Source organism: Euprymna scolopes, chromosome 18 (genome assembly GCF_053919585.1).
Source record: "Euprymna scolopes isolate OS-2025 chromosome 18, ASM5391958v1, whole genome shotgun sequence".
Classification (NCBI taxonomy): domain Eukaryota; kingdom Metazoa; phylum Mollusca; class Cephalopoda; order Sepiida; family Sepiolidae; genus Euprymna; species Euprymna scolopes.
In genome coordinates this window covers 132,585,455-132,657,543 of record NC_136499.1, presented here as the reverse complement: position 1 = coordinate 132,657,543, position 72,089 = coordinate 132,585,455, and the positions used below count along the sequence as shown (strand labels likewise).

Below are 72,089 nucleotides of genomic sequence, written 5' to 3'. Positions count from 1 at the left end.
ATGGTGTTTATTTTGGTTCTCTTGAGCACATGAACTTGATATGAATCACATTTGATAAGAAATCTTTGGAAAACAAATCATTTAAGATTACATCCAAAACCAGACAGAATTAACGTAGAGAAATGGAAGACCGGTTGAGTTTCTAAGGACCCTAGATGTATATTTTTGGTTGTAATTTTATTTAAATTCTCAGTTTTTAATATTGTCAATATCTATCAACCTCTGATAAATATTTTTGTTTGTTTTTACATGCGGGTCACCACTTATCAAGGCCCGGGGGCCACTCAGGTTATTGCGTGTACAGTAATCAATAAGTTAGTATTGTAAATTATTAGTATTGGAAATTTGATAGTGTGTTTTACTTAAGGGGGGTTTGTCGAGTATTTGTTTATGTTGGATTGGAAGACAAATAAGTTGTAGTCAGGTGGGAAACAGGCGAACGGAAAAGAGTTCCACAGGCGTGTACTTCTGAGAAAGAAGCTCTACTCATGGAATCTACGTTTGGATTTGGGCACAGATAAAGAGTGGGGGAAAATTATTGACAATAGTTTCAGCCAGACGGATGTTTCTTGTGAAAGATTGGCGAGGGGGGACGAGAGATGGGAGCTCAGACGAGCACTTTCCGTTGAAATAACGATAAAACAAAGATAGGCTCGTAACGTCTCTTCTGTGGGAGAGAGGCTGCAGTCTGTACCAGACGAACCTCAGATCCCCGGTTATACCGCTATGAGACGCAGTGAATCCAATAGCTTACGCCACATGCTTGTCTGTGTAAAGAGGGACAGCGAAACGGTGCAGCGGTCTATTGATTCGACGCCGCCTATACCGTCCCAACTGGAGGCCGCCTGCCGCAGTGACCTTGGAGGGCTCTGACCGCCGAAAGACATCACACAAAGAGAAAAGGGCCCCCCCCACTAAACCACGAAGTCTATTTTATACTCTGTCAAGTCAGGATAGGCTGTTTTTAGCAGCTCCTGTCCAGATGTTTTTTTTTTTTTTACAAAGGCATCACCACATTATCAAGGCCCAGAGGCCACTCAAGGATAAGGGTTAAGATGTGGCAGCAGTACTCCATCCTTGGACGTACCTGGCTTTTATACAGATAGAGAATTGCATCAGTAGTGAGATATCTTCTGGAACGGTAGAAGGATCCCACTATTTTCCCAGCGGCCAGGGCAACAGACTTGATATACGTGTTCTATTTCAGATCAGGAGTAAAGGTCTAACCCCGAAGCTTGTCAAAACATGGAGCCTTCCCAAGATGAGAGCCATCCATTTCAATTGATGCCAGATGGGGATAGAGCGTTGATGATGTAAAGCTTGGTTTTGGATGCATTAAAAGTGACCAGCCCCCTCTTCCACCAGTGTACCACGTGCTCAAGATCAAAGGAGAGAGAATTAGAGAGAACTTTGTCATTTACGGCCTTTGATGTGTTGCCATAGATGATCGTGTCATCAGCATAGATGTCAACGAATGATTTAAGTATGTGCTTAGGAAGATCATTGATGTAGATTATGAAGAGAGTTGGGCGCAGGATGGACACCCTAGGGGACTCCCCCATTAATACTGTGAGCCTCTGATTTCTGCCTATCAACCACTACTCTTATGAACCTATCAAAGAGAAATCATTTAATGATTGAGAAAACATTTCCAGTTATACCGTAGTTGAAAATCTTGTGAAGTAGGTCCTTATGCCATACCTTATCGAAGGCCTTCGATATGTCAAGAGCAATTTCCCTGGAAAGGAAGCCTTTGTCAAGATATTCACTAATCCTATGAGATATAACCGTTAGCACATCTGATGTAGATCCTGTAGAGCGGAAACCATATTGCATGTTACTAAGAAGGTTGTTTCTGTTGAGGTGGTTGACTACTTCTTTATTTAATATGGATTCCAACATCTTACTCATGACACAGAGGAGACTTATTGATCTGTACCGAGAGGGAGATGACTTTTCACCAGAATTCTTAAATACAGGGCATACTGATGAGTTTTTCCAGGGTGTTGGAAAGCACTTCTCCTTAAGGCAACGCTTAAACAGTTTTGTAAGTATGGGGACAAGTTCTGGTTGGAACTTTTTCAGCACCATAACTGTGCCGTCAGGACCAGTTGCTTTACTGGAATCAAGGTTCTTGATCAGCTTAGCGACCTCACGCACAGATATTTGTATGTTGCATTGCGTGTTGTCTGTTATAGAGGGAAATACGAGGAGTTGATGGCCTTTGTTGCATAGAGTAGAATTAACTGCAAAGTTCTTGGCAAATAGTTTGGCCTTGTCTGATGCTGACGAGATGACCTCAGGTCTATTGATAATAGTTGGGATAGAACGCACGCTTCTGTCCAAGGTCCTGTTTTTTATTTGCCAGAATTGGTAGGAATCAAGCCGCTGCTCAGCTACTTTGGATTTAACGGACTGAGCATATAGCTCTCTTGCATTTTTAATTACTCTTTTTTTACTCTTTTTGGCAGTCCTGAATTCCTTGAATATGAGTGTAAAGTTGCCGCTACATACACACAAGAGGAAAGAAATAAATAAAAATCCTGGTTGTTTTTTTGCTTTGTTTACAAAAGCATTTATTACTGTTACTCAAAATCTCTCGTTGCCCAATGTTCATTTTACCAGGTCGCGTTTCACCTTCCTCCGACCGCAAGTTGGTAGCAGCTGGCCCATTCCCGTCCTCATTATTTACGCGTCTATTGTCTTTGTAGCCAGACATTTCTCGCCTGCATCTGCACACGTCCATTCTCTTCGACACGCACTTTGTTTCATTCCCAAGCACCTGCTGCATTCTTTCGTCTTTATTTCTTATTCTCACACACACTTCCTAATTTACATATGCGTTTTTTTCACCTACTGCTGCTGCTAATCTTGCCGCAAGTCCGCCACTCTTCGCTGCTGCCGACATGTCCCGCGCTCATATGCAAGTGTTTTTCTCGATAAGAAGCGAGAGATATTTAATAACACACATCATATTGAATACTCCGGTGAAACTACCAGCCAGCGAAGTGTTAAAAGAGATTGTCCACTTGTTGCAATATTTTTAATATGATAATAGCGTATGATCAATAGAGCTACGTCTGCAGCATATTCTTTTCATTATTTTGACTTTCGACTGTGTATCTGTTGATATCTTATATGCTTTTGTATAGAGTTATATGGTTCTCGATTTGTTGACTGTGTCTGTGTCGGATATGTACTCGAGACTCAAAACAACGATAAGAATATTCTCCTGTCATAGTTCTAAGGATCAACGAATTTGGAAGTTTCTACTTATAAAGACTGTCGATAGAAACTGACCAATCAAATGGTACCGTGTTCTGCGATGAACCAATCAAAAACCGAAATTGCCCCATAAAATACTTGAATCTTTTAGCATTTCGGCATATTTTTTTCGTTTCAACACGAGAAAGATCTTTGCTCTTTGCCTGATAAATATTAAAGTCTGAGACTTATACAGAAAAGCTACACCCCGAAAACTCTTCATACTCAGGGCTTATACGAAAATTCTTCATCTCCAGAACTTGTACAGTATAGCTACCCATCGGAAACTATTCTGAAATTAAACATGACATTAAATTCAAGAACTCCTTTTGGCGTTATTTTTTAGAATATAAAATAAAACCAGCACAGAGGTCTCTAAATGGGAGTGGGACAGATGTGTAAGAGGATTAAACAGGAGTTGAGCTTTAGGGGTGCTGATTGCAAAAGCAAAATGAAAGTGTGGAATGAGCATTTGCTGACCGGAAAATGAAATGATTCTAATCCGACCGTGTTGCATAGCAACAAGAATAAAGTCGAACAAATCAATGGTCTATCAGTTCTTTCCGAAAAAAAAACGTTTAACCGGAAATAACTGGAAACGAACGATACCAATATTCTACGAATGCAGAACATATAAGACTATAGACTTCATATCTAATTTTAAAAACTGTCGTAATCGAATTATGAATGAAATAGAATCAAGGAAATCCTATAATGGATGAATTTGCTAGAACGTCATTATTGGGAATTTTCTTATTCACTAGGAATCAACTCTTCTGATCATCGATTCCATGCAACAGTTTACCGAATTCTCGTGAGTAATAAACGCTGAACAGTCTGTGTAGCTATATTGCCATATATATTTTCAAACTCGCACAAACTTTACTTCATAATTAGAACTCTAAAAAGAGACCTTTAAAAGGCAATAGCTTTATTACTTCAACATGACTTATTTAAACTCTAATCCTGACAAATACTTGTGTTTATAAATAATTTCCTTTCAAGTGAATGCTTATTAGTAAACCTTTTATATGAATAATATAATGTTGTGATTTGTAAAGGAGAAATTACCGGGGATTATGATGGTTCAGTGGTTAACGACACACACTGATAACCTTGGCGCCCCAAGTTCGTGTCTAGCTTTTTCCACAAAAATCAATTTCACTTACGATGTTGGCAACCTTTACAGTGGCAACGTAAGTACAAGATTTATTTCTAGAAAAAAAAACTGACTGGAAAAGTATCGGGAAAACCAATGCTAACAATAGAATTCTTGGATTAATATGGAATAATTTGTACAGGATAAATTCCCTGAGTTATAAATTATTCCTGTATAAATATCATGAATACTATCATACAATTTAAATAATCTACTGATACCTGCATTTTTTACAGACACATTAAAAGACAATCGGTTGAGGTGTTTTCATGCTTCGTAAACTTTAGAACAACTGGAATATATGTTTCTGTGAAGTTTTAGGTATCGATTCACAATTAGATTATTACGTCACGTTATGTAAATTTTAGGCACGTGCATATTGTGGACCAGACATATTCGCTATGGCTCGGGTTTCGCTGCTGTCTGACGTAACAATCCATTTAGCCAATCACAACGCGGCTCACTGACTTACAACGAGACGGTAGCGCGTGCGCGCCTAGCAGACGACATTTGGATAATATTGAAAGAGGAAAACGCCAGTTGTTACATAAAAATCATCAACAGTACAAACATAATGAATATTTAAGACTTTCTATTTCAATTAAAAAAAATTAAAAAGAAATATTTTTAAATACTTCGAGGAAAAACAATTTGGTTCCCAGTTTTCCTTGACAAAAATATTGCAACATATTTTTTTTAATTGCAAAATATATTTGAAAAACTAAATCAATTTGCTTTAAATGTTTTTGTAAAACATTTTCTTGAAATTATTTTACCCCCCAAAATCATTATTATTTTTTAAACTTTTGCTGATATTTATTATTAAAAAAGAAATGAATAATAAAACACCAAATTACGGTAGGTTGTTTATTTTGTTTTTAATTTCTATATATTTCATTTATTAATTTCGCTATTTTCTTTTACGTAGCAAGGTTATGATTTTATCAGCGACAGTCGACATACTCGTGTTGTTCACGTCATGTACCGGCCAAAACCGAGCGAACGCTAAGGTACGCCTGGTTCACAATATGCATGAATACAGAATTTTTTTTAAAAACACAATTAGACGCAGCATTTGTTGCTCTTTTTAACACAAAAATAGACATCCGTTGCTGATGACGTCACAATGTATTTGCCAACTGCCATCCCTCCTTTATGACGTCATTCATGTCTAAATATAATTTTTATTAGTAGGTTGTAGTTTAATTTTTATTATACAATGTTGCCTGTACAGTAGCATTGCTTCCAATAAAGCATCATTAGCACTAGCCTAGAGCACCCCAGCAGTACATCACGATACCACAAGACTTTGTTGGATTGTTGTCAATCTGTGTGATTGTCATAACCACGCTAATGCAGATAGTGCCTTGTCTTGTATTTTATTTATGTATTTTTTTCTTGTCTGACGGACGACCAAGATTATTCAAACACGTTTAGGTAATTCTGGCAGCAGATGTATGTTGTAAACCTCTGATGCCAGTTGTTATATGGTTGTCACAAGGTATTATATCTCAATACACGATAACGACGGGAACAATAACAAATTAAGCGTATAGTAGCAAGAAAGACAAACACAGTGTTAAGTAAAATATTTATTCAAAGAAAAGAAATGGTTAAAAATGTTTCAGAGCTAGTCTACATTTTGACCTATAAAAATTATATTTTTCCAGAAAAATCTTCAAATATCTTTATGACGTACGTACCTGTCACCGTAAGAAGATGTGATATTCTAAAAATCCCATAAATCGAAGAAGTATTTTTTTAATTTAGGAAAATGAATTTTTATGACACATTTTATGGAAGGATTAGTCTGCACTCTTAATAGCATGTGATTGGTCTGCGACACCTTTTGGGAATGTAGGATCGACAAGGGCAGATAATCGACTTTGAAAAATAAATCTTTTCACCTTCGAAAAATCCTTTAAAATTACCATTTTTATAGTTTTTCGGGGGCGCTGAAAACGAAAGTAACGTTTATTAACCCAATTTAACGTACAATGAGCGCCGCACATTGCCCCCCCACCAAATATAAACACAGGGTTTTTGTTGAAGGGATCAATGTGTGAATGTTTTTTTACGTAAAATTGTGTTCATAAATGTTATTTTTTTTGGCTTCTCAAACTACACTGACACAGCTGGCAGCATCACACAACTTTTCTTTATCTATAATATATATATATATATATATATATATATATATATATATATATATATATATATATATATATGTATGTATAATTGTATATATATATGTGTGTATCTATATATATATATATATATATATATATATATATAATTGTATAATATAATTTTAACTCATGTAATACCAAACGTAATTTTAAAAAAATGTAATTAAGAACTTAAACGTTATAATCTGCCTGAGGATGACGAAATGTTCGAGTCAAAAGCGCCCGCTATGCAAAAACAAACATATGGATCAACTTATGCAACTTTGATAAAAAATAAAAATAACAATTCAGAGATTGGAAAAGTAAAAAAAAAAAAGCAAACAGAATAATTATGTGGTTTTTAATATCAGTGAAATTCTGACGAGCAATATACTAAGAAAACAAGATTTGCTACGTTTTAATAATGTAATACATAATCATATCATAAAACAATACAATTCAATATAACATAATATAAACAATGCAATATAACATAATACAAACAATGCAATATAACATAATATAAATAATGCAATATTACATAATATAAATAATGCAATATAACATAATATAAACAATACAATATAACATAATATAAACAATGCAATATAACATAATATAAACAATGCAATATTACATAATATAAACAATGCAATATAACATAATATAAATAATGCAATATAACATAATATAAATAATACAATATAACATAATATAAATAATGCAATACAACATAATATAAATAATGCAATATAACATAATATAAATAATGCAATATAACATAATATAAATAATGCAATATAACATAATATAAACAATGCAATATAACATAATATAAATAATGGAATATAACATAATATAAACAATGCAATATAACATAATATAAGCGATGCAATATAACATAATATAAACCATGCAATATAATATAAACAATGCAATATAACATAATATAAACAATGCAATATTACATAATATAAATAATGCAATATAACATAATATAAACAATACAATATAACATAATATAAACAATGCAATATAACATAATATACACAATGCAATATAACATAATATAAACAATGCAATATTACATAATATAAATAATGCAATATAACATAATATAAACAATACAATATAACATAATATACACAATGCAATATAACATAATATAAATAATGCAATATAACATAATATAAATAATACAATATAACATAATATAAATAATGCAATATAACATAATATAAACAATGCAATATTACATAATATAAATAATACAATATAACATAATATAAATAATGCAATACAACATAATATAAATAATGCAATATAACATAATATAAACAGTGCAATATAACATAATATAAATAATGCAATATAACATAATATAAACAATGCAATATAACATAATATACACAATGCAATATAACATAATATAAACAATGCAATATTACATAATATAAATAATGCAATATAACATAATATAAACAATACAATATAACATAATATACACAATGCAATATAACATAATATAAATAATGCAATATAACATAATATAAATAATACAATATAACATAATATAAATAATGCAATATAACATAATATAAACAATGCAATATTACATAATATAAATAATACAATATAACATAATATAAATAATGCAATACAACATAATATAAATAATGCAATATAACATAATATAAATAATACAATATAACATAATATAAATAATGCAATATAACATAATATAAACAATGCAATATTACATAATATAAATAATACAATATAACATAATATAAATAATGCAATACAACATAATATAAATAATGCAATATAACATAATATAACTAATGCAATATAACATAATATAAATAATGCAATATAACATAATATAAATAATGCAATATAACATAATATAAATAATGCAATACAACATAATATAAATAATGCAATATAACATAATATAAATAATGCAATACAACATAATATAAATAATGCAATATAACATAATATAAATAATGCAATATAACATAATATAACTAATGCAGTAAAACCGTAACAGCAATGAAACATATAATATAAACTGGCGGGGCCTTTGGATATTGCACAGGAGCTCAATCATATGTAATATTTCGATGTTGGCATTCTGTAGATGTTTAGTGCAAATGGAGACGTTTTGATATTATTGTAGCTTTTTTGTAAAAAACTGCAAAAGTATTTATCTAAGTTAGCAGGGACGCCCGGCAAAGCCCGGTCGTAAAGTACGCTTACCTATGATATTTTAATTCTTGCAGATTTCGTATATATTATTATAAAGTTAATGTTCTATCGATTTTTATATATTATAAAATTACGATTTTAAAAATAAAGAAACATATATCCATATAACTTGAGTTCAGCAGCTTGAATTGTAACCGAAATAAAAACACCCACCCACCCACACACACACATACACACACACACACACACACTCACATATATATATGTATATAACTACTTCATTTACTCACATAAAATTAATATACAAAAGTATAAATTTATACATAAACTTTAAGTATTTACTTCAAAAGTGCTCAATACGTAGGTAGAGCTAGTTAGTAATTTATAAAATATATATGACGATTAAGCTACACTGAATATTCCGCGTTTCATCCACTCTAGGATTCTTTCAGGCTTATGCGCGAATTTTGTGGTTGTCTGTCGTTTTTATATACGCATCTTCTATTGAGATTTTAGTTAGCCAATCAGTTGTCTAGTATTCACCGCGCCGTTCTTATCAGGTCAACCAGAGGTAAAATGGGTCTTTGTCCTATAAATGCATGTGCATTGGTTGATAGGAAGGGCGCGGTGGATACTAGAAAGCTGATTGGCTAACTAAAATCTCAATAGAAGGTGTGTATATTAAAACGACAGAAAACCACAAAATTCGCTCATATATATTTTATAATTTGAGTTCCTTCAACCATAATCGAAACCGAAACCAAAACTTATGAGGAATTCTTGGTAAAATTATTTATGACTAGAAATTGAAGTACATATATCACAATTGAACGACTCGGATGTAAGCGTGACACAGAAAATAACACACACGATCGTATCAATATATAAATAATGAAACAGATGAGTCATAGCTCGTCAAGATAAAAAGTATCTCTTCATGTTTGTCTTTCTCTGACTTCATATATTTCGTCATCATTTGGATGACGTCATCTAGTATACACTCTACTCAATTTCTGTTTTATTAGATAACGTTATCCAATTTCATCCTAATACTTTATGACGTCACTTTGTTGCATTACCAAGTGTGCGTGGAAACAGAAGTTCAAGATCAAAGTGTAGTATCTGTTCTTCAGTTGCTGCACTTCTATTTCTTGTTCTCTTTCGGTGGAGGAGAAATCCTTCACGACTGAGACAATTTATATTTTTGTACCTTTTCTCCACATTAAAAATCGACCCTGGTGTCTAACTCTCTCCCGTGGGGAGGCATAGTAAATAGGTACAATTGTATTAGTATGAATAGACATATTTCTATGAGACTACATTTTGTTTTAAAATTTAAAAGAAATATATATTTTATATGTATCATGAGCATTTTCGATTCTTTCTCGAATAATCATCGAGTGAAAAAGCAAATGGACTAAACAGACGAAGGAAAGAGCTGAATGCGTCGCAAATTGGAGTTTAATGTTATTAATGATCAAAACAAAAACAAAATATTTTCATTGGATCGAATGCGTTTGATTTCGGCGGATGCTATTTCAAATAGAAATTTATAATTAGTAGAAAACAAAATATTTTTACAGGACCAAATGTGTCTTATTGCTAAATTGCCAATTGTAAATTAAAATTACACGTAAAGATAACACATAAAAACATAAATTTTATTGAAATAAAAATCAAACAGAAAATAAAATATTCCATTCAACGATATAACCTATCTATCAGCAAGTCTTGTTTAGATGTTCACCGTGCCTGAGTAGTTCACGGATAAAGGCTGAACTGCAATGGTGCTTAGATCCGTTCTAATCCCCATGAAGCAACCCCCAGGTATGAGCAAACAACTTAATCGCCTTGTGAATGACTTGAGAAAGACAAAGGCTAATGGAGTAAATCCCGACGAAAATCTGGCGTGAAGGCCACACGTTTCTGGCAACTACTGCAGCTACGCCGGCACCTTTCTGTCGGACTCTGCAACGTCAAGTGGGTATCCTCAAAAACTGGGAAAACATACGTCTCCTTATCAACCAACCAGTCCTAAATCAGGACAGGCCAGTCCAGTTTCGCTGTATATAAGCGTAGAAAATAAATGGATGTCGGAAGTTGTTATTTATATGCAAAAACTCAATTGACTTGACATTGCGACGCAAGGATTCATCAACCGAATTTAAGAAAGAAAAGTAATTGAAAGAAAAGCGATACGGTAGACAACCGAGAATACAACCCACCTCTGTCGCCCTATCATTCCTACCGGTGACTGCACCTGCAGCAAATGCCAACGAGAGTGTTAATTCAGAATGGGACAGCAGACGCTACAGAGAACCAGAGTGCTGCAGAACGCCATTGTCTCACGCAACAGAATGTTGTAATCGCCATACAAAATTAGCTTCCTAGAAGATACATTTTATTACGTTAAGCATTCAAAAGTATTACTACTGGTTTCCGAGGCAATATTTTTTTAATTGATGGATCCTGATGAAGATAGCTTCAAATGTTTTTATTTTTCAAAAATCAGTTTCGGAATATATAATTTTAGTGTTATTAACTAGTATTTATCTCATCTAGAAGTTAAAAAAAATCATGTTATGACGTTGGAATAAACTAGTGATAGTAAAACCAATGTAGCTATTAGATTTATTATTGCTATGAGTTACATTATCATAGTGAGCATTTAAAAATATCTGTCTACATTAGTGACTTCTAATTATTTATAGTCTGGTTATGAATTATTTTCAACTGAAGGATTTAAATTAACATTAATCGAAGCAATCTTTATCATAAACTTTCAATCTGCAACCAAAGCTATTGCCTATAATTTTGTACAAACTGATTTTTTTATAGTATAGTACATTTTTGTCAGATTAGAACTATGGAATCCGGAATTAGGATGCACGTAACTAAAAATTGTTTTGTGGAAATTGAGTTCTCAAAATGATAATTTAACTCTGGTGTAAATCTTGGAGCTGTACTTTTCTTATTATTTCTAAGACATAGTCCTTTTGCAAAACGGTGGTCCGATTTGCTTCTATACGCATGGAGCCTTTAGTTCAAATCCTATTGTTGGAATGCTAGTTCGTTGTTCCTTTTTTACATAGACATCACCACTTATCAAGGCCAAGAGGCCACTCGAGGATAAGGTTTAAAGAGTGTACCGTAGCCATTGGACAATATAGTAACCGTTAGTAATGGAGTTCAATGCTGCCAAGACTAAACTAGTTTCATTCAATAATTACAAGAAACCCTCTCTACCACCCATAGCAATGGCCAACGACTCTTTATCTGAGAGTCCATCTTTCAAACTTCTTGGCCTAACGTTCACAGGAAACATGAGTTGGAACAATTACATTGAAGGCATTGCCAGGGCCGCTGCAAGAAAGGTGGGCTCTCTCTACCGTGCTAGAAAACTACTAACACCCGAAAGTATCCTGTACCTCTATAAGGCCACCATTCACCCATGTATGGAGTATTGCTGCCACATCTGGGCAGGTGCATCTGCTACTAGTCTCTCGCTCCTTGACAAGGTTCAAAAGAGAGTCGCAAACCTGATAGGCCCTGAACTGGAATCTAAGCTTCAGCCTCGGTCCCATCGACGAAATGTTGCATCCCTCTGCCTTGTCTACAAGTATTTTAGTGGTGAATGCTCTGACGAACTGCAATCACTTGTGCCCCCCACGACGTGAGCACCCTCGACAAACCCGACAGGCTGCTAAATCCCACCCCCCACACTGTAGAGATCCCTAGATGTAAAAGATCTTTTTACTCCAATAGTTTCTTCCCCAGAACCGCTAGACTCTGGAATTCCATTCCAGGTCCCTGCTTCCCCAACAGTACTGACGTGCAGAAGTTCAAGTGTAACATGAACCGACACCTTGCTGCCCAAATCCCTACATAGTACCCCAGTAGTTGTTGCCCCTGACAGTAGCCCCCTACACCAAAGTGGCAATTTGCCTTGTTTGGGGTGAAAATGTAAAAAAAAAAAAAAAAAAAAAAGATTCAATAAATTTGTTAATTTATATGGAACGGCTTATCAAAAACTTGTTTACGTTGTTGTTGAAGATACCCATATTGTAGTCAGCCGGAAAGCAGGAAAACGGAAGACAATTCCATATGCGTGCAGTTATAAGAAAGAAGCTTTGCTCATGGAATCTACTCTTAGGTTTAGGCACAGATGAAGAGTTGTGGAAACTAGTGATAGTGTTTTCTGCTAGCTGAGTGTTTCTTGTGAACGGTTGGCGAGGGGGACCATAGACTCGAGCTCAGCCGAGCACCTGCCATGAAAATAACGATAAAGCAGAGACAAACTCCCACCATCTCTTCTGTGAGAAAGAGGTTGCAGGGAAGAGAAAAGGGCATCCCCCCCACAAGGCTACGAAATCTATTTTGTACACAAGGCAGGATAAGTCCTTTCTAGCAGCTCTTGCCCAGATGTGGCAACAGTACTCCATTCTTGAACATAACTGGCTCTTATATAGATAGAGAATTGCATCAGCAGTGAGATATACACTGGATCGATAGAAGGATCCCACCATTTTTCCAGCGGCGTTGGCAACGGATTTAATGTATGTGTTCCATTTAAGATCAGGAGTAAAGGTCAAGCCCATAAGCTTGTCAAAACATAAGGCCTCCCCAAGACGAGAGCCATTCATTTCAATTGATGCTAGATGGGGGATCAGAGCGTTTATGATGTAAAGATAAAAGCTTGGTTTTAGATTCATTAAAAGTAACAAGCCACCCCTTTCCCCATTGTACCACTTAATCAAGATCAGAGGAGAGAGAATCAGAGAGAACTTGATCGTTTATGGTCTTAGATGTGCTACCATAGATAGTAGTTCTGGTTGAAGTTTTTTTTAGTACTATAATTGGAATACCGTCAGGGCCGGTTGCTTTACTGGAATCACGGTTTTTGATTAGCTTGGCAACATCACGTACAGATATTTGTGTATCACATAGCATGTTTTCTGCTACAGGAGGAAATACTGGAGGTTGGCCGCTTTGGTCGCAAAGGTTAGAATTAGCTGCAAAGTTCTTGGCAAAGAGTTTGGCTTTGTCTGATGGTGACGAGATTACCTCAGGTCCATTTATGAGAGTTGAGATAGAGCACACGCTTCTGTTCAGGATTCTGTTTGCTATTTGCCAAAACTGGTGGGAAGCAAGCCGCTTCTCAGCTACTTTGGACTTGACGGAGTGAGCATAAAACTCTCTTGCGTTCTTTATTACTTTTTTACTGCTGGCAGTTCTGAAAGCGGCCTTATCTCAGTACATCTATTATGTTGGAAGCAATGGAAAAAGTGATTTCTATGCGCAATGGCAGCAGCACATTCCGGAGAGAACCAGAGCTGGCTGTTAGGTTTTTACTGAAAATTTTTTATAGGGTATGAAACGGTCTATACCTACAATTAACCATTCTGTCAGGTCTGATACTATAGAGAACACATGCTTTTTAAACATGGAACGCAGAGGTAGATCTGATATAAATGTGCGGAAGCTATCCCAGTCAGCCATAGAGTATTGATATACTGTACGATGGAGAGGTACATCTGGGGACTTATTACATTTCGTTTTTATCTTAACTGATACAACTGAGTGGTCGGAAGATCCAAGTGGAGACAGAACAGAAGCTAAACACAGTTAAGGGCAAGTTGTGAGAAAGAGGTCTAGGAGACTTGCATACTGGCCGCCAGTATCGGGAACACAGGTGGGTTCGTGAACAATCTGAGTGAGGTCATAAGCAATGAAGAAATCATGACAGAACCTCCCCTCATCATCGGTCTTGTTTGAGTGAGTTAACTATTCCACATTGTGAACATTGAAGTCTCCACAGACATGAATATTAGCTGAAGGATAAGCAGATAGGGCGTGGCCTATTTTCTCAGATATGCTTTTAAAGATAGTAACTCCGCTGTTGTGGGAGCGATAGAGAGCAAATATAAATGCAGTAGTTTGAGCTAATGCAACCCGGAAGCACATATAGGGTAAGTTAGGATCTTCTCTGTAGATGTGTCTACCACATGGAAAGCTATCTTTAATACAGGCACATATTCCATGCCCATGGCGATCTTGGGGGTCAGATTTGGAAGGATCCATGAATGTTCATGGTAAATTAGGACACAAGATGAAATGAGATAAGATCCAATATTTGAAAAGTAAACATGCAGAACTGTTCTTGAATGTGATCCTTGATATATAATATAAGTTGTCTCTGCTTGAAGAAATGTGTCCCTCGTTCACCAACAGTTTGGTCTTCATAAAGGAATTGTCTTGGTTCCCTCCAACGGCAGCTGCTGAGGTTTGAGTCTATCCCATTGCCAAATTTATCTTAAACTGAAAAATAATAGCATGATACAAAATCGCGCCAAGTCAAACCACCTGACACATTAAAATTTAAACCAATCACAGACCGGCTACTAGAACTGTGTGTCCGGCCTAAACAAGAGAGATGGCGGTTGTAGATGGAATTTCACACACACACAATATATATATATATATATATATATATATATATATATATTATTGGAAAAACGTCTATATCCCAAATATCAAAATATTGTCCGTCTTATGGTTTATTTCTTTCAGCATGTTTGAATGTTCAATTCTTGGTAGCACCTGTTTCGTAGCGCAAAAACATTCCTGTAATTATTGTCAATTTTGGAATTTACTCCGCCCTTACTTTTCTTAAAAAATGAACTCATGAACTTAATAATGAAATAAAATGAAATATTGGCATGATTACAAAATCCGAACATCGGCAGAGAAATTGCAATTTTTTTTTTTTAGTCACACCATCTTCGAATTTTCACACACACACACACACATATATATATCTCGACTTTATATATATATATATATATATATATGAACAAATGATTAATGAAACATGTTAAAAGACATCTGTTCCCCTTACCTCACCCTTTTTTTTAACCAAGTAAGATCTGTGCCTTACTTGTAGTTTCATTAAATACTTGTTATATGCAAAATCCGATCCTGCATTTTGCTAATTCCTGCCCTCTGATGAGAAGGAGAGTATTTCTTCGAAACTCCGCGGATTAAGGACTATCCACTTATCTTGTGCTTCCTTTTTTAAAATTAAATATGTTTTTAACTCTTTTTCAAGATATCTTTTAACATGTGTTATTAATCATTTGTTCATATTATAAGCTCTATTTCCTTTTCGGTTTTATTGAGCTTTTACATCTGGCTGAGTTTATTTTACTTGTAAATATTAACTCTTTAATATTTATAATATATTTTACGTTTACCATTTTGATTACCTTGGTAAACTTATTGTAATTTTTATTTTTATTTTTATTATATATATATATGTGTGTGTGTGTGTGTATGTGTGTGTGTATGTGTGCATATGGATATATATATATGTATGCATGCATATATATATATATATATATATATAATTCTTTTTAGCACACCTGACAATACAACTGTGACAACACTCAAGTCAACTGGACCGCAGCAGAAAACCGAACGCTTACGCGTATACGACAAAATGAATTGATGCGACTTTCAGTCGGCATGAAAACAGTTCCGAACAATTTTGTTAACACGCTTCGACACAATGCAAACATTTCCGTTGGTACAACCCGGCACGACCCCAAACAATTTCGTTGACACGAGCCGACACGATCCCGAACACCTCCGTCGACACGACCTGGTAAGATCCCAAACAATTACGTCGACACGACACATACTACCAGAGCGTCTTCGGCGTTACTTGCTGAACAACTCTGGCGTCGTCTTATTGTAACGCATGTACGAACTCATTTTCGCCGTAGGTGGGTTCAACTAAGACATTGATACCCAAGTCCTGAGCAATCTTGCTCATGCTCGTCACTTCCCGTATTTAAAAGTGTAGCACTCCTACTCTGTTACTCTCTTTTTCGAATGAAGTATTTTGCTCTCTCACAGCAAGATATGTGGCAGTTGGTTCGGAATATGAAATGGAAAAGTAAGTGCTCGCGAAAAGGAGCACTTTGGCCCTGCTAAATATACTTGGGCAGCCTCGTCAGCATTCTCTGAAAAGCGCCTTATTAAGTCCTTCATAAAGAGAGAATGTAAAGGCCGGGAGATTAAACCTCCTAGATCTGCATAGAACAAACTTTACATCGGAAATTGGTCGTTACAGGAATGCTAAACATTCTGTTGATTTTGGGGAGCGAGAGGTAATAGTTTCATTTCTTTAGAGACTTTTTTATACACTAAACATTTCAGACATTTGCCTTACGCTAACATCTGTCGGAACAGATAATTTGACACTTTCAAAGGCCAATCTGTCATTGTATTGAATTTTAAGTACTTGATGTCATTTAAAAAGAGAAAACAAATTTAGAAAAAATATTAAGCCTCTCTTAATGAACAAATAATAAATAAAAAAATACAAGGTTTTGACAGTTTTATAAACACGAGGTGCCTTTAATAAATTACAAGACCTTTTTTTGTACAGCCATTTAAAATTGTTGCAGACTCGTAAAAAATCTATGGCTATGCATCTTATGAGATTACTTGACCGATTTTATGATTTCATGTTTAAATAAGCAATTACATTAGAAATTGGAATCCACCCTACTAAAGCCTAATTGTCACAGTTAGTGAATTTCAAAAATGCAATCTGGACGTAGGGGACACTTTAGAATAACGATATGTAATTCTATTTTAAACTTGAAAAATGCCACAGAAACGTATAAAATGCCTCAGACTGCTTTTGGATCATTTTGCATGAAGCTAGCATAAGTTTTTGAATGGCATAAGAGATTCAAGGAAGGTATTAAATCTGTGAGAGATATTAAGGTGTGTGGAGGAGTCAGACATTCAGAACACGAGAGTTGATTGGCTAAAAAAGAATTTCATGGATATATGCGGTTGTGTGTCTATAAAGACACGTAGTGCACATTTTGATATCATGGTAAGAATTCTAGATACAATTATACGCGAGGAATTGAATATGCAGAATATTTGTGCGAATGCACCAGTTCACAACTCCATCCTTGTCGCGTACTATTTTAGTTAACCAAGATGAGCTTCACGACAGTTCCTCATCCTCCCTATATCCCAGACCTTGCTCCCTGTGACTTTTTTTTATTCCTTAAGCTCAAGGAAAACCTTAGAGGCAGTCGTTATGAGACAACTGAGATGGATAAGCTGTGGCAAGAGTCATTGACATGCTCACAGAAGAGGACTTCCAGGAGGCCTTCTATAAGTTGTTGGAACGGTACACCTGCATTGAGGAGATTACTTAACAGGGGACTCTAAAGTTTCATGTGTGTACCATCAACAAATGTGCTCATACGAGCAAAGTTTGGATAGTTATTGGAGGCATCTCGTGCTTATAAATTTATGATTATAACATCGTAGTTGACTCCATTAGGTTTTTCAAACTGTTCTTAATTAAAACTACGTTTATGCTTGTTAATGTGTTCCTTTTTGTCAGTGGTGGAATAACTGTTCACAATGGATGATGCCAGTAAAGCATAACATCGCACATTATAATAGTTCCAACTGAAGTGTCTATTGTCCAACTCGGGGATTTTTCTGCCGAACTCGGGAATAACACTAAAGATGAGAAAAACACAAATATAAAACATTGTTAAGATGACTTTTTCTCGTTTGTTCGCTGTATGTTGCTGGTTCTGTGAATTCTAACAATTCTACCTTCTCAGGTTATGCTGTCTTTCATTGAAAAGAGGTCCGTTTATCGTTGATCTCCTGAGGTGCCGCTATCGAAGAATAATGGCGGGTCTACCCAGACAAGTTTATTGGGTCAGAATTCTGTTCCTCTAAGACGATAGCTTTTTTATCCAATTTTCCGAATCTTGTGTCACATTTTCCCGCCATGTGGGATGAGTACGACACAATAGAATTAATTTAAAAAATAACTCAATCATAAAAATAATGTAAGCAGAAAGTGAATTCTGGAGTAACTAGCCTCGTTAAACTCGCTTCTTTTATGTTGTCATTTGCTCCTAGTACATTGTATAAGCGATGTTTCTGACAAAAACAGAAGAAATGCTATTTTCTGGATCAAATTTTATTTAACCCGTATCGTTGCATTTTTTTTATCATTAACGTTGAATTTATGAGTCCTCGATTCAAATCGCTTTATGTCTCGTTTGGCACATTTCCCATTTGTGTCGTTAGGTATCGGAAAACATCAATGGAAAATTAAATGAAATTATAGTTAAAATTTATAAAACCAAATTGTCAACAGGCATGCAAATATATCAAGAATGAAACTATAGGAAAGAGAAAAATCAAAACGAAAAAAAATATGGAGGCAGAAACAAATACCGTACTTTGGGATAATTGCGCCAAATCCGAAGTAATTGCGCCAACTAAAAAAAAAGGTGCTCTTTATAGGCATAGTTGCCAAAAGAGTACTTTCAGCTTGTTGGCGCAATTACCCCAAAGTGCGGCAGTCGTTTTCTTTATTTGTAATGATTCGGCCCTTTACCAATATAATATTATGTTTCTGAATATTTTAGATGACGGTTGATTACACTAGGGAATTCTCAGAAGATTTGAGCTGCATTGGATATTTACTGACTCTGAAGGAGTTTTAGGCGTTAATTCAAATCTGAAATTATTTTTTTTTCCACAAGCTCTAGTTTGTATGCATTTTGAGATTAATGAAAATTTACAAATGTGAACTTGCCAAAACCATGTATAAGCATTTTCACGTCCATATATATAGACAGCAAGTCCACACACACACACACACACACACACACACACACACACACACACATATATATATATATATATATATATCCAGTACAGACATAAATCCTCCAGATATTCGTGCAACAGAGATTTCCTAAAATAGAATAAAGCATCAGACAGCGTAGAAGTGATAATAATACGTTTCGATTAAACAGGAAAGGAAAATCAATAGTTTTAAATGAAACAGCCCCAAAGTTGATATTGACCAAATTGTGTGGCGTGTGTCAATTCATCATCTTTTAAATGCCCTTGCTCAGGAATGTAAGCAAAAATGAGAGTGACATAATACATCATATGGAAGCTAAAATGATAACAATATGAATAGGAAATGCTTGTTTAGTTTATGAAAAATTTAAGTGAACGTTGCGTGCGTATTTTCTACCAGTCCGGACTTGGTGCGAATTTTTCATCCTCCTTCTTTTTTTGTTTGAGTTTAACCATGATTTTCATCAGGAAACATCATTGCAGAAATAAACCTGATGCCCTCGGCTACATATGTGGATGCAACACACCCAATCGTCAAACACGTAACATATCCTCGTTCGTCAAGTGTGCCTACAAGACATTTCGAACTTCATCTTTGTGATCAAGTCAAGCAATGAGCTCTTCATATTGTTTGTCAAAATTGTGAGGAAATGCTTCGGAACTGGACCAAAGGAAAACGAAAAGGTTGCATTTTGGAGTTCCAATGATTTGGCGTGCACCCACCAACCATGTAACGGACTGTTATTTTTGCATGGTAAACACATCATATGTTTAGAAGAAAAACTGACATAAGATTAGGTATCCGAACATTCCCTCAGCTATTCGGCCTGCTCCACACTTTAAAGAAGTGCTCGTTCCAGTTTTCAAAGACTTGTTTTCAGTGGGGGATAAAGACATTGGACATGATAGAAACGAGCAAGACAATTCTGACAGTGAATTGGCAGAAAAGTGGTCATTGTTGGAGAACTGTTCTCCATACACGGAACTTTTCCGGGTTACCAAGCCTCTTCCCCAGGCTGAACTGAATGATTTGGTGCAGGATTTTAATCTTTCAAAGAAAGCAGCAGAGATTTTGGCATTAAGATTACAAGGCAGAAATTTTGTTGATCACTCTATTAAAGTATTATATTTCAGAAATCGTAATCAGCTATTTGTGACCTTTTCAGAAGACACAGTTTGTTTACTGACATCCGAGGGTTTCTCAAATAACTGGGTGTACCTTACTATAGTCCTGCTGAATGGAAGCTCTTTTTAGACAGTTCAAAACGCAGTCTAGTTTGTTCTTTTACCTAATTGCAATGTTTATGAAGTAGGACCTGTTGGTCACTCAGTCCATTTGCGAGAAGACTATGATATGAGAATGGTCATGGGCTTATTAAAGTATCATGGGAACAATTGGATCATTTGCGTAGACTTAAAGATGATAAACTTTCTTCTTGGACAACAGAAAGGCTTCACCAAGTTTTATGTTTCCTCTGTGTGTAGGACAGCCGAGCACGAGACAAACATTGGGTCGAGAAGAACTCCTCTGTTCGTGATAACCTTGAAGCAGGTATGCCAAATATCATAAAAGACCCCATTGTAAACAGAGATAAGATCATCTTACCTCCTTTTCACATCAAATTATGTTTGATGGAGTAATTTGTCAATTGGGTTTGACGAAGTAATTTGTCAATTGGGTTTGACGAAGTAATTTGTCAATTGGGTTTGACGAAGCAATTTGTTAATTGGGTTTGACGAAGTAATTTGTCAATTGGGTTTGACGAAGTAATTTGTTAATTGGGTTTGACGAAGCAATTTGTCAATTGGGTTTGACGAAGCAATTTGTTAATTGGGTTTGACGAAGTAATTTGTCAATTGGGTTTGACGAAGTAATTTGTTAATTGGGTTTGACGAAGCAATTTGTCAATTGGGTTTGACGAAGCAATTTGTTAAGGCACTGGAAACCAAAGATTAATATTTCACACACATTATCACAGCTTTACCAGACTTATCATTTAAGATCAAAGCAGGCGTGTTTGATGGCTCACTAATTCGAATCCTAGTTTTTGATGATTAGTTTTTTTTACATGGTAGTCGTCACTTATCAAGGCCCCGAAGCCACTCAGGGATAAGGGTATTTGCGTGTACAGTAATCAATGGGACAACACCGCAGTACTCGTTAGTAATTGAGATTTGATAAAGTGTCTTACTTAAGGGGGCGGTTTATCAGGAATTTGTTATGTTGGACTTGAAGACATCCAAGTTGTGGTAAGGTGGGAAGGCAAACGGAAGAGAGTTCTACAGGCGTGCCCTTCTAAGAAAGAAGCTTTGTTCATGGAATCGACGTTTTGATTTAGGCACAGATAAAGAATGGGGAAAATTATTGACAGTGGTTTCAACTAGACGGGTGTTTATCATGAAAGATGAGCGAAGGCGGACAGAGATTGGAACTCAGACGAGCACTTGCAATGGAAATAACGATAAAACAAAGACAGCCTCAAACCTGTGTTCTGTGGGAGAGAGGTTGCAGGGAAGGAAAAAGAGCATCCCCTACTAAGCCACGAATTCTATTTTGTACTCTGTTAAGGCAGGTTCGGCTGTTTTCAACAGCTCTTGCCCAGATGTGGCAGCAGTACTCCATCCTTGGACGTACTTGGCTTTATATAGATAGAGAATAGAATTTTCTGGATCCTATCATTTTTCCAGCGACCTTGGAAACAGTCTGGATGTACGTGTTCTATTTCAGATCAGGAGTAAAGGTCAATCCCAGAAGCTTGTCAAAACATGGAGCCTCTCTTACACGAGAGCCATCCATTTCTATTGATGTCAGATGGGGATCAGAGCGTTGATGATGTAAAGATAGGAGCTTGGTTTTAGATGCATTAAAAATAACCAGCCACCCTTTCCCCCTCTGTACCAGACGCTACAGATCAGAGGAGAGAGAATCAGAGAAAAATTGATTATTTTCGGCCTTTGATGTGTTGCCATAGATGGCTGTGTCATCAGCGTAGATGTCAACGAATGATTTAAACATGTGTTTTGGGAGGTCATTGATGTAGATCAAGAAGAGAGTTGGGCCCAGGATGGACCCCTGAGGGACTCCAGCATTAATACTGTGGGCCTCTGATTTCTGCTCATCAACAACTACTCCGGTGTTTGCTAAGAGGACTGCTTTAAAAAAGGCAGCATGTTTATCATTTGTGGCAGTCGTTCAAAATTGCATTGGAAACAATAAGACGGATAACTGCAGTGAACTTGCGAACAGAATGTTCCTCGCTTTTCGTGATCCCGGGTGCAACATGAGCATTAGGAACCATTTTTAAACAACTTGGGGGGTGTGAGTGACGAATAAGGAGAACCATTCTATCAATACGTAAACATCATGGGAGAATGCTACAAAGGGCGCTGGAACAAAAGAATGACGGCTGACTACTGCTGGAGTATTAAACGAGATTGCCCAGATGAATTGTACAAACGCAGAAGTTACAAACGTAAATTCCTTCTTGAATAAAATACTCATTCAGATAAAAACTGATGTTTTCTAAGAAAGGCTATCAGAAAATATAGCACAACCAACAATATTATAATAAACTCTATAATTACATTTTAATGTTATGTTTCTTTTGTATTAACTTCCATGGCAAGTGCTCGTCCGAGCTCCAATCTCTGGTCCTTCCTCGCTAATCTTTCACGAAAAACACCCGTCTAGTTGAAACCACTGTCAGTAATTTTCCCCACTCTTTATCTGTGCCTAAATCAAAACGTATAATCCATGAAAAAACCTTTTTGCTTAGAAGTGCATGCCTATGGAACTCTCTTCCGTTTGCCTGTTTCCCACCTGACTACAACTTGGATGTCTTCAAGTGCAACATAAACAAATTCCTGGTGAATCGCCCATTTGGGTAAGACATTTTATCAAATCTCCAATACTAACGATTACTACGATACTATCCTATTGATTACTGGTCACGCAATAACCCTTATCCCCAAGTGGCTTCCAGGCCTTGATAAGTAGTGACTACCATGTAAAAAATACACATTAATGATTTTCTTACCGTTTTAAGATTCGATTAAACAAAAGAATTGTGACTTATATTGCAATGTCCCATAACAAAGAAAAAAGAATCTGAATAAAAATGTCAGATAGCATAAAATCAGTAGCTTGTACATAAAAATCGACTTTAAATTTGAAACCTACACACTCAAATTAACTCTAGGAACGTCTTTTTTTAATGCAACGAAAATAATGTTTCTCGCATTACGTGTGATTTCTAGGAAGTTTCGTCCCAGATAACCTACGACTATCTTCAAGTGATCTTGTCGAAGACAGATATCTCTCTGTCGGTATCGAGAATCGCAGTTGAACTCAGAATCAATACTTGATTTCATAATAAGTCAGTTATTTAATCCAGAGTCCACACGTGGGATAAAATACTCAGTAGAATTCACGTACACGTAGCATTCTCATAGAGGGTGATGGATAAGATAATATGCTCTGCCAGTGTTAATTGTAAAATAAATTATATATTTTTTATAAAAATGCATTTGTTCGCTGCGTTAAATTTCGGTATGCAGTCCCTGCTGACGATGGAAATGCTGTCTGTGACGACGCAATGAAAACTCAAGAAGCGAACCATGACAGCCGATTATAGCCGACGACATATCGATCCATTGTTTTCCCATGTGCCTATCGTTTAATATCGTTTATTCCCCCGGGAAGCTGATTGCGTTCCCAGGACGTTCCTCGACCAAGTTACTCTCCCAGGGAAACAATAGTGCCATATAAGGTCCAATTCCTAATGCAAGCGATACTAACAATGCAGTTGTAGAATTGCTTAAGACGTCTACCCGGGTATCGCTGACAAAACAAGAGCATGATATATCAATGGATTTAAAAAACGATTCGATCGAAATCCCATACAGATTCTCGAGACTGAGGGAAAGGTTTTCGAGTTCAATAATATATATAGTTCGGAGATTACATCAGTCGAAGCATTTAGAAAATAAAATGAAAGCTATAGTCCACAAAAATTCAAATAATCCCAAAACAAAGACCGGAAGTAAAAATACGGTTTCATAAAAGACAACATGAGGTAAAGAAAAATGTATATGCATAATGCATATGCAAACAAATGCACATCGATCAGCGAACAATCAAATTTTATTGATTCACTGTCATTGCATGTCATTGCATGTCATTGCACGTGACCTTGCATGTCATTGCATGTGATCTTGACTTTGGACCATGACCTTATTTCACGGTTCATTTTGACATTCAAGATTTCAAATGTCGCTTCATCTCAACCGTTTCTTTTGTCTTCGCTTCTTTCATAACTTTCATATCTCATTCAATATCTTTCTATACTTTTTGACAATATTCTCAAATATTCTTCCTTTTTGCCCCATTTGCATTCACATATCTACAAAAACCAAGCCAAGTTTGTTCCACACGTCAAACATCTATATATAGCAAGTTACATGTCTGTAGATCAATAATTGAAAGACTAGTTTAATAGAGACCGTTTGTCACACAGACAAAGTGGCTGATCGTAAAAAAGCGTAAATAAAATGTTTTAATAGATACAAATTCCTTATTTATTATCAAAGAGCTAATTCACACTTTATATTTTACACAACATACAGTATTGATTTCAAAAGTTAAAAAATATGACTGAAGTATTATACTAGCAGTTCAGCTCGGCTTTGCACGGGCCCTATGTACTGTTCATAACTTTATGTGCATGTGTATATATTAAAAAGTGTACATATGTACAGTAATGCCTTTCTGTATAATAGCTTTCCTTAACTACCATAAAGAAAAGTTGATAGAGACCGTAAAGCTCACCTTTTTAAAAAAATTGACTCCAATTTTTACATCTTAACATTTATTATTTAGGACTCAAATAAAATTAAAAAGTTTGACTCATGTCCAAGTAACCTACATTTACAATTTACAGTGTTTAGACCCAAAGTTGGCCGAAGAATTTGGTAGAAACTGCAAAGATCAAATCTTTCCACTTTCACTTCTAGGCAGCCAACTTTTCGCGCAAAAACGGGTTGAAAAGCTTGTTGCATGTTTGAATAAGCTTTATGTAAAAAAAATTGTCTGTCGTTTGCTTGGGATCGCAAAGATGAAATATTTTGAACTTTGACCCCTTGACGGCCAAATTTTCGGCAACAAACCGATTAAAATGCTTGTCCTATGTCTGATATGTTAGTGATTTCAAAAGTTTGAAAATTATCATATTAGTATTGTATTTTACCTTATATTGATTTAAAAAGAAAACAAAAATACGACTTTAGTATTATATTATATATACTAGTGATTTCAAAAGTAAAATATAAGACTTGAATTTAAACGAAAATTGGTTTGCTATCGTTATTTGCTAATATCTGATGTAATGACGCAGACATCACAAAACGTTACAAATTAACGTACTTAAATGTATGCATACACATTTAAGTAGAGTTTAGATATGACAATGTGCAGCGAAGTAAGTAATGTGGTATCCGTTTGATGACGTTTAGAAATTATATATATATATTATTTCTAAACGTCATGAAACGGATACTATATTACTAACTTCGCTGCACATTGTCATATACACATTCTCTTTCTTTCTTTCTCTCTCTATTTCTCTGTTTCTCTCTCTCGCTCTCTCTAACTCTCTCTCTCTCTCTCTCTCTATATATATATATATATATATATATATATATATATATATATATATACTAGTAAAAGTACCCGTCGTTAACTGGGTTCAAAACCAGCCTACAGAACATGGACTCTGATTTATTAAAGTATGAGAGGTTATGAAAAAGAAGGGTTGTAAAGAGATAGTACCGAATTTGGGGATATCAAAACCAAAGCAAAATATTATGAAAGTAAAAATAAAATAGATAAACCCCATAATTTATTATACCATACCTGTTCACACTGAAACACTTATCACAATATCCTGTGGATCTATATTAAAAAATTTTGTAAACTTTGTGACATATTTCCATTCCATGGAGGCCAGGTGCGAACAAACACCCCATAATTTGATTATACTATATTTCTTCAAACTGAAACATAATAATCAAAGTATACTTACACAGATAGTTATGAAAAGTCTTTATTAATGTTTGTTCCTATTTCACTTCTATGCATCAATCCTGTCCTTTTTGATAACCGTTAATCGTCCTTTTTTTGGCATTTTAAAAGGCATGCAATAAAGAGATAGACAGTATAAATTACTTGATAATATATAAAATGTCATAACTTCGTGAATATGACATTGATTTGAATAAAAATTTGCGAAATAACTAAACTTGAACAATCATTTGATGATACACTTTTCATTTTTTTGTTAAGTATATTTAGTTAAATATTGATATTTTATTAATCTTCAATAAAGCGATTGACGAAGTATATATATATATATATATATATATATATATATATATATATATATATATATATATATATATATACTATCATCCTGACACGCGTTGCCTGGTCGTGAAATACGCTTAATATATGTTAAGTCATGCTGACTTCGTATTTTTATTTATTATAGAGTTAATTTTCTATCATTATTATATTGCCCACAATAATATAATGATCTCGAAATTTCAAAAAAGTTATTTAGGTGCAATCAGTTAGAATCGAAACCGCATCATTTGCTATACAGCTGTATTCACTACTGCCTGAGCTAATGTCACAGCCATACCAATAACGACAAATTAAAACAGTTGAACGTATAAATCTATATTGGTGCATGTATAGAACATTTTGCTTCCGTTAGTAGCTAATTACAGTCAAATCGATTTCATTCAACAGGTCCGAATACTCTTTATATCAATTTACAGGGAATAAGACCTTTTGCGTCGCTGCTTTGGCTTGGCCGATTCGAGGATGGGCCAGTTCGGCGGAGGGCAAATTTGTCGTCGACCACGCTTGTCACATTTCTTAAAAGATTATATAACATTTTTTTTAATTAAGAAAACAATATAGAAGTATATAACTTCATTGTTTCTTTTTAAAGATCATGTTTCTGCAATACTCTTTTGGTTAATTATTTTCTAATTAATTATAAGGGATTTAATTTTTGTAGAAATATAGTTAGCTTTGTTTTTAATCAAAATACTATGAAAATACGGTCTCTTTGTTAGTGACAGTTTTTGTGTTGTGTTTTTAATAATCACATTTATCTTTAATTTTTTTAAATCAAAATATATTTCTTTTAATAATTTTTATTTGAATTTCATTCTTAAGATAGCACATCTTTGGTTACTGAATTAATTTTATAATATAAAATAAACTTTGACTACAACGACAAAGCGTTAATTCGACGCCGAATCGGCCGTACGCTAAATGAGCCGGGACTGCCAACCCAAAACAGCAACCCCGAAATGTACCAAACCACAATTTTCAAGACAGTAGACTACTATGTAGTTAGGAAGAAACCGCATCACACACAGACAAGGTTATATATATATATATATATATATATATATATATATATATATATATATATATATATATATATACGTCAGATTTAATCGTATTCGTTGTGATTAAGGTTTTCATAAAAGTTCTTTCGTTAATCGTTTTGCTAGTTTTATTTGTTTTCTACTCACATATTTCATCCTAATATAATCCTTCTCAATTGCAAAATCTGTATTCCACTACATTCGCCATATTTGGAACCTTTGGACTGTTGTTTTCATTTAAGTATTGCTTTCCTTACGTTTCAGTTGATGTAAGCTCCGACCTACTTAAGGTGTATCCTGAAAACCAAGTTCTGTTTCAAAATCTGTGCAGAGAACAGCAGTCTGAAGAACCAAACAACACGAATATCACAAAAATGCAGGAATGTATTCAACCTTCTTTAGATTTTCATGGAGGACAAAGCGACGCAGAACAGGTTTAATAAGTAGTAGTAGTAGTAGTAGTAACAGCAGCAAATATACAAAAAATAAACAAACGGCGTTCAGGGAAACATCACAAACTAATAAATTTCAACTTTTAAATGATAAAATTGGTCTGAGAAGAGAAAAAAAAACAGAGTTTTAAAAGAAATTCCAACGGAAGGCAATGCATCACTCATATATAAAGAGTCTATATTCTAAATTCCATATGTTCCAAGATGTTGTTCATTTAAGTTTGTCTCTTTCAGCATCTTAAACTCTTCAAATTTTTTATGACCACACCTTTTTTTTACATGGTGGTCACCACTTATCAAGGCCCCGAAGCCACTCAGGGATAAGGGTTATTGCAAGTACAGTACGTTAGTGTGGAGATTTAATGAAGTGTTTACTTAAGGGGGCGGTTCATTAGGAATTTGTGAACGTTGGACTTGAAGACATCCAGGTTGTAGTCAGGTGGGAAGCAGGCACACGGAAGAGAGTTCCACTAGCGTGGAGTTTTAAGAAAGAAGCTTTGTTCATGGACTCTACGTTTTGATTTAGGCACAGATAAAGAGTGGGGGAAATTTTTTCACAGTCGATTCAGCTAGACGGATGTTTTTCGTGAAAGATTGTACCTTTTTCAGAATCATATAATTATCATGTTATTTTTTAAAATCTATTCTGTCATGAATCATCAGAAGATTAGGAACTCATTAACTTTACAAGAAAATACAAAGAATATGGCCATGGTTACAAAGATCAGATTATTTGCAAAAATCAAAGATGGCGTAAATATCATGAAACACAATAGCAGCTAGTCTTTCATTTTTTTCGAATTTATGTAATCATGTTCATATTCTTTTTTATTTTCTTTAAAAATTAGTGAGTTTTTTTTATTCTTCTGGTGAGTAGGGAAGAATAAATTAAAAAAATATATAAACGCTTATGCGCTACGAAACAACTGTTGTCAAGAACTGAACATTTAAACATGCTGACATAAATAAACGGTAAGATGGACAACATGTTCGAATTTAGAATTTAAACTTTTTTGTCATTTATTTGTATATCCGTTACAGTTACATCAAACTTAAAAAATGGAAAGATTGGTATTAATAAATGTTATAATATAATCGAATAGGCATTTTTTCGCATGCAAAGCTGTTTAAAAGTTGTCTTGAGGAAAATTGCGTTCCAACACCCAGGAAAACCTCATCAATATGCCCTGTATTTAAGAATTCATGTGATTGGTCATCTCCATCTCAGTACAGACCAATAAGTCTCCTGTGCGTCATGAGTAAGTTGCTGGAATCTGTGTTAAATAAAGAAGTAATCAACAACCTCAGCAGAAATAGCCTACTTTGCGACAAGCAATATGGTTTCCGTTCTGCTAGATATACAGCAATATGTGCTTACGGTTATATTTCATAGGATTAGCGAATCTCTTGACAAAGGCTTCCTTTCTAAGGCAATTGCTGTTGGCATATCAAAGATTTTTGATACGTATCGCATAAAGGCAAACTTTACAAGATTTTCAGCTACGGTATAGCTGGAAATGTATTCTCAATTATCAAATCATTTCTCTCTGATAGGTTCATAAGGGTAGTGGTTGATTGACAGAAATCGGAAGCTCACATTATTAATGCTGGAGTTTCTCAAGAGTGCATATACGACCCAACTCTCTTCCTGATCTACATCAATGATTTCCCAAAACACATCCTTAGATCATTCGTAGACATTTACGCTAACGACATTACCATCTACGACAGTATATAAAAGGCCGTAAATGACCAAGTTCTCTCTGATTCTCTTTCCTCTGATCTTGAGCACGTGGTAAAATGGGGCTAGAGCTGGTTGATTACTTTTAATGCATCTAAAAGTAAGATTCTATCTTTAAATCACCAACGCTCTGATTCCCATCTGGCATAAATTGAAACGAATGGCGCTTGTTTTGGTGAGGCTCCATGTTTTGCCAAACTTATGTGATTGACCTGTATTCCTGATCCGAAATGGAACACGTACATCAAATCCGTTGCCAAGGTGCTGGAAAAATGGTGGGACCATCTTACCTCTCCAGTAGATATCTCTCTGCTGATGCAATTCTCTATCTATATAAATGCCAAGTACGTTCAAAGATGGAGTATTGCTGCCACATCTGGGAAGAATCTGCTAGAAACAGCTTATCTTGCCTTGACACAGTTCAAAATAGACTTCGTAAATTAGTGGGAGATGCCCTTTTTCTTCCCTACAACCTCTTTTCCACAGAATAAACGTTTTCGAGCCTATCTCTGTTTTATCGTTATTTCCATGGCAAGTCCTCGTCTGTGCTCCAATATGTGGTCCCCCGTCGTCAAACTTTCACGAAAAACACTCGTCTAGGTTAAATCACTATAAAAAATTTCCCCCACTTTTTATGTACCTAAACTAAAACGATTCATGAACAAAGCTTCTTTCTTTGACCTGCGGAACTCTCTTCCATTTGATTGTTTTCCAAATGACAACAATTTTGTTGTTTTCAAGTCCAACGTAGAAAATTCTTGATTAACCGCCCCTTTAAGTAATCCAATTTACCAAATTTCCACTACTAACGGTTAATATGATATTATCCAATAGACTACCGTACACACAATAGCCCTTATCCTCGAGTTGCCTCCAGGCCTTGATAAGTTGTGAGTCCTATATATAGGTTATGAGAAAAATAAAATTATGGAAAGGAAGATACACACGGAGAAAAAGTACGCGTTTATGTGGGAAAAGAAAACTCAACAAAATGACGTATCTTATCAAGAAAATATAAATGAATTTCAAAACTTTCAACTATTGCGACGGATATTATTTCATTATTTTTATTTCACAAAACTGAAACACAAAACGCAAGACAGTCTTTTACTTTAATTGATCCTATCAAAGAAAACCGGCGAGAGAGTTTCAGGCAATATTTAATCACATTTTCTTAATTTGTTCAGTTTTTCTTTCAAAATATATGAAATATTAGAATATAAATGTATTTTAATATTCACTTTTTTATTCTTTTCGTGAATAAACGTTTTCATACTGTCTGCTATCATTAGACTTAGATATAACTCGCATAAATACCTGGCGTTGCCCGAATCGACATGAAGTTCGATTTGGACATACCTTGTATACTAAAAATATTGAGCACTTTTATCGATACCCCCACAACAATTTCAAAAATAAAAAAAGGATAAAAATACGAAAATGTAATCGTTCAAAAAATGAAGTACGTTAACCTCCTAACCAGTAATTTTCGCAAAAGAGATGAAAATAGACGGAGCTATTCTCTTGATATTGAGCACTTTTGTGCCTCGTGCGCTGGAAAAAAAACTATCCCTCCCTATCAAAAAATAAATGAATCAATCAAAACAACTTTTCTTTCAATCACAATAGCAGGGAGTGCTAAAAAATGAAAATGAGCCGCAGCGGCCAGGCTCGGACATGAAATGCAAAAGAGAGGGAATAGGCAAAACATTACGGGCATAGACATTTGCCCACACGACCACTAGTGCCTATGACGTCATGATATTACAAAATAAGCTCTTTATACAGAGTTTTAGTTAATTGCGAAAAGAGCGACGCGAAAACTGACCCTTCTTCTAAAACGTAGCCTAGTTGACCACCACTGAATTCATCGCTTTTATAATTTTTACATATTATGCATCATTGATCTTTCATATGATACCAGCTCGACCTGGTCGGATACGGATAACAAAAGATGTTACCAGGCATAAACACACACAGAAACGACTTACGGTGTTGGCCGGGTCGTCGATATGAAAGTCCATCTGGTTACACCTCCTATACTAATATATTGAGCACTTTAATCGAAACCCTAACAACACAGTTAAAAATAAAAGAACTGATAAAAACACGAAAATGTAACCGTCTAAAAAAGAAGAAGTACGTGACAATCAACCTACTGGATATTTCGACAGAAAGAAACACGAAAAGAAGAACATATTCTCCGGATATTGAGCACTTTTTCTAGCCGATACGATGGAAAAAAAAACTCCCCCTGAATATAGATGAATCAAAATAACTTTTTTTCAATCAAAATAGCAGGGAATGCCCGTGCGACCGAAAACAATTGAGCCGCGATGCCGGGCTCGAACATGAAACCGGAAAGAGGGGAAGAATGCAAAAAGTTACGAACAAACGGGCTTGCATACACGAACACGAGTGTTTATAATTCCATGACATTGAAAATAATTTTTTAAGCATAGTCTTAGTGAATTACGTGTGAATGACTTGCGAAAACAGCAAGAAAAAAGGAACCTCCTTTTAAAAACTAGTCCAGTTGATCATTACAGAAAGAATCTTTTTTCTGATTTCCACATATTATGCACCCGGGGATTGCTTAAAAATATTCGAAAATTCCGACTTATATTAATATGGAAGTTTTGCACGATAGTTTGTTTAAATACTTCTTTCGACCATATTCATCTTCGATTTATGCTGTTGAATATTAGAGATTAACTACCTAGTGTGGACTTTGACAACAATCACATTTAGTGCATATCAGGATAACCTCAATATGCAAACAAAATCACCCCCAGCGATGGGTGACGTAAATTTAAGGTTAGGAGGTAAGTTTCAATTGGCGTAAGCGAAGCAGAAGAACTATGACAAATGACGCTACCTTTTCCAAGCTCAGAGCAACAACATTTTATCAAATCGCTTTCTTCATGTAAGTTCTGCGAAAGATATTAGCAATCATGTGGAAACAATCTTAGTAGAATGTTACCCATGTTTTTGTCCGTGTGTGTCACTCATTTCAGTTGAGCATTAAACAATTAGTGTAGCATTATCGTTACAAACAAATAAAGAAAAGAAATAAATATACGAGTCGGAATTTTTTTACTTTTTTTACAAATGTTTTTTATTGCATGTTATTCTCCCGTCTCGACACCACTTAAAAAGTGTATCGCTTCTACATGTCTATCTAGTCTGATAACGTTTATCTTTTCTCTGTTTGCATGATGGCCCGTGCTCATCCTCAACTCTACACGTCCAGTTTCCTCAACGGACATTTTGCTTTTCCTGACCACGTGGTGCATTCTTTTTCTTGTTTTTCTTCTCGCGCACACGTTCTAATTTGTACATGCGCGTTTTTCGGCTACTGCTGCTAATCTCTTCGCAAGCCAACCATATCTCGCTGCTACTAATATTTTCCCACGCGTTCATATGCACTATCTCACATTAGGTAAGAAAACATTAGTTTCTCTTCTCTTAACTTCATTTTCTCTAAAAATAACCGAACGCAGCACTTTTACCTTTTCATACATGAGAAGAATTTAATCGGTAACACAGGCGAGACGATCGAAAACCACTTATTAAAAGAAGTGGAAAACACCCGCATGTATGTATAAAAACACTTTTATTTTGTTACTGGCATAGAGACCAGACGCTACTCAGGATTAGTTGAGTACTAACGATTACACCACACTCATAATACATTTAATGTCATCTTAATCGATGAAATTGCCCATTTTTCACTCAAATCGATTGATTGTCTTCTCTAGTCAACGACCAAGCGCGGTGCATTGGGAAGAACTGCACTTTCATCCCTGCAGTGACTTATTTACTTGTACTTGAAACGACATTCACCCTGGAGGAGTTGAGTCGGCTTCATGAAGATGCACATCTCGTACCGCTGCGGCCCAAGCCCGGCGATCGGAGGCAAGATCCCGAGTGAGCAATAGCCAGTCACGTCTCCAACGAGACAGGCCATAGATGAGCGGGCCAGAAATAAGCTCAGCGTCGGCTTTGATAGTCCCGAGCCACGTTCTTAGCTGGCCACCGACACGTTTTTTCCAGCCGGACGTGGGGAGATAGCCTCGTGGATAAAGACCCCTGCATCACAGCGAGAGGCATGGCCGAACCATCGAAGACGTGGGGCCCGCATGAGAAATATGCACTGCAGTGACTTATTCCACAATACATTGTAATCTGCATTGCACTGTAGAGAACCTATTGTTGATTTTAAATAATTATTTTTATGTAATTGCTTAAATTTTACTTTACTATACAAACGCTAAATACTATAGTTCTATTGTGCTATAAGCAGAAGTAGTTGTTTCAAACGTACCCCTGTTATATATAAGCATCTACTGTTTATTTTGTACGCCAGGATATCTGATTATCTGGTGATAATACATCGCAAATGCACATCTGATATTATGCAATATATAGAGTAAAATAGAACTGTTACTTCTTTACTCGGATTTGTTTCGATTACTGATGTTTTCTTCTTATCGGAGGTATTTCGATTCAAATACTATCTAAGAACACGCCCATACACATGAAGTACATTTGAAATTTCAAATATATCGTTATTGCTTTTTCGGAGCCCATAGAGAACGCACATTCGCACGCAGACAGACAAATGTTTTTAATATACTAGTAAAGATTAAAAGTGTTCCCTATCATATTTTTCAAAATTACTTCGTTGGAATGCAAGAGTTTAGAATTACTTCTACTTCCTACATTTACAAACCAACAAATGTAAACAAACGGTTTGTTTTCGATTCAAGCTAAAGACCGACCACCTTTAAACAATAAAATGCATACGTAAAAATCATTTATAGTCTGAAATATTTACGATCTCTCGAAAGTATAGCGAGGAATTAAAAAATATTTGAATAGAAAAAAATCAATAAAATGTAGACGTCGCGAGTATTAAATTTGATTATGTTATAAATTTTGTTCAAATCGTTTCATGTAAATACATAACACTAATTAAATAACTTCACTTCACTCCATCATTAACGCTGAATTCTGTGATTATTCATATATTTCTGAATATAAAATTCGTTAATGTATCTAAAAAGTTGTTTAAATATTATAATTTAAAGCTTAATGAGTATTTCTTTTACATTTTGTTTTCTGTACAGTTTTGTAGAAAAATATACATATATATATTTTTAAACATCCTGTGCTTTTTTGCAGTCGAAACCATTACGGCAGAGAAGTACTCTCAACAAATCGATGAAATGCACGACAAAATTCGCGTCGAATTTTTACAAATTGAAAGCATCCAGAAATAGATATATTAAAATGATAGGCATCAAACTTTGTCACCATTGAAAGCGTCGAGAAATGAAAATATTAAAATGATTCGCATCGAACATTATCCAAATTAAAGCGTCTGAAAATCGAATTATTAAAATGATTCGCGCCGAATTTGTGAAATTTGAAAGGGTCGAGAAATAAAACTTAAAATTAGTCACGTTCCAATTGATAAAACTGAATCGTCCAGAAATGAAAATATTAAAATGATTCGCGTTGAACTTTGAAAGTTTGACGCGAATTGAAAGTGTCGAGAAATTAATATATTAAACAATTCGCGTCGAACTCTTAAAATTTAAAGCGTCGAGAAACGGAAATATTAAAATCGTCGAGAAATGAAAAGATAAAAATGATTCGCGTCAAACTTTGTGAAAATTTAAAGTGTAGAGAGATGGAAAACTATGAAATGTGATTCGAGTCGGACTTTTTTTCTAATCGCTAATGGAGAATCACGATACGATTGACTGTTTTGGTGATTAAGAAACTAGTAAAGTCTAGTGGTGTTTTTGAAGCTAGTAACTTGTAGCAGTTTTTGAGAAGCTAGTAAAGTCTACCGGTATTCGAGAGGATGCTAGTGTCTAGCGGTGTTGAAGGGGCTATTGTTTCTAACGATGTTTGAGAGGCTAGTAGTCTTCAACGGTGTTTGAAGTTCTGATCTCGGCATTGGGTTATGAGATTATCTTAAAGGATCACGGGAGAATGTAGTTTGATATGCAATTATACGCATATCGACGAGGTTTCCTCCACGCAGACAACGATATAAAAAAGACGGAAGTCGAGGGGGCAAGAGAGTCAAGTTATTTGATACCGAACTGAACAGATCTGAATGTAGAAAGCCATACGAACCCTGGAGACAACCTGTTTTTATTCCAAATGATGAGCAAATATTTTCTGAATTAGATTTGTCATATGTACATTTGTAAACTGCAGTAGAGGAAAAGTGTGGTGACTTATTAACATATGGAATGGGGAGAAAAATGGATGGTAAAGTTCAATGCCACCAAGACAATACTGGTTTCATTCAATAATTACAAGAAACCTTCTCTACCACCTATAGCAATGGCCAACGACTCTTTATCTGAGAGTACGTCTCTCAAGCTCCTTGGCCTAACGTTCACAGGAAACATGAGTTGGAACAATTACATCGAGGGCATTGCCAGGGCCGCTGCAAGGAAGGTGGGCTCTCTCTACCGTGCTAGAAAACTTCTAACACCCGAAAGTATCCTGTACCTCTATAAGGCCACTATTCGCCCATGTATGGAGTATTGCTGTCATATTTGGGCCGGTGCATTGGCTACTAGTCTCTCGCTCCTTGACAGGGTTCAAAAGAGAGTCGCAAATCTGATAGGCCCTAAACTGGCATCTAAACTTCAACCTCTGTCCCATCGTCGAAACGTTGCATCCCTCTGCTTGTTCTACAAGTATTATAATGGTGAATGCTCTGAAGAACTGCAAGCACTTGTGCCCCCACGACGTGAACACCCTTGACAGACCCGACAAGCTGCAAAATCCCACCCCCACACTGTAGAGATCCCTAGATGTAAAAGATCTTTCTACTCCAGTAGTTTCTTCCCCAGAACTGCTAGACTTTGGAATTCCATTCCAGGTCACTGCTTCCCCAACTGTACTGACATGCATAAGTTCAAGTGCAACGTGAACCAACATCTCGCTGCCCTAATCCCTACATAGTACCCCAGTAGATGTTTCCCCTGATAGTAGCCCCCTACACCAAAGTGGCAATGTGCCTTGCTTGGGGTGAAAATGTAATAAAATATATATATATATATATATATATATATATATATATATATATATATATATATATATATATATATATATATATATATATAATAGACATAGAGGATTGATTTTATACAAAAAGACTGCAATATGATTAAAGATGACATTCGCCATTTTCTATCACACACTGAACAAATGTAAGTGAATTGGTATTTTCCTGAAGCAATATTCATGAAGAGCAATGAACGTGGAAACACCTTGTATACTAAAACATTGAGCACTTTTATCGATACCCCCACATATCAAATTTTGGTTTAAACTAAGTTTAGAACACTATGACTTTTTTCTACAAAACATCAAATATCTCAGACAGATAATTGATATAAACAGTAGAAATTCTGATAAAAAAAGGGCGACACAATAAAATACATGTCAGCACCGACTAACGTAGATTTATTACAATTACATTTTGCGTTTAGTTATATACCGAATATCTATATTCAAAGAGCCACGTTAAATCATTTACAAAAAGAAATCTAATTTGGAGTTGGACAAATGACTCCTAAAGACATTTATCAAACTAAAACTGCTTCAAATATTTTTCAGAGTATTGCGACCTTAATAAAAACATATACCTTGCAAGTGACGCAAGTATTTTTTGTTTGGAATGAGTTTAAGAACACAAGCTAGATACGGTAAACTAAAATCGATCGAAGATATTTCAAGGACGGAAAGGAACTATTCGCAAATATATAAAACGATGGATCAGCCGGAAGATTTTCGATAAATAATGAATACATGCATGCTCTTTCAATATGATATATGAGAAGGTAATAATGTTGGCAGGATTGGAGTTTATGAATCGACTAACATCGAACCCAAAACAACCCTAACCAAAAACGAAAGGGACATAACTCTCGATTCACTGGTTCGCACACGGATGTATCGCAATATTTTTTAAATAGTATTTTGAATTTAATCCAATTGTAGTGATAAAAACCGCTGGAAATTAAAAGAAAAAACAATTTAAACATATTTTTTAAAATAAAAAGAAGAAACATTTTTTATTTACATCGTAAATAAATTAGAAATAGAACTTTTATAATTTAAAAAAATTTAAACAATACAAACAGAATTGGTCTGGTACTTTTGCAAAATTGGTGGTGGTGTTTTGCAACTACTCTATACTTTCACCTAACAATTTAATTTTTTTCTTTTTACAAAAAATATTTTTAAACATTTTTTACATTTTTACAAAAACGTATTGTTCACGGATACAATCTATTATACGGGAAAGACCCCCCCTTTTTTTCGCCACATGAATTCTATCATGTGTGTATCACGTGTGTATCATGTGTGTATCACGTGTGTATCATGTGTGTATCACGTATGTATCATGTGTGTATCAGATATTGTTTTTCCACATTTTTAAAAGTTCAGCTTATTTGTAAACTGAACGATATGGTCACTGTTTCCATGGATACAAACCGGGGAATCGCGATTTGTGTCCTTTTCGTTTTTGGTTTGTGTTGTTTTGGGTTCGAGGTTACGCGCCACCTAAACTCCAATCCTGCCATAATTTTTTCACCTGAAATGCGTAGGCTTAAAATATTCTTGTTCAACAATAGCAGCCTTTTATTTACTTATGCAAATATTTTCATCTTAAATGTGGCGGTATTTGTATTAACTAAAACATAACATGTAAGTAAATAATAATGTTTTAACCTGAAATGCGTTGGTTTACAAGATCCCTAATTAACAAAAGCACGCTATGATTTTACTTATTTTGACAGTATACTGAAGTAGGTAATGATGTTTACACCTGAAATCCGTGTAAGTTTGTCTTTATTTTAACATGACATGTAAACAGGTAATAATGTTTTCACCAGAAATGCGTTTGTTTAAAAGATCCCTAAATATCAAAAGCAACATATTTTTACGTATCTTGACGTAACAGTTAAAAGAATCTATGATAAAAAATTACAGTCTCCTCTCAACACGACTTTATATTTTTAAATTATAAAATATATTATATTTTATAAAATATATTATATTCTATAGAATATATTATATTTTATAAAATATAATAACCAATTTGAAACCATAAATGAAAAGCCACGTTTTGGTTTTGTTTTGTATAATTTTTAAAGAGGAAATGATTTTAATATTAACTGATAAAGAGCGACTATAAACTGAGGTAATTCGTTTCTCATTAATTAATGCTTGCGATGATGTTTTTGCGACAGTGGACGAACGCTAGACAAGTAAATTAATATTAAGATTATAATCAGAACTTTTTTTTATTTCAGTATAAACATTGCATCAAACTTTCTATGAGAAGCCAATCTAATTGCTTATTAGAAACTACACAAACCTCCCCAGGCTTTCAAAATGGCCGCGTCTTGTGAATTCATCAATATTTGTCTTATTAATATGTCAGCTTGGTTTCATTTTATCTATGTGGATCATCATTATGTTTTGCTATCGACATTACCAAGGGCAATAAAATGTCAAAATTTTTGTTATAATTTTATAAACATTTCATCGCATAGGAATTAAATCTGAACATTCACAACAATGTTTTATTAATATCCCATCCGACCTCACTGAATCAACCCCGATTGAAAATGTTTATCATTTTTCTAACAAGCCTGTCTTATCATCCGAGGAATGTTTTCTTCGCTAACATAATTATATTATTACTAGCGGAGCCTGTGGTATTCCATAGGGGACTGATTCACGTGTAATATATTGATGCTGGGATTCTGTTGATATTCAGCGTAAATGGAGAATGCTCTGATATTATTGTAGCTCTTTTGTTAAAACTGCAAAAGTATTTATCACAGTAAGCAGAGACGCCCAGCGTAGCAAGATCGTTAAATACGCTTAAATATGATATTTTAATTCTTGCAAATTTCGTATATATTATTATAGAGTAAATTTTTTTATCGATTTTTACATATTATAAAGTTGCGATTTAAAAAAAAATATATATCAATATGATACGCCTACATGGGGAGCTGTATATATATTATTTTTAAATGTAATTATCCATTGACACGTGTTTCGTCGTCTACGACTCATCAGAGTGGCTGTATCTAGCGAGAGGACCCAACGATAATAAGCCTAAACCCTTACCCCTGGACCATCTCGCCAACTGTCTGGATATATATATATATATATATATATATATATATATATATATATATATTTATATATATATACACACATATATACATATATATATACATATATATATATATATATATATATATATATATATATATATATATATATATATATTAAACCTTAATTTTTTTTTATTCATCCCGCCTTGACAGACGTGTTTTTAAATATTCTCTCCAGTATTTTTCTTTTAATGATTTGGAATTCATTCCATTTGCGCTTTTTTCCAATGAACTCTGCCTTTTGGATTATTTTGGACCATTTGGAATTTACCCATTGGATTGAAATTTTAAATTCGACCGTTTTGGATTTACCATTTTTGGATTTTTATCCTTCACCAGACTGTCCATTCCTGTGAAATCTTTTTATCATTTTTCTTTTGCCTCCTGTTCCCCTTACCTTACCTTTTTTTTTTCAACCAAGTAAGATCTGTGACTTAACTTTAGTTTCATTAAATACTTTTATATGCAAAATCCGATCCTGAATTTTGCTAATTCCTGCCCTCTGATGAGAAGGAGAGTATTTCTTCGAAACTCCGCGAATTAAGGACTATCCACTTATCTTGTGTTTCCTTTTTTAAAATTAAATATGTTTTTAACTCTTTTTCAAGATGTCTTTTAACATGTTTTATTAATCATTTGTTCATATTATAAGCTCTATTTCCTTTTCGGTTTCATTGAGCTTTTACATCTGGCTGAGTTTATTTTACTTGTAAATATTAACTCTTTAATATTTATAATATATTTTAAGTTTACCATTTTGATTACCTTGGTAAACTTATTATAATTTTTATTCTTATATCTATCTATCTATCTATCTATATATATATATATATATATATATATATATATATATATATATATACGCCAACTGTCTGGATATATATATATATATATACATATATATATATGTATATATATATATATATATATATATACATATATATATATATATATATATATATATTGGTGGGGGGAGCCTGACACCCACACACATACACATTAAAAAACAAACTCATACAAATGGTCATTCACCCATCTGGTACTGGCCAGCCTCAGCGTTTATAATACATTGAAATTTTCGTCACTGAAACATACGTTTCTTTTGGTCTGTATGGTGTTCCGTAGTTTGCTTTTTATCAAGTACAAATGTAAACATTGTATGAAATCGACGGGAAGTAACTGGTTGCATATTTGAATAAATGGAATTATTTGAAATCCATGTACTTATATTATAATATTTTTGCATATTCTCATAGAAAATCACCCTAGATCTTAGATAGACAAGAAATAAATTTATTCTTTCAAAAACCTTCTATTTTTTTAACTATTTATATACGTTTTTTTTGTGCAAGACAAAAATGTCAATTGTTAACTTTGGGGAAAATTTAACATTTAAGATTTAATTAAAAATAGGAAAAAATGTTTTACATTATTCTGCTTTCTATATGATATATTCAGGGTTTTATCTTTCTGGAAAAAAAGTTACTCAGAAATAATGGATTTCAATAAATGTAATTTAGTTTTAAAAAACAACAAATTGATTTTTCGGTCATTTTTGACGGTGTCTACTTATAAAATTATTTATTAAAAAAATAGATCACTTAGGTGCTATCAGCTAAAATCGAAACTGAAACTAAAACTTATGAAGAATCTTTGATAAAATTATTTTAAAAAATAGATTATTGGAGTGTTATTCGCTATAAGAGACACCGAAACCAAAACTCTTGATGAATTTTCGGTAAAAACAAAAAATAGATGACTTAAGTGTCATCAGCTATAATCGAAACCGAAATCAAATTCTAAGTTAAATTATTTATAAATGACTTGAGTGCCATCAGCTATAATCGAAACCGAAACCAAAACTTATGGAGAATTCTTGGTAAATTTTTTATTACAATAAACAGAAGTATATATATATATAGATGTATATAGCAATTGAACCACCCGGATGTAAGCGTGACACAGAAAACACACACGCTATCGTATTAATATATAGATAACATATATGAGCCCATCAGTTTTTTATTTATTTCAGAATTTATTTCTCGTCTGGTTTTTATATCATTAGAATGTATTTCTCGTCTGATATTAGTGAACGCAAGTCTATATGCTTCTTGCTTATTCAGTAAAATTGTTAAACAAATACAGGATGAAATCTGCTATCCGATGTTAAGTTGTTATTCTCTTTAACTGATCGCCGCGTCGACCGGCTCGGAATACACGGCACCAGAATAGCTGTATTGAGAGCCAGCCACGTCTGGTGCCGTGTATTGAGAGCAAGCTCTACCAATGCCGTGTATTGAGAGCTAATTGTGTCTAGTATCGTGTATTGAGAGTAAGCTCCGTGTGGAACCGTTTATTGAGAACCAGTCATATCTGAAGCCGTGGACTTAGAGCCAGCCATACATGGCACCAGACATGGCTGGCTGGCTGTTTGGAGCCGTGGACTTAAACATGGCTGGCTCTCAATAAACGGACCCACACGGAGCTTACTCTCAATGCACGTTACTAGACACAGCTGACTCTCAATACACGGCACTGGTAGAATGGCTTCCAATATATGGCACAAAGTATGGCTGGCTCTCAATACCGTGCACCAGAAACATTTAGCTCTCAATACATCGCATCCCACTTAGATGGCTCTCAATACACGACATCAGACACAGCTAGCTCTAAATATACTGCATCAGACATAGTTGCTAGGCCGGCCGGCTCGATTAAGGAGGGGTAAGAGAAAGTAATTTGCGTACTTATATACCTTAAGTTTTTAATCGCTACGCGTCTTTTTCTTTGCTTCCGTTACAATATCTAAAATGATAATAATTATAAAAATATTATTTAAATAAGGAGTTTCAAAGTCTGTATATGTGCGTATAAATTTCTAATAAGTAATAATATGATTTCCTGGATACATTAGAAAGGCATTGTATTTATTTAGTGACTTGAAATAATGAAGCTATTTTCACGCTGATCATATTTAATGCGAGCATGCTTCAAGCGCTTACAAATAAAACAATCGTTTGCTTCAGTGTTGATCCAATTAGCGCTAACAATTATAACAAAATGGACATCTGAATAAAAAACAATGTAGAACTGGAAGCCGAAATTATCCAGTTTAATCTAATTGAAAATGGCTGAACTTGCGTGGACTTTTTTTTTTAAACTACGTCTTTATTTTGTTTGTCGCTCGGTCACGCTTTGGTCCGAATAACTTTATCAACGTAAAACGTGTAATGTGATTTAAAAACATCTTCTTCTTACAAGGAAGTCATGACGTATGAGGCCGAACGTAGATAAAGGTGAATGAGTTCCAGGTAGCAGAGGAGACAACAATAATATTCTCGCAACGTTTTTGTCGATGTAATCTCTGGCTTTCATTGCTATAGTGTCGAACACAGGAATCTTTCGTTTCTCATTGCATTTTCACTATAAACACGTCGCAATGTCACTTTGATGTTAGGGCTAATATGGATGGAGTACTGATGCCACATCTGGATAGGAGCTGCTAAAAACAGCCTATCCTGCCTTGAAAGAGTACAAAATAGACTTCGTGGTTTATTGGGGGATGCCCTTTTCTCTACCCTGCAACCTCTTTCCCACAGAAGAGACGTTGCGAGCCTGTCTTTGTTTTATCGTTATTTCCATGAAAAGTGCTCATCTGAGTTCCAATCCCTCGTCCCCTCTCCCCAATCTTTCACGAGAAACACCCGTCTGGCTGAAACTACTGTCAATAATTTTCCTCACTCTTTATCTGTGCCTAAATCCAAAAGTAGATTCCCTGAGCAAAGCTTCTTTCTTAGAACTGCACGCCAGTGGAACTCTCTGCCGCTTGCCTGTTTTCCACCTGACTACAACTTGGACGTCTTCAAGTCCAACATAAACAAACTCCTGACAAACAGCCCCCTTAAGTAAGCCACTCTATCAAAACCCCCAATACTAATGATTACTAGAATACTATCTCATTGATTACTGTACACGCAATAACCCTTATCCCTGAGTGGCCTTCGGTCCTTGATAAGTGGTGACCCCTATGTAAAAAAAAATCTAGGACACAATCTGCAAATATCCTATGTAAGTAGTTGAACTTGCTGTTCTTGCAAGGTGTCTGTAAACATTACACTTGAACTCTGCATGTTGATAACGTGTATGTTGCACTTGTCGCAGAACCAATCATAAAAAATAAATAAAATATCCACGTCAGTATTTCTTGTTTTTTAACGGAAGTTTTGATTAACGTTACTTTCGACACAAATAAAAAAAGTCTCTCGCTGCCACCTGTTCATTTTAATTTAACACGTGTTTCTCTTTCTTCCGACCGCATGGTGGGCCCAGCCGACCTATTCTAGTCTTTGATTTTACACGTCCATTCTCTTCGACGTCCACGTTGCTTCTCCTACAGCATGCCGACTACCGCCGGCCTACTCACGTCCTTGACTTTACACGTAAATTCTCTTCGACGTCCACTTTGCTTCTCCCACACCATGCCGACTACAGCCTGCCCATTGTCGTTTTTGACTTTACACGTCCATTCTCTACGACATCCACTTTGCTTCTCCTACAGCATGCCGACTACAGCCTGCCCATTATCGTCTGACTTTATACGCCCATTCTTTTCGACGTTCAATTTCCTTCTCCTAGGGCACGCCGACTACAGCCTGCCCATTCTCGTCTTTGACTTTACGCTCCATTCTATTCGACGTCCACTTTGCTTTTCCTATGGCATGCCTACTACAACCAGTTCTTTCTCGTCTTTGACTTTACACATCAGTTCTCTTCGACGTTCAATTTGCTTCTCCTACAGCATGCCGACTACAGCCGACCCATTCCCGTATTTAATTTAAACGTCCATTGTTTTCGACGTCCACTTTGCTTCTCCTATAGCAATCCGACTACAGCTGGCTTATTCTCCTCTTCGCTTTTACACGTCCATTTTTTTTGACGTCGACTTTCTTTCTGCTCTGAGCCCGTGGCCTCCTATTTCTCTTTTTTCCCTTCTCATTCTTGTTTACATAACCCAATTTGCATATGTGCGTTTTTCAGTTACTACTTCGCAAGCCAGCCATTTTCGCTGATATTTTCCTACCCGCTCATATGCACTATGTTACACAGTAAGGGAAATATGGACTCGAAAGAGAATTCCAAAGTCTAGCAATCCAAATGAAAAAAAAACAATTAGACTAAAAGGCTTTCACACATTTAGGGATCTCTACTCTGTAGGTGTTGGGAATCGGTATCAGAGAAAATTATGCCTATAATCTGATGCCAAAAGCGATTCTTTTAATTATTTTTTGTTTTGAGAAAGACTTTCACCGGTTCGTAGTAATAATAAAATAATAATATTCATTTAGTTAAAATTTCAGTAAAGCTAAAATCTTAAAATCAGACCTTCATAAGTTTGTGTTTTAAGTTTGTGGAAATATATGTGTTTAAGCTGTATTTTTACGGTAATCGGAGCAAAATAGCCATTTTATATTCAAATAGTTAAAAGTTTATAAAGAATTTGAATCATAATCGAAATCGATAATTGTGTAACGTTATACAAGGCGTTCTCATTTCGTTCTTCCTCTTGTCCGTCGACCCCATTGACAATCTCAAATAAATAAATGAAATACTTTAAACTTCCTTTTTTTATAGACACATTTATACAGGATGTCACCGGCGAGCGGGAATACATTTTCGTCTGCTTTCTACTCCTGCTGTTCACACTGTTACGTCTTTCCCACTTCATTCTCTCTATCTTACTGCCCTGCTGCAAACTCCACACACACATACACACACACACACCACACACACATATATATATATGAATTTATTCTAGGACAGCGATACAAAATAACTTTCAAATTTACAATAACAATAGAAAATAAATAAATAAAAAACATACATATACATAAATTATCATATATATATATATATATATATATATATATATAAATAGATATATATAAACTAACATTAAAAAACACATATTTAACCTAGTTTAAAATAGGATAGAATGATAGATATCTACGCTACCCGCTAAAATACCAAACACAAAGAAAGGACTGAATCGGAGGACAAATGGGCTTTTGTCCTGTAAGTGCCTGCTCCTTGGCTGATTAAGAAGGGTGCGGTGGAAACTAGATAACTGATTGGCTTACTAAAAACTCAATAGAATGTGCGTATATAAAAATACGAGACAACCACAACTCCTCGCATATGCCTGATGAATCCTAGCACTTGTAAATTTCAGTTGACCTCATTTTTGCTTAAAATTTTGGCGCCATTAACGTTATCTTGTCTGGGTCATTTTGACATTGGTTTTTGTATTTTAAAATTAATCCGATAACCGTTCATCTTTTTTCTCCTCCCTTCTTTTCCCTTCTTCACCCATTTTGCTTAATTCAATCTTGCCTCGACAGTCGAGCAGTATATTTGTTCCGTTTCTTTTTACGCACATTTTATCTTTCTTTTAATAATATATTGGAATTCTTTCCCATTTCCTTGTACCTATTTGTGAATGATTCCACAGATTTCTGCCTTTTCGATTACTTTAGATCATCTTCCAATTACGTGGTTCCCTTGGATTTTATTGTGCGAATGGAAATTTAACTAACTTTCTTGGATTCTGCATCTATGGATTTTTCCGTCATTGGAAATTTTACCCTTCGCCAGACTATCCATTCACGTGAAATCACTTTTGTTTTCACCATATTCCCTCTGCTTAACTTTTTGTTATCAAGTAAGATCTATGACATGCTTGTAGTTTCATTTAATACTTTTGCAAGCAAAATCCGATCACGCATTTTGCTAAATCCTACATTCTGATAAGAAGGAAAGTATTTCTTCGAAACTCCGCGGATTAAGGACTATCCATTTATTTAGTGTTTCATTTTTAAAATTAAATATGTTTTTAACTCATTTCAAAGTTTTTTTTAACATGTTTTATTAACCACTTGTTCTTATATATATATATATATATATATATATATATATGTGTGTGTGTGTGTGTGTCTATGTGTGTGTGTGTGTCTATGTGTGTGTGTGCGTGTGTACATGAATATGGGTGCGGTTCAGAGGCTAAAGCATAAGGTTGGAGAGTATAATATTTGCTTTCGATTCTAGCCGATGGCACCCAAGTCATATATATATATATATATATATATATATATATATATATATATATATATAAAGTTTTGATCTCCTAAAACTATGTATTAGGTTCAAAATAATAATCAGTATGGAATTGTCGCTATAAGAATAAATACATAGTCTGCATGAATTAAAACATCATATTTAAGCGTATCGGCTTGCTAGTATCTATATAAAAATAAAGAAAGTAACGAAGTAAATGACGTTAATGAATAAAAAAACACCATAACAAAAAATAAATAAATAAAATCGCAAATGTCAACTAATCAAAGAAAATGCATAGATTTTATCAACTTATACGTTCAGCTCAAAAATACGAACGGCCCTGGATATGACTTTAAACTATATCCAGTGGTGAGCCCTCAGATTGCGGGCTTTGGGGAGTGTGGAGCCACCCTTTAATTACCATTGCTCCCAGGTCCACTCTGACCTGGAGTGGTAGTACCTGTTAGGGTCTCAACTATGGGTTAAATAGAAACCGATTCGAAAACAATAAATATGTTCTATTAAAAAAAGTTCATCAAAATCTTTGGATTCGGCATTAAATAACACGAAAAGGGTTGATATGCCGTAAGACAGAAACAATCAACCAACAATAAAAAATCCCTATCATACAAAACACTGCTAAGCCTTTGCTTGAGAGAGGTGTGTCAAATGACCAATGAAAAAAAAAATAGAAACACCCGTACGTGTTTATAAAATAAAGAAAATGAGTGGCTGGTAAAATCAAAAACCTCTGAATTTTTAAGATAGAATTCCATCCCCTTTTTGCAGTCTTGAAAACAATAAATGTGATTAAATATAATACACATTAAAATCACTTACGCCTTACAAATCTGTTTTTCAATTCATAATATCAGTTCATTTTTAGGAGCCAATCCTGAATATAAACATAAATAAATATACTCACGTATGACAACAGCGATATTCGTTTCCTTGTTTTGATTCTCAGGTATATATCCATTGATATCTTATGTTTTTTTTATGTAGAGTGATGTGGTTCTCGGTTGATTAATTTTGTCTAACTGTCTCGGATATACACTGGAGAGTCAAAATAAAGGAAAGAATATGCTGTTGTCAGAACCCTACACATAACTAAATGGATATAGACCAAGATAAGCCATCCTTTTCTATTCGTGAGTTGTAAACAGAAACGAGTTACGCATTATTTACGAATGAGATCACGCGATTTTGCGCATTTAGTTATTTTCGAGAGACCATAAAATGCCGGATGGAAGAAGGCCTTTCGCCACATCATTCTAAAGCAGGTGTTTGTTAGCTGCAACCTGATGAGCATAACATTCGATTGACAGCTAAGTATTCTTCTGGCGCGTTGCCACGAGGAGAAAAAGAGGAGGAGATGTAAGAAGATGACGAAGAGAAGGCGTAGACCGTGTTTGGGGTTAGAGGGAGAGATTCGAAGGTTGGGTCCGTGTATGAAGCAGGTGTCAAAAAGCAAAGCAGGTCTTTTATTAGTAACGAAATCACGCTGGGTTCAGGATAGTGGGTCAGTAGAAGCATTCGATTCCATTAAGGCTGAAAAATTGCAATGCCCCTTTCTGGTCTGTTTATGAGATCAATATGTCTACACCATTTCGCCCTTCTTTTTCACTAGGTCGAACTTTCCCCATTCCTCTCTTTTGTTTTGTTTATAGGACGCAACTAAAGCGATAAAGAATACATTGAATATGTTTATTGTCTGTTAAGTGATTACGCGATGGGTGTGGAAAGCAATTGTGAATCATGAAATACCGTGAGTTTTCAGTTCCACAAGAGTAATGTAGACTATCGTCAGTAAAGATTAGGCACTTTGGGATTTTAGTTTTCTCGCGAAAGCTTTTGGAAAAATAAAAACAAATACATTTACGAAACTCAGTAATGCAACAAAATAAAACGTTAATGACGTTCAATAAGTTCCCAGATTTTATTCGAATGGGCACTTTTATTGATAGTTCATACATGAAACTCTAACCACTTTAGAAGTGATCTCATCCGGCTGCAAGGCACTTGTACCGTTCCAACAACTTGTGGAAGTACCCATTGAAGTCCTTTTGAGTGAGCGTCTCAATGACCCTTGTTACCGCCTTTTTCATCTCAATTGTCTCATACGACAGCCTTTAAGGTTTTCCTTGAGGTTATAGAATGGACTTTCAATCACCCGCTTTTATGGCTGTTGCAGGCCGGCTAAATTTGCATATTGCGATAATTCATGTGACTTTGCGAGATATTAGCCTTTACAAAAGACGGCGGCCGCCATCTTGATCTTTCTTTCTCTATTTTCGGTCGGCGACGCCGAGCCGGCCCCGGGGTAAGTCTTTTCTTTTCGTCCGTCTCTCTTACGCACCCACACAACACACAAACACGCGGGCGCTTGTCTCCTGGATGCACATTACATGGACTATAGGAAGGATGTGAACTGTTTGATGCCTATCTTTATCAAATAGTACGTGACAAGGATAGAGCTGTGAACTGAGCACTCTTTTCTCTTGCATCTTCAGTTCCTTGCCAATAATTGCGTGTGCAGTTTCCACATTGACATCAAAGTGTGCACGTATTGTTTCTATAAACACTCGCAACCGTCCTTATTTATGAAATTCTTTATTTGGCCAATCAACTCTAGTGTTCTGACACTATTACTCTTGCCACACATCTCAGCATTCATCACAGACTCCCTGCCTTCCTTGAGTCTTTTATGGCAATAAAAAACTGATGCTAGATTCGTGCAAGATGATCCAAAAGCAGTCTGAAGAATTTCCTACGTTTTTCCAAGTTTTAAACAGAATTTTATTTCATATCGTTTTTCCAACGCCCAAATTGCATTTTGGAAATTCACCATCTGTGACGATCAGGCTTTATAAGGGTATATACCAATTACCGCTGTAGTTGTTCATTTGAATCTGAAATCATGAAAATTATTCAGTCATCTCATAAGATATATAGGAATACTGAATTCTCAGTGTTGTCTAGAACAATTTTAAATGCCTGTATAAAACGCGTGGAAACTTATTGAAGACACCTCATACTTGAAAATTCATTGAATAAAATACTTTTAACATTCTTTTAAATACCACATAGAAATTCAGTTAGAAGATCATATATTTTTGTATTCTGTGCTTATACGAAATATACATTATGCTGGAGTAATAACGTTTTTATTTAGAAATCAGATCTTTACATGAAGAGTTGTGGATGTTTTATAACTTTTATATAATTTCGCCTAACAACCAAATTAAGAAAATCTCATTTAAAATAAAAACTCTGTCCGCATTCAGCATGAACACTTGCTTTTATTGGGGGGGGGGGTGAAAACAAACATTTTTAATAATAAACTAGCCTGGGTGTTCGGTGTTACCCAGGTGTTTGGAGGTGTGTGCTGAGCAAAAAAAAAATGGTAGTAGACAGGTAAGCTCAAACCCGCGCCGCGAAATAGGAAAAGAACGTGAAAAAAAGTGACGTTTTTGCCGTTGCGTCCATCGCCAAAGCGGAAGATTTAAATTAAGGCTAGTCAATCAAAAAGAGGGATGCCTTTCGAAAATTTCGGCGAAAAAAGCGACTCTTCCTTGTAGAAAAGTAGCCAGTTGAGGTGAAAGAATAATTGTTTTTAGCCAATTTTTCGATATTTGTCATTCGAAGGGTCGTGCTTCAAAACGATATCGATCTCGTGAAAATCCGTCGCCTCTGTCGAAAGTTTTAGACAGACAGACATACACAAATACATACATACATTTGAACAAACAAGTAATATTTATATGGTGAATGCTCTGAAGAACTGCAAGCACTTGTGCCCCCACGACGTGAACACCCTCGACAGACCCGACAAGCTGCAAAATCCCACCCCCACACTGTAGAGATCCCTAGATGCAAAAGATCCTTCTACTCCAGTAGTTTCTTCCCCAGAACTGCTAGACTTTGGAATTCCATTCCGGGTCACTGCTTCCCCAACTGTACTGACATGCATAAGTTCAAGTGCAACGTGAACCAACATCTCGCTGCCCTAATCCCTACATAGTACCCCAGTAGATGTTTCCCCTGATAGTAGCCCCCTACACCAAAGTGGCAATGTGCCTTGTTTGGGGTGAAAATGTAATAAAAAAAAAATTATAGATAACACTACACATTTTTAAAGCAGTAATTTCTACTAAATTAAGATTTATGAAAATTGTACTATTTGAAAAATTTCTGAAGTTTTGACATTTCTGAAATGAGGATTAGTTATTCATATTATTTGGATTAATCGGACGACTGTTCTCATCTTGAGTGTTATTTTTACGTTTCGGTCGATGTTACCTCCTACTTTCTTCGGGTTTATTTTGTCGAACTCGAGAATTAATAAAACAATATATTAGCTATTTTTGGTGTAAATTCTAACAATATGACCACATTATATTATTACGTTGGTATGGAGTTCTGACTTTACATTAGGATCTAATTTGCATAACGAAGAACAAAATTGCAACTGCTCTTCTATTTTTTTCACATTTTTTTAATAATGCCCATATGTCTTTTATTTTATTTAAAACTTGATGAGTATCTATTCTCCCAATGAGTCAGAACAGAATATATTAACAAGGTCGATAGCCATTAGTCGCGTGCTCTCGTGTAATGAATGAATGCGTGAATGTAGGATTCACATGAAATTCTAAAAGATAAACTAAATTGACCGAAAAATGGGCTGAAATGACTTAAATAAATAAATAAAACATTCAGGAAAAACTAATGGACGGTTATCTATCAATCATCTGGACTAACGGACAGTCGGACCCATTGAAAACATAGGTCCCATACCCCTTGCTTGAAAAAAAATGTAAATGTGTTACAGACCGAACGATGGAGTGACTTGCATGCGATTAAAATGCTTTAGCATGAAAGGGTTTCCCCTTCCATTGCAAAGGAAAAGTTACAAATGTAAATGCAGTATCTATTAAGAACAGATACTACACTTTGATCTTAGCTATGTGGCCATGGAAAAGTTACAAACATAAGTACAGCATGTAGTAAGAACAGATACTACACTTTGATCTTGGCCATAAGGGCAAGAAAAAGGGTATTTATTTACTCTTCTACCGAGCAAATTAGGCAAAAGGCCGATTTTTAATGTGAAGAGTTAAGGGGAGTAGGGGAGCTGGATAGTGACAATTGGTATGAAGGCTTGCCCCTACATTGACCAAGGTCTTATATGTGTGGTTGGTATTTATTTGCTCCCCCACCGCCCAAATTAATCAAAATGCCGATTTTTAATGTGAGAAGTGAAGGGGAAATGGGGACCAACTCCCAGGGGAGTAGGAGAGCTGGATAGTGACAATTGGTATGAAGGGTTGCCCCTACATTGACCAAGATCTTATATGTGTGGTTGGTATTTATTTGCTCCCCCACCGCCCAAATTAATCAAAATGCCGATTTTTAATGTGAGAAGTGAAGGGGAAATGGGGACCAACTCCCAGGGGAGTAGGGGAGCTGGATAGTGACAATTGGTATGAAGGGTTGCCCCTACATTGACCAAGATCTTATATGTGGGGTTGCCCCAATATATAGTTTTACTTGGTCTACCGGAACAGATACTACACTTTGATCTTGGAAAAAAGGCCAAGAAAAGGGTATTTATTTGCTCCCCCACCGAGCAAATTAGGAACAAGGCCGATTTTTAATGTGAGGAGTGAATTGGAAATTGAGACGAGCTACCCGAGGGGTAGGGGAGCTGGATAGTGACAATTGGTATGAAGGGTTGCCCCTACATTGACCAAGGTCTTATATGTGTGGTTGGTATTTATTTGCTCCCCCAACGACCAAATTAGGCACAAGACCGATTTTTAATGTGAGGAGTGAAGGGGGACTGGGGGACCAACTCCCTGGGGAATACGGGAGCTGGATAGTGACAATTGGTATGAACGGTTGCCCCCACATTGACCAAGATCTTATATGTGGGGTTTCCCCCACATATGGTCTTGGATTGCAGTATCTGACAGAACAGATACTACACTTTGATCTTGTTTATATAGTTTATTTCCGTAACGAAAAAATTGTACAATTAAATAATGAAAAAATTTAAAAAATAAATGCAAAAAATTAGCATTTGTAAACAAACTTAGGCACAAGATCTTGGCCAAAAGGGCAAGAAAAGCTTAAAAATCTAAAAACAGCATCTATTAACAACAGACCTTTGATCTTAACCAAAAAGGCCAAGCACAAAAGTGTTACGGACAGTCGACAGCCGACCCACCGACCCACCGACCGACGGAGTGACTTATAGAGTCGCTTGCACGCAATAATAATTACATGAATGATTCTGTGTTAGTGTTGAAACTCGACTGAACACATCTGGTAAATAACTACAACAGAAAAGTAAAGTAGAACAGATGTATTGATTTTGCTTGGTTGTTTTTGTTTTACGGCACATCAACCCTATTCAGGTTATTTATGCCGAATCCATTGATTTTAAAGATTTTTTTAATAGAATATATTTGCTTTTTTTTTCAATTCGGTTTCTATTTAACCTATAGTTGGGACCCGAACAGGTACTATCAGTCCAGGTCAGAGTGGGCCTTGGAGCAATGGCAATTGAAGGGTGACTCACCATCGGATATAGTTTAAGGTCATATCCAGAACCCATATACGTTGAGAGCAAGAAAGTATATACAATATTTACATAGAGTCCATTGGTATATTGATGGGGAGACCGTCTCTGGAGAAGGTGTCGACTGGGTAGTGATCGACTATCGATTTCGTTGTCTCTCTGAGTCTCTCGTTGGGTCTCTCCCGTCTTTACAGTTTCAACCATACTGATATCGTTGTCACTCCACGTATGCTAATTAGGTGGACCCTACCACATAAATGATTCTGTGTTAGGAAAGAGATGCTGTCAAGAATTGAAAATTTAATAAGCTGAAATAAATAAACGAAAATATAGAAACATCATTGAATATAGACCTTTTTTTTTACACAGTGATCACCACTTATCAAGGCCCGGAAGCCACTCAGGGATAAGGGTTATTGCAAGTACATTACGTTAGTGTGGAGATTTGATGAAGTGTTTACTTAAGGGGGCGGTTCATTAGGAATTTGTTAACATTAGACTTGAAGACATCCAAGTTGTAGTCCGGAGGGAAGCAGGCAGACGGAACAGAGTTCCACAGGCGTGCAGTTCTAAGAAAGAAGCTTTGTTCATGGAATCCACGTTTTGATTTAGGCACAGATAAAGAGTGGGGGAAATTTTTCACAGTGGATTCAGCTAGACGGGTGTTTTTCGTGAAAGATTGGCGAGGGGGGACCAGGGATTGGAGTTCAGACGAGCACCTGCCATGAAAATAACGATAGGACAAGGATAGGCTCGCAACGTCTCTTCTGTGGGAGAGGGGTTGCAGGGTAGAGAAAAGGGCATCCCGCACTAAACCACGAAGTCTATTTTGTACTCTGTCAAGGCATGATAGGCTGTTTTTGGCAGCTCCTGCCCAGATATGGCAACAGTATTCCATCCTTGGACGTACTTGGCTTTTATATAGATAGAGAATTGCATCAGTAGTGAGATATCTTCTGGAGCGGTAGAAGGATCCCACCATCTTTCCAGCGACCTTGGCAACAGACCTTTTTATCATTTATTTATGTACAGACTTTTTCTATATACACACATACACACACATATATAAGCTGATATATGCGGATGTATGTATTTTTGTAATAAGGGTCCTGTTTATATAGTATTATATATTTTATTCCGTCTCGGTTTATTTTTTCCACGTTTTTATTTTAAGTTTAGCTTTATTTTATATTCATTTATTCAGCTTAATTATATTTTATATTATTTTTTTCACGTATTTAATGTCTTAGTAATAGCTTAATTAATTACTAATAATCATATATCATAATACTGTGTGTTATTGTTAGTCTTGTTTTGGTATATTATATACTTCTTCATATTTTACTAGCAATGCTTCAAGAAAGCAAACTATCTTGTACACACACACGCACACACACACACTCACACATACGCACACACACGCACAAAAGCACACACACATATATATATATAAATATATATATATATATATAATGTGCATATTTACATTATTTTAATTTCATAAATATTTATATATATATATATATATATTGTAAAATTTTAATAGCTAATAATTAGAGAGAATGTACTAACTAATAAGTATAGACATACTACGAGTAAATAAGTTTTGTAAATATATAAAAATAATACTGATAAAAAAGAAGGGGTGATAAGGAGTGGCATGTATTGAAGCAAACACAATATATAAACAATAGTTTGTAAATATACACATTAATTTGTAGTGATAGGGATGGAAGACACAGGTAATACATACTTTTTTAAATAACACGAATTAATTAGCGTAAATTTAACTGGAGAAAAAACTAGATATAGTAACAAAAATATCTTTTTTATGCGTTTTAAGAGAGGTGGTGTTTGATAATCACTGCTGTGAGCCATGATTTAATGTACTGTTCTATTTTTAAATCCACGAAACAATGTTTTATGGTAAACGACTGATGATCTCTTTAAAAACATTGGTGCTATTAAGCAGCACGAGAAATTAATTAACTTACTGACAAAATATTATTTCAACGTAGGACATTATTTATGGTTTTAAAGAAAATTTCAAGACTATATATATATATATATATATATATATATATATATATATATATATATATATATATATATATATATATATTGAAAATTTCATTTAAAGTGGTGTATTTCCTCCATTTCGGTGAATTAATACATGAAGAAACCAAATGTTTTTACATTTTGGCGTCATTAATTTTGCACGTACCTATAAATTGAATAACGATATGTAGATTCTTTTGAGAAACCCCTATATTTAATTAAAAAAAAATTAACTTTCAAAAATTTTCTCGCGGTGGTTTTCCTCGTAAAAGGTGAGTGATCAGAAAAAAGCCTAAGAGTGATTTTTATGTGCCGAAGCACCATTCAAACACACGCACACACACACACCCATACCCACACACACAAAACATGCAAACGAAACACAAAGACGCCTTTATACGGGTATACATCATTTTTTGTGGCTTTTCTCTGCTCTGTTCACCATCAATTCTCATGCATATATTTGATAAATTGTCCCTCGAAAAGAGATTGGCCTTTTTTATATTCCGAAATATCAAAAAGAAACAAATTAAACAAAGGAACCAATCTTTTCGCGCAGTGCGAATTCAAAAAAGGGGGGAATCGAAGGATAATAAAAATAGTTTGAAAGGGAGAATGTCTTACCCGTAGGAAAGCAACAATTTTACGTAGGCACCATCATGCATATCAGCCTGCTTTTCATTCTTGGAATTTTTTTCTTTGCTGGGGTCTTTCCATATATATGTGTCTCATATCTATTCATATATAAAGGACAATTTGTTTGCGTGTATTATGTTGTTAGTCTACCGAAAAAAAACGGTAAACTATTAAAAAGTAATCAACTGAATTCCTCCCTTTACTTAAAAATTCACCGTTTAAAAATGGAATTATTTCCCTTTCGTTATTAACTTTTTTTTTTCTTTGCTGGGGTCTTTCCATATATATGTGTCTCATATCTATTCATATATAAAGGACAATTTGTTTGTGTGTATTATGTTGGTAGTCTACCGAAAAAAAAAAAACGGGAAACTATTAAAATGTTCGATAATTATGATGAAATTATAATAGTCGATTATAATGATTGGTAAAAGACGATTGTGAGATAAAATATTTAAAAGATGTGAAAAGTTAAGTTGAAATATTTACATTTAATAGTTCTCAGGAAGTTTAATTTGATTTCAATTTTACAGATAGAATTAAAGCTAGCAATAATATAAGCAAATATATGTGACAAAAGTCCAGCAAGTATCCTTACGCTACGTATAGTGATGACGTAATAAAAAATATAGATTTGATATCTAGAGTAGTAGTGAGGAGGGAAAGCAGTTCGATACGCCACACGTTAGCAAACGGATGGGCGTTTATGACAGGGCGCCCATGGATATCAAATGGGGGCGACTTAAAAAAGTGTAATTGTATACCAAGCTTGGAAACTCTGAAAAAGAACCCAGCAAAAAATAAATGATTTTATCAAACTATAATTTCCGTCTGAGCGTTTTCACTTTCGAGGAGAAACACATTTAATTTCAGGACGCATAGAAAGGACGCATGGAAGGTAGATTTTAGGTTTGTTTTTGCTGATGCTCCAACCAAGAACGATATCTATAAATTGTTAATGTATATATACACACATCAACACCCAATAGAGTACACTAGATTAATCACATATCATAACGGTTACACTAATAAGTTAAAATACACTCATTATAAAACACACACATCTGTTATATATATATATGTATATATATATTTATATATATATATATATGTATATATATATATATACTAGCAGAAGTACCCGTGGTTGACTGGGTTCGAAAAAGCCTATAGAAAATGGACTGTGATTAATGAAAGTATGATAGGTTATGAAAAGGAGGGGGTTGTAAAGAGATAGGTTTTAATACACAAAAATTTTACCCTAAGCAAAATATGATGAAAGTAAAGATAATTTTCGCGAAAATATATTTTTTATATCAACTTTGTTTCCATTCGTAGCCAAGAGTGACCAACTAAATGATGTTTCCTTACAAAGACAAAACGTTATATATATAATAATATAAATATACAAGAAATAAATGTTACCATAGTCAATAAAAGTTACTTTTACGGTAGAAAAGTTAATTGGTTTGTATTTTTAAGTAGTTTGTAAATTTTTTTTTGTTTTTTTTGATTCACGAACCGGTTTTAAAAAAATCCAAATGGCAGCGACTTTGAAATGGAGAGCCCCGTTTTCAATTTTAAGGAGTGGTACCTGAGCATTCTGTGTTAACAATTTAAGAGAGTTCCGTCAACGTAAGGAATATTTATAAACATATTTTAATGTTTTCCGTTATTTTGTGCTTGAGGAATATTCGATCATGGCATTTATAGTTTATATAAAAATTCATTTAAGTAGTTATCGTCTCAACTTTCGTTTTAATTTCGGTTCGCTGAAATTGTTTCAAGTAAAGAGCATTAAAAACTATTTCAAAACAAAAAAAAAACATGAACTGAACTTTTATTGACTATGGTAACATTTATTTCTTGTATATTTATTTTTTCGGGTAGCCGTTTATTGGCTTTTCTGCTAAGCACTATCACTAAATAATCTCGACGAAATATCGAAAAACAAAAAAACAAAAACAGTTTTGAAAAATAATGAAGCTTTACTTACTTTAGTAAAATAATCTGAAACAGCAAAATGGGATATTAAAAAAAGTAAACACGTAATTACTTTAGTTTATTAAAGCAAAGAATCGATATAAATAGGAATAAGAAGAAAATGGCGCCTTTTTAAAACAGAACAGCTTCGTTTCAGTTTTACAGTATTGGACGGTGTAGTATTGCGCCGTAGTGTAGAACAGTGTAGTATTGCAGGGTTGTACTATTGTAATTTAAGAACACGTAGAAAGGGTTGTAATCAACTGAATTCCTTCTAGTACACCGACAAAAAAAAGCTTAAACAGATATATAAATAAAAATAAACAGGTAATGTAAATGTTTTTGAAAAGACAGGTAATCACGTGAGCAGGATTTTTTTTCTTTCTTTTGACACGATAACAGGTAACGTTCTTATTTTTTTGTTATTTATCTATTTATCTTTTTTCAAAAGTGTGCCACGTGCAAGTGGAGAAGGTAAAAACAGATTTATGCAAAATTTGTGTCGAGAATTGTCAAAAGTTAAGACTTTTTTTTTTTTTGCTTTCACTTTAATAAGAACGTGAATTTATGAGGTAATTTATTTGACACAATATGATTCTACTCAAAAAAATAAATAAAAACAAACGTGAATTAATATTAAAGTTAAGGTGTTATTGTGGACACTCACCTCTTTTAAAAAAACTTTGTTAAACTTTGTGGCATTCTATTCAGGCGCGAACGAACACCCATTAATTTTATTATATATATTTCTTCAAACTGGAACATAATTATCAAAGTATACTAACGCAAATAGATATGAAAAGTTTGTGCAATATTTCCATGGAGTACAGGCGCGAACGCAGGCCCCACAATTTTTTATACCATCCTTATTTAAGTTGAAACATACTTATCAAAGTATACTTATGTACATCGATATCAAAAACCCTTTTAAACGTTTTTTTTTAATTTCATTTTTTATTTCCATACTTTGTGGGCCAGGAACGAACGCAGACCCCCACAATTTTTATGAACCACAGTTCTGCCAGTCAAACATACCCATCCCTGATCCTCGATACATCTTCTATTATTATATGTAATCAGTTTTTCTTTTAAATAGTCAACCATATAGGAGCCTATTCCTGACCACACACACACAAACACACACACACATACACACAGACGTTCAGCTTTATATTATATTATATTACACATATATATATATATATATATATATATATATATATATATATACCCACACACACAAGGCAAACATATATAGCTGGTTATACAGCTACGCTCTTTACATACGCTCCCAGGATACTACATATAACCGTTTGATGCAGTTTCACACCTCTTTATAGTACATATCACCGTTTTGATACTCCGCTATCCAACATATACCCGTTCTGGTGCTGTGTTAAACCAGAGCTCACCACAATGGTGCGAAAAGAACTTAGAGAATACAACGGAAAATATGGTTAGGAATTTAGCAAACTTGGAGAAAAGAAAACAACACACACACAACGTCAAAAAAACAAGAAATAAGGGTCCAATTTTGTAAGAGAAATTACATGAAAAAAACAAGATTAAAGCGAAATGAGTAAAGGGCACAAACGCACACGACAAATTAAATGTAAATAAGAAAATATTGCAACCTCAGAAATCTTTATTAGTTACTTTAACTCTGAAAATATTAACCCTATATATATATATATATATATATATATATATATATATATATATATATATATATATATATATATATGTATAAATTTAACTGTTGGTTCGTTCGGAATTAATTGTCTAAAAAACCACTGGACAGATGGCTTCCACGTTTTGGTATAATATGTTTACTATATCCACGTGTGTTTTTATATATTTCTTTTTAATTATAACATTATACTTAATTTTTCTATGATAAATAGGTGGATTTCTTTGTACCGAGAGGCCATTTTTTTTATTTAGGGACAATTATTTATTACCGCTTCCTGTCACGTGACCAGTGTTACAATTTAGCGGTTTTCCTGCTAAATCTGGTGATTTCGTTTACAATCTAGCGGGAAATTCTAGAAAATCTGGAGGTATTTGGCACCCACACACCCGCATTAGATTATTAAAAAATAAAGAAAAGCGCTTGAAAATACTTTAAAACATAAAATAAACTCATTCATGCAAGTAAAAGAAAGTAGCATGTATGTATTGCCTTTGATAACAATTATATATTGATTATTTGTTTTGTTTTTCACCTTTTTTTCGACTAACCATTCTTATATCTCACTATAAAATCGATTTTTCCAAGTACATTTTAGGTGGGGGGCATTCCAACCTCCGAAGTTTAGTTTAAAATGCGATCTAAAAGTGTAAAAGGCAAGAAACAACAAGCAAAAAAAAAAAAAAACGGGTTTGTATTACTGTCCACATAGATTCGAAAAAGTTGTCAAAAAACAAATATATTACAAATAAATGTTATCAAAGGCAAGATAAGCTACTTTTCTGCCAAACTGGATATATTTTTCGTGTTTTTATTCAATGTAACATATTTATTCAGCTCGAAAACCCTACAGTGTTTACCGATGTATTCGAAAATTCAAGATGGCGTCTCACACCCTCTTTAACACGGTAAGTTTGGAAAAAGGTGTTATAAATAAAAAACTATACAAATACTATTAAAAACCCGCCGAATATATGTCAACCTATGTCACGGTAACATATATTGAGCAAGTTTTTAACAGTATTTTATCCGGTTTTTTATTTATAACATCTTTTCCCACACTTACCGTGTTAAAGAGAGAATCAGACTCCATCTTGAATGTTCCAATACATCGGTAAACACTGTATGGTTTTCGAGCTGAATAAACATGTTACATTGAATAAAAACACGAAAAATATATCCAGTTTGGTAGAAAAGTAACTTATCTTGCCTTTGATAACATTTATTTGTTATATATTTGTTTTTTGACAACTTTTTCGAATCTATGTGTACAGTAATACAAATCCATAGTGAGAAAACACGGAACATTATGGAGTTTTTTTTGGGGGGGAGGAATTAGCGATTTTTGAAAATTTTAGACGATAAATTCAAAATCTAGCGATTTTCTGGACATTTCTCCTGATCTCGCGGGGTTTTTTTTAAATCTCAGTTGACAACATTGCATCACTAAAAAAACACTACAAGCTTAATGTAAACAGAATGTGTTTACAATATCGGTAAATTTTCAATGGGTTTAATTACATGATTATTGATAATGTAACCATGTGATTGAACTTTAATTTAAATTAACCACACGTGGTTGCAAAATGAATGCCGCCGCTCAAAGTGTATACACATTTTGACTCCTCCCTTTACTTAAAAATTCACCAAAAATCAGGAAATTAACCAATTTTAATGAAAATTGCAGTTTTTTTCAAATAATGATCGCAGAATATAATGAACTAATTATATTTACTTAACTCTTAGTGAAAATGTTTTATTTTGCTTAAACCAACAATACCTTTACTAAGGTTATGGTTTTTAGTAGTAAATAAAAAACGCAAGAATTTATTTTTGCTTTTTTTAAAGCATCGTAATTTGTAACAATAAAAAATAATTTTTACAGTAACATTTCGAAAAAAACCCCTAAAGTCCGTATTAATGAATTCAATATAACTCGAAGAAAAATAAATTTCTCACATACTATTCAAAAAATTAAAGATTCAATTAGATTCCTATTTCAGTCACCTAAATTATTTAGGGTGAAATGAGTTTAAGAATTTATAGCCAAACCTAAATATTTTTTTGTTAAATATCCAGATACGCTACTACAGAACACTGACCACTCTAATTTGTTTTCTGGGGGGATGTGATGTTGGGGCGCACGCGCGCCAACATCACATCCCCTCCCCCCGCTCGCGCCCCCAATGTACAAAGTAAAATCTTCGGAAAATGTTAAATGGTGTTCTAATTGGTAAATGTTGGTGCGTTACTTACGGAAAATTTGAAAATTCGATGTTCCAGATAAAAAAAAAACAGATAAATTACCCCCCTCCTACTCCAACTTGGTGTGCTTTCCTTTTCTTATTTCATTTCTTTTTCAGCTAATTTTAAATTTTCCACCCAAAAAGCGCTATAATGTATTTTTGAAAATTAGAAAATTCTATGTCCTGGAAACCCCCCCCCCAACGTAGTTTGCTTGGTGAAACCGTCGTTTATGCTACAGCGTGCATGCGCGTAGCATAAACGCAAGCTGCAAAATGGTGGAAAGAAGTTCGTGGGTTCAGGGGTAAATACCATGCAAACGGTAAATTTGCCCCAAGTTTGACTATCAGATTCGTTGTCAGCGACCTCAATTACCTATAAAAAAACAAATTAGAGTGGTCGGTGTTCTGTAGTAGCGCATCTGGATATTTACCTTTTTGTTTTCTTGCTTAAAAAATAGCATTAATAAGGTAAGTTAGGTAAACTGACATTTTCGTTTAAAAATGGAATTATTTCCCTTTCGTTATTAACTTTTTTTAAATTTTTTTTTTTAATAAATATTTTGTGGGGTTTGTATTACTGTACACATAGATTCGAAAAAGTTGTCCAAAAAGAAATATATAACAAATAAATGTTATCAAAGGCAAGATAAGTTACTTTTCTACCAAACTGAATATATTTTTCGTGTTTTTATTCAATGTAACATGTTTATTCAGCTCGAAAACCATACAGTGTTTACCGATGTATTGAAACATTCAAGATGGCGTCTGATTTTCTCTTTAACACGGTAAGTGTGGGAAAAGATGTTATAAATAAAAAACCGGATAAAATACTGTTAAAAACTTGCTCAATATATGTTACCGTGACACAGGTTGACATATATTCGGCGGGTTTTTAATAGTATTTTGTATAGTTTTTTATTTATAACACCTTTTTTCATACTTACGGAGTTAAAGAGGGTGTGAGACGCCATCTTTAATTTTCGAATACATCGGTAAACACTGTATGTTTTTCGAGCTGAATAAATATGTTACATTGAATAAAAACACAAAAAATATATCCAGTTTGGCAGAAAAGTAACTTATCTTGCCTTTGATAACATTTATTTGTTATATATTTGTTTTTTGACAACTTTTTCGAATCTATGTGTACAGTAATACAAACACCAATTTTGTGTTTTATATACATAAAGTACAATTGTTGAATGCTATTGTTTTGATTATATTCGTTTGGGGGTGCACAATTAAAAACTCAAGAAAGATTAAAATGAAGCGAAATTTAAGTTTCCGTTCCATTTTTACAACAACCATAAACAGTGCATACTCAGCAAGTTTTATCGTAATTTATAAGCATATTGAAACACTAAATCAACATTTTATTTATGTTTTTGCATAATTAATGATGGAAGTATTTTTCTGTTTATTTTCTATACATCTGTTAAAAAAAATAATTCGTACATTCTTTTGAAAAAAAGAATCAAACTTTTCTCTACTTTCACATGTGTTCCATTTTAACAAATTGAGCAACAGCAACGCGTGACCGGGTACAGCTAGTATATATATAAGAATGTAACTGTTGGTTCGTTCGCAATTAATAGTCTAAAAAACCACTGGGCGGATGGCTTCCACGTTTTGGTATAATATGTTTACTATATCCATGTGTGTTTTTATATATTTCTTTTTAATTATAACATTATACTAAATTTTTCTATGATAAATAGGTGGTTTTCTTTGTACCGATAGGCCATTTTTTTATTTAGTGACACTTATTTATTACCGCTTCCTGTCACGTGACCAGTGTTTCCAATTTAGTGGTTTTCCTGCTAGATCTGGAGATTTCGTTTGTAATCTAGCGGGGAATTCTAGAAAATCTGGAGATATTTCGCACCCACACACCCGCAATTTTAGATTAAAAAATAAAGAAAAGCGCTTGAAAATACTTTAAAACATAAAATAAACTCATTCATGTAAGTAAAAGAAAGTAGCATGTATGTATTGCCTTTGGTAACAATTATATATTGATTATTTGTTTTGTTTTTCACCTATTTTTCGGCTAACCATTCTTAAATCTCGCTATAAAATTAATTTTTCCAATTACATTTTAAGTGGGGAGGGCATTTCAACCCCCGAAGTTTAGTTTAAAATACGATCTAAGCAATCCCGCTTAATTTAGAAGTATTTAGTCGAAAATTGTAAAAAGCAAGAAACAACAGCAAAAAAAATAAACTTATACCAATACAGTAGAATTTAATTATCTACCAACCTAAATACTTTTAACATGCTAAAACAAAGTTTTTTGTTTTTTTATTTTTCTAATTTAAAAATATGTTGCACAATTATTGTGATGTTTAATTTGCAGTATATTTCTATTTAACATTTATTATAAAATGTTTGTGTTTATGATTTGTTTCTTGCAAAAAAAAATACCATCTGATAAAATATGTAAGCCTTCTGGGGAGCTAACCGCTTCAATATAATTCCAGAAACATATAGTGAGAAAACACGGAGCATTTTATATATTGAATATACTATATTTATACTTTTTTTAGTGTAGGAAGTTGAAATATGGAGTTTTTTTTGGGGGGGGTGAATTAGCGATTTTTGAAAATTTCAGATGATAAAAGTTAAAAATCTAGCGATTTTCTGGACATTTCTTTCTCCTGATCTCGTGGGTTTTTTTAAATGTCAGAAAAGGATATTTTAGTCTCACAGAATGTGTTTACAATATCGGTAAATTTTCAAAGTGTTTAATCACATGATTATTGATAATGTAACAATCTGATTGAAATTTGATTTAAATTAACCACACGTGGTCGCTTTGCTAATGAATGCCGACGCTCAAAGTGTATAAACATTTTGACCCTTCCCTTTACTTAAAAATTCACCAAAAATCAGGAAATTAACCAATTTTAATGAAAATTGCAGTATTTACCAAATAATGATCGCAGAATATAATGAACTAATTATATTTACTTAACTCTTAGTGAAAATGTTTTATTTTGTTTAAACAAAAAATACCTTTACTAAGGTTATGGTTTTCAGTAGTAAATAAAAAACGCAAGAATTTATTTTTGCTTTTTTTTATAGAAATAAAGCATCGTAATTTGTAACAATAAAAAAAAATTTTTACAGGAACATTCCGAAAAAAGCCCCTAAAGTTCATATTAATGAATTCGATATAACTCGAAGAAAAATAAATTTCTCACATACTATCAGGAAATTAAAGATTCAATTAGATTCCTATTTCAGTCACCTAAATTATTTCGGGTGAAATGAATTTTAGGAATTTATAGCCAAACCTATATATATATATATATATATTTATTTTTGCTTAACAAAAATAGCATTAATAGAGTAAGTTATGTAAAATTTGCATAGAATGCTCTGCTTTACGGTTGTTGTAAAAATGGAACGGAAATTGTAATTTCGTTCCCTTTTAAATTCGGTACATTTTTACATTACGTCCAACTCATCGTTCACATTCGACACGTCAACTTTTATAGCTTTTCGGGTACGCTGGGAAGGTTAGGGGTATCTATTCCGAAAGCCGTTCTAACATGGGTAGATTGGTCGGTGTGTCAGAAATTTCGTGAAAAATAGTGAATAATTCCACCCCGTTTTTCCAAGCTTATAACTCCTCGAAAAATGTAACTCAAGCCACAAATTTTTTCCAATTAAGGGAGCAAGGACCAAGGTTTCATAAAAAACAAAAAAAACAAACAACGTGTTTAAAAAAAAAAAAAGGTTTTACACTTCGGACTTTAAAGGTAAATTTCTAAAAACACTACATTTTTGTTTTTAATTTGAATATATTATTTATTGACCTTTTCTCTTCAATTTCTGATATATAACACTTTGGTGAGTAAATTAATTATTTACTTTTTGTTAGACATTTCAAAATGGGAGGCGTGAATTATTCGCCCCCCTGTCTTTCCAAGCTTATAACTACTCGAAAAATGTAATTCAGGCCCTAATTATTTTTCAATTAAAGGAGCAAGGACCAAGGTTTCACAAAAAAAAACAAAAGAAAAAACAAACAACGTGGTTAAAAAAAAAAACCTTCGAACTTTACAGGTAAATTTCTAAAAAACACTACTTTTTACTAAAATATTTGGAATCAGGTCTCCCATCTTTGATTTCAGATCATTTGAAACCATAGCAGTAAGTTTTAGTCTCCTCTCAATCAAGGCCAGAGATTTTGGGAATATCAGATATTTAGTAATTTACATGCAAACTAGGAAAACAAATGACAATGATTATAACTTTTTACAGCTCTAGATGATGGTGATCCCGTTATAGGCAGATGTCACATAGCCCACTACACTATTCAAGCCATTATCTTTCCAACGAGGTTTTATTTGTTTAATTCTGATCGATAGTCCTTGAAGTTTTGAACTTAAATATTGCCCCAAAAGGAATTATTTCTCTCTCTCTCTCTCTCTCTCTCTCTCTCTCTATATATATATATATATATATATATATATATATATATATATATATATATATGTACTAGCAAAAGTACCCGTCGTTGACGGGGTTCAAAAACAGCCTACATAAAATGGACTCTGATTTATGAAAGTATAATAGGTTATGAAAAGGAAGGGTTTTGAATTTGAGGGTATCAAACCAAAGCAAAATATGATGAAAGTAAAAATAAAATAGATAAACCCCAAAATTTATTATACCATACCTGTTCACACTGTAACTCTTATTACAATATTCTGTGGATCTATATCAAAAAACCTTGTTAATTTTTGTGACGTATTTCCATTCTATGGAGGTCAAGCGCGAACGAAAACCCCATAATTTTATTATACTATATTTCTTCAAGGTATACTTATGCAGATAGATATGAAAATCTTTATTAAAGTTTGTGCCTATTTCCATTCTATGGAGGTCAGGCCCGAACGCAGACCCCACAATTTTATCATACCATCCTTATTTAAGCTAAAACATACTTATCAAAGTATTATTATGTACATCTATATCAAAACCCCTTTTAAACGGTTTTTTTTTCACTTTTTATTTCCATACTTTGTGGGCCAAGCGCGAATGCAGACCCCCACAATTTTAATGAACCACCGTTCTGCCAGATCAAACATATCCATCCCTAATCCTCGATAAATCTTCTATTATTATATGTAATCAGTTTTTTAAAATAGTCAACCATATAGGAGCCTGTTCGTAACCGCATACACACACACAAACGCACACACATTCAGCTTTATATATATATATATATATATATATATATATATATATATATTCTCATTTGGGGGTGCCGGTTTCGATCCTGGCTTGAGATAGTTGCTTGTCTAGCCGCGCTGATGAGATGTGAAATAGCGAAACAGTACTGTACGTGAATGACTATAATGCTCCCTATTTTGGGTTGAGCATATTGGGAAGTGAAATAGAAATTACCATTAGCGTATTAAGCAATGCTCTTTGTATAAACAAATTGAGCTTAGTTATTTGGATAATGTCAAAACATTGTTAATTCAGTACCCTCATAGCAGCAGGGGGATAGCACAACGGTTAGAAGCTCCGACTATCGTTTGGGCGGTCGTGTTTCGATACTGGCTTGAGGTAGTTGCTTGTCTAGCCGTACTGATGAGCTGTTAAACAGCGAATAAGTACTCTATGTGAATAACTATATATATAATTTTGAGGATATATATGAATAAATAAATAAAATATGTCAAAACATCTTTAATTCACGACTCGCACAGCAGCCGCCGTTACCGTAATGGTTAGGAGGCTTGACTGTCGTACATGCGGTCGGGTTTTAATCCTGGATTGAGGTAGTTGCCTGTCTGGCCGCACTAATGAGTTGTGAAACAGCGAAACAGTACTGTATGTATATATATATATATATATATATATATATATTTTTCATCAGTTTCGTTGTATCACAATACATCATTGCGGCTAGACATACACCTTTCCACAGCCGTGGATCGAACCTACAACCGCCGGGTTGACAGTCGGCTGTTCTAACAATATATATATATATATATATATATATATATATATATATATATATATATATATATATATATATATATATATATAAATATATATATATATATATAAATATATATATATATATATATTTGAAAAACAGCAATGAGATACTTGATTCTTAATATTTCTCATATGTTACATTTGTAAATAGGGTACGATTATGAATATCTCATATATCAAATAATCTTTGCGCACTGTGAAATTTACTTTATGTATGAAAACGAAAGAAGTGTATTTGGAACATGTCATAAAGTCGCAATTTCGATTTTAAAAAAATTATCTTTACACGCATGTGAATCAGGTTTATGCTGTCCTTATCTTCTTCCAGAATAAAAGCTTCTCAAATCTAAAAACGCAGGTTACTCTAGTGTTAAATGATTTGGTGTTTTAACAGTTCTTTGATCTGCAGTTCATGCTAAAGACTTTATCCTTGAAAGAACCTCCGAAGCAATCAATTTTCTTTCACGGCGCGTTTCCATATTTATGGAAGGTGATAACGTCAAACCATCGACAAGACAAAAATCGATAAGCAGGAACAAACGTGAAGAAATTTCAAATGAACGAGTTCTTTGCACAAGCCAACGTTCATACGCGGATCGTTTAGTTAAAGGAGATTGGTAAAAATTTGGAGGGAAAACCTGCATGAAAAACTTGCATGAATAATGCACCAGAAATAAAATCTATAAGAAAAAAGAATAAACCAATGCTAGCACTGTTCGCTTCTCTCTCTTTAATTCATCGAAAGATCGACGCTTGTGTAGAATCATGGGATTTCAAAACGTATTTTATATATAAACTAGCTGGTCGTACAATATGCTTGAAGTCGATAGTTTTATTAATGGAGATTGCTTATGTTCTATTATAAAATCAATCATCTTATGACTTTGACGCATTTTTCACACGCAAAGTTGTCGAGATACGTGAAAAATTAGTAGTCGGTAGGTTAGAGGCTTTGAGAGTATACCGAGTGCAGCAAAGTTTCGTAGCTTAATTCGTTCAACTTTTGAACGGTCAGTTTAGTAACGTGCGGTCGGCAATTGCTGTGAAAAGAATTCGGCTTTTTCTGTTGCCTAATGTTGGGTGTTTCTGTCGAAGTCTATGCATTTCATCAATTTGCTGACAGTACCTCCCCGACGTTTCGCCAGCATTCAAAAAACTGTAGTGTCGCAGATCATCAAAGTGCCAGCACGACCTTATGTTGGTGCCACTTTGGCCTCGGGAAGTGTCATAAAGCTTCGTCGGCGTCTAAAACTGAACTGAACGTCGCCGGTTTTCGTAAATAACTCACTTTTCATTATTGTTGCGTAAAAGAAGGTGAGATGACACTTCGTAACAGCATTTCTTTTGATTGTCGTTAAATTCGTGAGTCAAATATTTATCAAGTTTTATGTTTTTCCAATTTCTCTGAAGTTGCTGAAGTGGCTGAAGAGGCTCAAAATCGTCGTATACATTAGGAAACAAGTTCTCGAACAGTTGTGCGTGGATTAGTTTTGTCTAAGGCTTTTAATTTATCGTTGTCAACATCCGATTGCCGACTAATGCGCTTATCATCTTCAGAACTCTCGCCGCCGCCACAAAATATCTAAAATCACCATTGTGCTGTGGGTCAGTATGGTTCATGGGCCAAACATTTCGTTGATATCGCGAGCTTTTTTTTGCAACTTTTCGACCACGTTTGAATTGAAATGAGAAAATTGTGTGAATTTATTTTGTCCGTCATGTATTCAACGTTTTGAAAAGAAGGCAATATTATGTAAACAATTGAATATAAGTAAGTAGACAGAGCGAGGAAACGGTATTTAAAATTATATATATAACGAGATCTTATTTGAAAATCCACCATTTGAAATAAAAATTAAAAATTTCGCAAGAACTTTCTTCTCAGCTTTATTCACAAAAAAACAGCGAAACAAAAAAAAACAGTAAAATAATAAAGACAAATAAAAAATTCAAAGCAAGGTAAAATAAATGTAAAAAAATAACAAGATAGTCAAACAAGGTGTTTGAAATGAAGATGATGACAGAAGCCCATTTAAAATCCGCTCGAAACTGAACTCAGGAGTATGAACTTTGGTAAAGCTATCCTGAAAGGAATTTCAAGTCTTCATAATCGATCAGAAACTGTTTCAAAGCTGAATTCTAATGTTATTTTCCCCGATGAAATGATCCTCAAGAGACGCTCATATAACGGTAAACGATCCGAAACGGTTTGGAAAATGACCTCTTATTTCGAGTTCCTGAGTGAAGTGATTCTCAATAGATCTTCACCGATTATTAATCGATCCAAAGAGGTCATAAAGGCAATCATAACCAAAGAGGCTCTTCATTTTCTTAAAAGAGGAATACGTTATAAGAAAGGGAATCACTAGAGAAAATGGAAATATTATATTCTAAAATGAGTAAAATTCAAAATTATATTCAATTCAAATTAAAAAAATAGAGTGTTAATTAAACAGTATTAAGACGACCTCGCGAAAATGTAATCCAAACAGATATAGAAATAAAAATAGAGATAAAGATGAGAAATAGGAATAACATTTAAGGTTTTTAATAGACTGTGACTATAACTGCTTTTATGACTGCCAGCAACCACTGTAAAAGAGTAATAAAAAATGCAAGAGAGCTATATGCCCAATATGTTAAATCCAAAGTAGCTGAGCAGCGGCTTGGTTCCCACCAGTTTTGGCAAAGAAAACAGAGGATCCTGAACAGAAGTGTGTGTTCTATCCCAAATATTATCAATGGACCACAGGTCATCTCGTCAGCATCAGACAAGGCCAAACTATTTGCAAAGAACTTTGCAGCTAATTCTACCCTATGCGACGAAGGCCATCAACTCCCCATATTTCCTCCTATAACACAGAACACGCTAGGTAACATACAAATATCCGTGCATGAGGTCGCCAAGCTAATCAAGAACCTTGACGGCATTCCAGTTATAGTGTTAAAAAAGCTTCAACTAGAACTTGCTCCCATACTTACGAAACTGTTTAAGCGCTGCCTTAAGTAGAAGTGCTTTCCCACTCCCTGGAAGACTTCATCAGTTTGCCCTGTATTTAAGAATTCAGGTGATAAGTCATTACAGACCAATAAGTCTCCTGTGTGTTATGAGTAAGTTGATGGAATCCATATTAAATAGAGAAATAGTCAACCACCTTAGCAGAAACAACCTTCTTAGTGACACACAATATGGTTTCCGCTCTGCAAGATCTACCGCAGATGTGCTGACGGTTATATCTCACAAGATTAGTGAATCTCTTGACAAAGGCTTCCTTTCTAGGGCAATTGCTCTTGACATATCATAGGCCTTCGACAAGTTATGGCATAAGGGTCTACTTCACAAGATTTCC

The 72,089-nt window shown here is 34.4% G+C and overlaps 1 pseudogene; it reads right to left on the bottom strand.

The window, feature by feature from the left end:
• Window positions 1–52,361: 52,361 nt before the first annotated feature.
• Window positions 52,362–52,578, bottom strand: LOC145298089 (U2 spliceosomal RNA; annotated as a pseudogene).
• Window positions 52,579–72,089: the final 19,511 nt, after the last annotated feature.